Source organism: Rutidosis leptorrhynchoides, chromosome 5 (assembly GCF_046630445.1).
Source record: "Rutidosis leptorrhynchoides isolate AG116_Rl617_1_P2 chromosome 5, CSIRO_AGI_Rlap_v1, whole genome shotgun sequence".
In the NCBI taxonomy this organism is placed as follows: domain Eukaryota; kingdom Viridiplantae; phylum Streptophyta; class Magnoliopsida; order Asterales; family Asteraceae; genus Rutidosis; species Rutidosis leptorrhynchoides.
Genome location: NC_092337.1, coordinates 117959616 through 118031704, shown reverse-complemented (window position 1 = coordinate 118031704; position 72089 = coordinate 117959616). Strand labels below are relative to the sequence as shown.

Below are 72089 nucleotides of genomic sequence, written 5' to 3'. Positions count from 1 at the left end.
AACAACATATAATATTTCAAATTATTTTTCTAATTATATATATATATACACACACACACACACATATCTATTTACAATTAATCGTTCGTGAATCGTTGAGAACAGTCGAAGGGTAATTGAAACAGTTCAAAAATTTTGAGACTCAGTTTAACAGACTTTGCTTATCGTGTCAAAAATATTAATTCATATTGAGAATTGACTTTAAAAATAAGTCAAAATTTTTCCGGTCGTGACACGGTGCCCTTTCTTTCTTTAGTTATCGGATTCCTTTGATGAGATGGGACAATTTTCCCGATTTGACAGCTTCTTCAATGGCCGTTTTGAGGTTGAAGCATTCATCTGTTTCATGCCCAAAATCATTGTGGAAGTCACAAAACTTAGTCATGTCTCTCTGCCTCCCTCGGTTGGACATTTTTCCCAGAGCTTTAAACTTATGAGCTGCTTTTTCAGTTGCTAGTATTTCCTTCAGGGTTTTTATTAATGCCCCTAAGATCCCTGCTCCGTATTCTCTCCGATAAAGGTGGAATCTTCCCTTGTCTTCTTTCCTACCATGTTTGTCATCCCTTCTTTCTGATTTTTCATTTCGCTTGTGTATTGGTGCGTCATCCAGGACGATGTTACATGCTGTTTTTTTTTCATCTAATCACATATATTCTTTTTCCAGCAAAGCTTCATAGGTGTTGGGTAGGTCTCGGCTAAGATGCTCAATGAGCGGTCTGACCCTGGATCCGTATAGCAACCCGGATATTCTCTGGGATTCTAGTAGGTTGGGGATCTGCTGGGTTTCATTGGTATACCTATTGAGGAAGGCTTTAGAACCTTCGTGATCCTTTTGTTTTATTTCATGGGCAGCTACATGATTCTTTTTGTGCCGTTTCTGTTGACTAAACTTAGACCTAAATTGGCGTTTCAGATCGTCAAAGCTGGCTATAGAGTCTTTTGGCAAGGAGTCAAACCAAACCCTTGCATCTCCTTTCAGCATGTAAGAAAATGCATGACATTCAACGGGTATGTCCCATTTGGCCATTCGTGCTGCTCCTTTGAATATATTAAGGAAGTCATCCGGATCATCTTTTCCTTCGTAATATATTAGGTGCGCAGGGATTTTCATTCCATCAGGGAATGAACAATGCTGGATTTATGGTACAAAGAGGGTTTTTTGGTTTGCCCAGAAGTTACTGTTGGTCGTGATGGGAGGTATTGCCTGATGACCTTGGGTATAACACATTCATCCTTGATTAGGAGGGTATATCCAGGTGGTTGTCATTTGTTGTGGTGGTGGGTTCCAATTTTGGAAGTAGGCGTGGTTGTTCCCTTGTGGCAATGGGGCGTTTAGTAAGTTGCCCACAGGGGTTGTTTCTACGTATGATATGTTGAGAGTAACATAGGGATTTTCTTGGGTCCATACATGTTGGTTTGGTTGCATAGTGCTACCCCAGCTTGGGTGAGGTGGCGGTATATGTCTGTTCGTTGCTTGGGGTACTACAAAAACGGTCGGGACTGGCATGTTGCAAGTATAGAGGGGTGTTGTAGGTATAGTTAGGGTTACCTGAGGCACACTTGTGGTTTCTCCCTTTGGAGTTGTAGTTTGTGTTGACGAGTTTGTTGGTAAGTTCCTAGGCTGAGGATTTTGGCTCGGAGGTTCCATCTCCAAATCCTCATCGTACTCTTCGCTTTCATACGTCAACGCACGTCTACGTTGCAAGATACCCGTATCCCTTAAGATTCTTATCACTGATCAAATGTGATCGTAATTGCTTAGCACGAAGGTTTTATCTATCAACGGAGGTGGCTCTGTGGAATGCGAGCCATGACAGTTTGTTGAGATAAATGCAGTGGGAGTAATAGGCGTCCTAGTGAGGGTCCCCACAGTTGAAAACTCTAGCTGTGTTGAGTCTGAAGTTTGTGTGCTCCTGGGTGGTGTGAAACCTGGAGGTATGTGACTGGAATCCGCCATGGCGTCGGTTCTTGCTCAACAAGATGAATGAAATGTGTGTCCCACGGATGGCGCCAATTGTTTGTACAATAACCGACGGTCTAGTGTTGATATGAGGATATCCTAGTCATTAAAATATGAGATTGGGTTATTATGGGTTTAGCTTCGTTTGCTGGCGATTCTCCGAAGGTAACAATCAGGTGATTATTTCACGCCACCGAAGTAAGTAGTATGACATATGGTGTTAATATGAGTGTGTATGTTGAATGTGGAATGTATCCTGCATTCTATTCTATTAATAAGTGGATTGAAGCGGCTTCCTATACCAGCTCGCTAGTTCCCAATGGTTTTGGAATACTAGTTGACCTTTCCCTTTTCGTAAGCCTGCAAAGGAAAGCAACCTTGTCCCTTTCCTTTGCTGTACGAGCGTGCAGCCGAGCTAGAAATAGTTTGGCTAGTTTGACTTTGTAATTGACCGAGGTTTATGGGCTCCAAGATCACTATTCTTGCTCTGATTTCTGAATCTCGTTAATTGTAGCTGATGTTTCCTTCGTACTATGCGTTGTAGCAAAATTCTCAGAAGTAAACTGCGAAGCTGGTAAACGAACCGGAGATGGGATACATTATCAAGGGTCAACTGGAGTTGTATTAGATCTCCGGGTCTACTTTACTACATAAATTATTCATATTTCACTGCGAGTACTTTGTAATTACATTTAAACTATGATATATGTTTGAAGGCATGTTCTTAATTCTTCTCCAATGATTCTCGACCATTTAGTCACTATTACCCATCTTCCATGTATTAACAGTTGTATTCTAAATTAAACAATTTCCTTTACATGTGTGTAAATATAATTCTAAATCACTTGTAATATGATTTTGTTACGTCATTCAATTCAATTCAATTCAATTCAAGTATATCTATGAATATATAAAGTTACTATCCGAAAATTTATGGGTCTTAAATTAGTAAATTAGTAGTTACTTAATTTTTCTACTAAATAAATATGTAAATGACCAAAACACCCTTCAATGCCGTCACAATAAATTCTAACGACTAGCTTAAAATACCAATATATGACTTTCATGAAATGTTTGTGTACAAATCTATTTTCGATACTTTTAAATGTTATTTTTCATTTTTTTGAAGGGCTAAGTTATACAGTATTAAATTAGCACAATGGTCTCTCAATGCTTATTAAAAAGTAATTGCATATGATATCTTATCATATTATAACCCCTAGCTAATGTCAGTCAACTAATCAGGCCGGTTATTAGTAGTTTAGAGTAGTCTCTCCGTCTCAAATTTAATACTTAGTGTTTGATACTTTATATAACTTTGACCGTGTATAATTTTTTGTGTTACATAATATTTGATAAAAGTTATACCAAATATAAAAACAACAATACTCAATTTCACACATGCAAAGTATGAGGAGGTGAGATGTACACAATCATTCATCTACCTAGAATAAAAGAGAGGTCGTTTCTATAACCACGAGTCGAGAAAAAAATTCTCTAACCACGGGAAGAAAAAGTCATCCCTCTCTACTCCAGAATAGAGAGATTGCTTCCTTAAGGACCTCCGGAAAAAAAAATTAGATAAATAAATAAACAAAAATAAAGAATAATAAAAATAAAAATAAAAATAAGGATGAGACACCATGAAATGGTGGAATATAATTTTCATGTGTTTAAAGTCTGCCTGTAATTTAATTTAGATTCTAAGTGGCAGTTAAGTCGCCACTAAATCGACGCTTGTTGTTGCCTCAATAAAAGAGCCGAAAGTCATTGAAAACAGAACTCGAAAGACATGTCAGGTGAAAGTTAATGCGCAAGCAAAGAGCCAACCTGTAGTGACCCGAACTTTTTCATGTTTATATATATTAAATGAAATTGATATTTACATGATTAAGTGTTTCCAACATGTTAAGCAATCAAACTTGTTAAGACTTGATTAATTGAAATAGGTTTCATATAGACAATTGATCACCCAAGTTGACCGGTGATTCACGAACGTTAATATTTGTAAAAACTATATGATGACATATATATGGATATATATATATATAGTTAACATGATATTATGATAAGTAAATATATCATTAAGTATATTAACAATGAACTACATATGTAAAAACAAGACTACTAACTTAAGGATTTCGAAACGAGACATATATGTAACGATTATCGTTGTAACAACGATAATCGTTACATGCTTACAATTACATCCTCATTCTTTTTCATCAACAATTTTACTCGTATACACCCGTATTCGTACTCGTACAATACCCAGCTTCTATATGTATGTACTATTGGTATATACACTCTAATTATCAGCTCTTAGCAGCCCATGTGAGTCACCTAACCATGTGGGAATCATCATTTAACATCTAGCATGAAATATCTCATAAGATTACAAACTAATGAAGACTATATTGACACCATAAGTTCACGTGAATTAGGGGCATCACAAACACACTTCCATTTCAATTTTCTTGAATCAAATTACTCTCTCTCAAGTGTTCTTCCTTTGTTCTAAGTGTTCTTCATCATCTTCAACAAAATCTAGATCAATCTAGTTCATAAATCCATACATAAACCAAGTTATAAAACAACTACTCAAGAACACACCAACAACACTTTCAAGTTTGCTAGCTTACTTCCAATCTTGCAAATCCACTTTGAGTGATAATCCAACCTCAAGAAATCTTTCTTATTTACAGTAAGATATCTTTCTAATACAAGGTAATACTCATATTCAAACTTTGATTCAATTTCTATAACTTTAACAATCTTATTTCGAGTGGAAATCTTACTTGAACTTGTTTTCGTGTCATGATTCTACTTCAAGAACTTTCAAGCCATCCAAGGATCCTTTGAAGCTAGATCTATTTTTCTCATTTCCAGTAGTTTTATCCACAAAACCTGAGGTAGTAATGATGTTCATAACATCAATTCATATATATAAAGCTACCTTATTCGAAGGTTTAAACTTGTAATCACTAGAACATAGTTTAGTTAATTCTAAACTTGTTCGCAAACAAAAGTTAATCCTTCTAACTTGACTTTTAAAATCAACTAAACACATGTTCTATATCTATATGATATTCTAACTTAATGATTTAAAAGCTGAAAACACGAAAAACACCGTAAAACCGGATATACGCCGTCGTAGTAACACCGCGGGCTGTTTTGGGTTAGTTAATTAAAAACTATGATAAACTTTGATTTAAAATTTGTTCTTATGAGAAAATGATTTGTCATATTAACATGAAACTATATCCAAAAATTATGGTTAAACTCAAAGTGGAAGTATGTTTTCCAAAATGGTCATCTAGACGTTGTTCTTTCGACTGTAATGACTACCTTTACAAACACGACTTGTAACCTGTATTTCTAACTATAAACTTATACTTTTTCTGTTTAGATTCATAAACTTAAGTTCAATATGAAACCATAGCAACTTGAATCACTCAAAACGGATTTAAAACGAAGAAGTTATGGGTAAAACAAGATTGGATAATTTTGTTTGTTGTAGCTACGTGAAAATTGGTAACAAATCTATATTAATCATATCCTAGCTAACTCATATTGTATTATACATGTATTCTAATATATTATGTAATCTTGGGATACCATAGACACGAATACAATGTTTTGACATATCATATCGACCCATCTATATATATGTTTCGGAACAACCATAGGCACTCTATATGCAGTAATTTTGGAGTTAGCTATACAGAGTTGAGGTTGATTCCAAAATATTATATATACTTTGAGTTGTGATCTAGCCTGAGGCTTGTATACACGAGGTCGTGGATTGATTCGAGATAATATATATTGCTTTATTTCTGTACATCTAACTGTGGACAACTAGTTGTAGGTTACTAACGAGGACAACTGACTTAATAAACTTAAAACAGCAAAATGTATTAAAAATGTTGTAAATATATTTTGAATATACTTTGATATATATGTACATATTTGTTATAGGTTCGTGAATCGACCAGTAGCCAAGTCTTACTTCCCGACGAAGTAAAAATCTGTGAAAGTGAGTTATAGTCCCACTTTTAAAATCTAATATTTTGGGATAAGAGTACATGCAGTTTTATAAATGTTTTATGAAATAGACACAAGTAATTGAAACTACATTATATGGGTGAATGATCAAAGCTGAATATGCCCCTTTTGCTTGGTAACCTAAGAATTAGTAAACCGATCTACTAATTGACGTGAATCCTAAAGATAGATCTATTGGGCCTAACGAACCCCATCCAAAGTACCGGATGCTTTAGTACTTCGAATTTGTTTTTATCATGTCCGAAGGATTTCCCGGAATGAAAGGGGATATTCTTATATGCATCTTGTTAATGTCGGTAACCAGGTGTTCACCATATGAATGATTTTTATCTTTATGTATGGGATGTATATTGAAATATGAAATCTTGTGGTCTATTATTACGATTTGATAAATATATAGGTTAAACCTATAACTCACCAACATTTTTATTGACTTTTAAAGCATGTTTATTCTCAGGTGATTATTAAGAGCTTCCTCTGTTGCATGCTAAATTATGGACAAGATTTGGTGTCAGCATGTTTGTATTATATTGTTTAAAACTGCATTCGAGATTTACTTTGTTGTAACATATTAATATTGTAAACCAATATGTATTGGTAGTGTGTGTAAGTGTGATATTTTTAGATTATTATTTCTGGATAATCTAGGTGGTGACTTTTTAACCTTGTCGATAAAATAAAGGTTATGGTTTGTTTTAAAAACGAATGCAGTCATTGAAAAACGTCTCATATAGAGGTCAAAACCTCGCAACGAAATCAATTAATATGGAACGTTTATAATCAATATGAATGGGACATTTCAGTTGGTATCCGAGCGTTGGTCTTAGAGAACCAGAATTTTTGTATTAGTGTGTCTTACCGAGTTTGTTAGGATGCATTAGTGAGTCTGGACTTCGACCGTGTTTTTCTTCAAAAACGATTGCTTAACATTTTTTGTTGGAAACTATATATTATTAACATGTAAATATTATGTGATATATTAATCTCTTAACGTGTTTGATAATGTGTGATAGATGTCTACCTCTAGTACAAATCCCATCGACTCACCTAATAATAATGAAGAGTCGAATGTACTTTGGGAAGATTCACAAATTCCCGAAGAGGAACCGGAAGAGGAGGAACCGAAAGAGGAGGAACCGGAAGAAGAGGAACTAGAAGAGTAGGAACCGGAAGAGGAGGAACCGGAAGAAGAAGAGGTTTCGGAGGAAGAAATATTGATACCTACAGTAAATCGATTAAATAAAAGAAAATCCTCAACCAACGGACCAAAGTTAAAAATGGTCAATGGTGTTTCCGCCAAGGAAGCAAAATATTGGGAAGATTACCAATTTTCCGATGAATCGGATCCCGATGAGGATTCCGATGATGTTATAGAAATTACCTCGACCCAATTTAATAAAGCAAAAGAAAATAATAAGGGAAAAGGTATAAAAATAGAGAAACCTGATTCCAACCCCGATGAACTATATATGTATCGGCAACGTCCGTATTTCCTAAATTGTAACAATAACCCGGGAACCTCTAAACCACCAGGTTTTTCTAAACCATTGTGGAAAATGAAGGCTCGTATTAGAGGAACACCATATATCCCTAGAAAATTTAGAAAATGAACCAAGTCCGAAGTAGAAGAAATCGGTGATTCATATTATAGGGTTGTAATCATATTGTGTATTATATGTATTGTAGTGTGCTTGTACTTTTATGTTCTATGTAAAAATTGCTTGTATTGTTTGTTAATTATCTTTTACGAATCTAATTCTTATCTATTTTATAGTATAAAAACAAAATGGATGTTAAGGGTAGACAACCGAATATTTTAGAAGACCTACCAGAGGATATGATTGAGGAAATCTTGTCTAGAGTCAGTCAGAATTCATCAACACATTTAGTTATGGCGAAATTAACTTGTCAAACATTTGAAAGACTTTCCAGAAATGCCTTAGTTTATAAAAGGCTTTCCTTTGATAGGTGGGGTATATCACATTGGGGAGACCGTAAGTTACGCCGTGTATTCTTTAAAGCGTTAAATGCGAGGAACCCAAATGCAATTTTACGCTACGGGTTAAGAACCTATTTTGACTCAACATATCCCAACATAGGATTTCGTGAGTTAGAAAGAGCTTCTAACATGCAACATAAAGAAGCATGTTATACTCTCACTTCTTACTAAAGTGAGAAAAAGAACATCGGATTACAACTTTTAAATACAACCTTTCCACACGTGACGGATTCAGTAGTTGGGGTGAGAAACAAGGTTTTTAGATTATTACTGGGCTGTTGGACATTACAAAACCCTCGTCCTTTTGACGACATTACAACATACTGCCTAGCCAATGGTCATAACGGTTACTTTCCATAAGACCAAGGATGAGAAGTCGTCTTAGTAAAACCAGAATGCATGACTTGTTTCTGGACTTATGAATTACGTGTCTTTATTTCTTTTGCTGAACAACTTGCGTATTAACTAGAATTGCCTTTATAGCTGCCGAGTAGCAAAGTTATTATGTGCTATATTTCATCCTATATGTATAACAGCGGTATTGTAAGTTTGTAAAATATTGTATAAATTTGAACGCGAGATTTTATTATAATCAGTTTTTTCATATAGAATTGTAGTAGTTGAATTGTATATTAGCTACTAAGTATGAACTTAACGGGTAGGTACTACCCGAATTAAAAACTATAAAACGCTAATATGAAGAAAAAGCTTTTATAAATGAGTTCATACTATGCTACGAAATACTATTGACTACTCTTAAAATTCTATATGATTAACTTAATTCTTTTGGGCTATTTTTGAAGGAAATGGCACCGATGACTCGTCAGAATTTGAACATGAGTGAGGAAGACTTCCGTGTTTTCCTTGCAGTAAACATAGCCGCAGTACAGGTTGCGATGCAAAATAACAATAACTATGGATCTAGCAGTGGAACTAATTCCACAAGAAATCGTGTAGAATGCTCCTACAAAGAATTCACTGCCTGCAAACCTTTGGAATTTGATGGAACGGAAGGACCAATTAGATTGAAACGATGGACCGAGAAAGTCTAATCGGTGTTTGCCATAAGTAAGTGTACTGAAGAGGTCAAAGTTAAGTACGCTACGCATACCTTCACAGGTACTGCGTTAACGTGGTGGAACACCTATCTTGAACAGGTAGGACAAAATGCTGCTTACGCACTACCGTGGTCGGCATTCAAGCAATTGATGAACAAGCAGTACCGTACTAGAAACGAAGTCAATAAGCTCAAGGCAGAACTTAGAGAGTTACGAACACAAGGGTTCGACATTACCACATATGAACGACGATTCACAGAGTTGTGCCTATTGTGTCCGGGAGCATTCGAAGATGAAGAAGAGAAGATCGACGTATTTGTAAAAGGGTTACCAGTAAGGATTCAAGAAGATGTGAGTTCACACGAGCCCGCTTCTATACAGAAGGCAAGTCGAATGGCTCATAAACTCATAAATCAGATTGAGGGAAGAATTAAAGAGCAGGCGGCCGAAGAAGCCAACACAAAACAACTCAAGAGGAAGTGGGAGGAAAACGGTGACAAGAGTCACCAGTACAACAACAACAACAATTACAACCACAATCGCAACAACTATCCCAACAACCGCAACAACAATCGCAACAATAACCGCAATCCTAACAATAACTACAACAAACAACCCAATAACAACAACAACTACAACAACCATTTCAACAACAATAACAATCCCAACAACAACCTCAATAACAACAACGGCAATAAAAACCAAAAACAGCCATGTCAAAGGTGTGAAGAAAATCACCCGGGATTTTGCACGACATTTTACAACAGGTGTAAAAGAAATGGTCATAGCGCGACAAAGTGTGAGGTCTACGGACCAAAGTTTAACAGAACTAAAGGAACAAATAGTGCCGGAACAAGTAATGCCAGAACGAATATTGTCGGAGCAAGTAATACCAACGATGTTTGTTATAAATGTGGAAAATCGGGCCACATTATTAGAAATTGCCCGAATAAGGAGAATACTAATGGGCAGGGCCGTGGAAGAGTTTTCAATATTAATGCGGCAGAAGAACAGGAAGACCTGGAGCTTGTTACGGGTACGTTTCTTATTGACGATAAATATGCTTATGTTTTATTTGATTCGGGTGCGGATAGAAGCTATATGAGTAGAGATTTTTGTACTAGATTAAGTTGCCCATTGACACCTTTGGATAGTAAATTTTTACTCGAATTAGCAAACGGTAAATTAATTTCAGCAGATAATATATGTCGGGAGAGAGAAATTAAACTGGGGGATGAAACGTTTAAAATTGATTTAATACCAGTCGAGTTAGGGAGTTTTGATGTAATAATTGGCATGGACTGGTTGAAAAAGGTGAGAGCAGAGGTCGTTTATTACAAAAATGCGATTCGCATTATGCGTGAAAAAGGAAAACCTTTAATGGTGTACGGAGAAAAGAACAACGCGAAATTAAATCTTATTAGTAGTTTGAAGGCGCAAAAACTAATAAGAAAAGGTTGTTAGGTCATTCTAGCACACATCGAGGAAATTAAACCTGAAGAAAAGAACATCAGTGATGTTCCCGTCGCAAAAGAATTTCCCGATGTATTTCCGAAAAGAATTACCGGGATTACCCCCACATCGATCCGTTGAATTTCAAATAGACCTTGTACCAGGAGCTGCACCAATAGCTCGTGCTCCATACAGACTCGCACCCAGTGAAATGAAAGAATTACAAAGTCAGTTACAGGAACTTTTAGAGTGTGGTTTCATTCGACCAAGTACATCACCATGGGGAGCTCCTGTTCTGTTTGTCAAGAAGAAAGATGGTACATTCAGGTTGTGTATCGACTACCGAGAGTTGAACAAACTTACCATCAAGAACCGTTACCCATTACTGAGAATCGACGACTTATTTGATCAACTACAAGGCTCGTCGGTTTATTCGAAGACCGATTTACGTTCTAGATATCACCAAATGCGGGTGAAGGAGGATGATATTCCAAAGACTGCTTTTAGGATGCGTTACGGTCATTACGAGTTTATGGTTATGCCGTTTGGATTGACTAACGCACTAGTTATGTTCATGGACCTCATGAACCGAGTGTGTGGGCCATATCTTGACAAGTTTGTCATTGTTTTCATCGATGACATACTTATTTACTCGAAGAATGATCAAGATCACGAAGAACATTTGAGAAAAGTGCTAAAGTTGCTGAGAAAAGAAAAACTGTACACTAAGTTTTCAAAGTGTGCATTTTGGTTGGAAGAAGTTCAATTCCTCGGTCACATAGTGAACAAAGAAGGTATTCAGGTGGATCCAGCAAAGATTGAAACCGTTGAAAAGTGGGAAACCCCGAAAACTCTGAAACACATACGCCAATTTTTAGGGCTGGCTGGTTATTACAGGAGATTCATCCAAGATTTTTCCAAAATAGCAAAACCCTTGACTGCATTAACGCATAAAGGGAAGAAATTTGAATGGAAGGATGAACAAGAGAAAGTGTTTCAATTGTTAAAGAAAAAGTTAACTACGACACCTATATTATCATTAACTGAAGGGAATGATGATTTTGTGATATATTGTGACGCCTCAAAGCAAGGTCTCGGTTGTGTATTAATGCAACGAACGAAAGTAATTGCTTATGCGTCTAGACAATTGAAGATTCACGAGCAGAATTATACGACGCATGATTTGGAATTAGGCGCGGTTGTTTTTGCATTAAAGACTTGGAGGCACTACTTATATGGGGTCAAAAGTATTATATATACCGACCACAAAAGTCTTCAACACATATTTAATCAGAAACAACTGAACATGAGGCAGCACAGATGGATTGAATTGTTGAATGATTATGACTTTGAGATTCGTTATCACTCGGGGAAGGCAAATGTGGTAGCCGACGCCTTGAGCAGAAAGGACAGAGAACCCATTCGAGTAAAAGCTATGAATATAATGATTCACACTAACCTTATTACTCAAATAAAGGAGGCGTAACAAGGAGTTTTAAAAGAGGGAAATTTAAAGGATGAAATACCCAAAGGATCGGAGAAGCATCTCAATATTCGGGAAGACGGAACCCGGTATAGGGCTGAAAGAATTTGGGTACCAAAATTTGGAGATATGAGAGAAATGGTACTTAGAGAAGCTCATAAAACCAGATACTCAATACATCCTGGAACGGAGAAGATGTACAAGGATCTCAAGAAGCATTTTTGGTGGTCGGGTATGAAAGCCGATGTTGCTAAATACGTAGGAGAATGTTTGACGTGTTCTAAGGTCAAAGATGAGCATCAGAAACCATCAGGTCTACTTCAACAACCTGAAATCCCGGAATGGAAATGGGAAAACATTACCATGGATTTCATCACTAAATTGCTAAGGACTGCAAGTCGTTTTGATACTATTTGGGTAATAGTTGATCGCCTCACCAAATCAGCACACTTCCTGCCAATAAGAGAAGATGATAAGATGGAGAAGTTAGCACGATTGTATTTGAAGGAAGTCATCTCTAGACATGGAATACCAATCTCTATTATCTCTGATAGGGATGGAAGATTTATTTCACGATTCTGGCAGACATTACAGCAAGCATTAGGAACTCGTCTAGACATGAGTACTGCCTATCATCCACAAACTGATGGGCAGAGCGAAAGAATGATACAAACGCTTGAAGACATGTTACGATCATGTGTTATTGATTTCGGAAACAGTGGGATCGACACCTTCCGTTAGCAGAATTTTCCTACAACAACAGCTACCATTCAAGCATTGAGATGGTGCCGTTTGAAGCACTTTATGGTAGAAAGTGCAGGTCTCCGATTTGTTGGAGTGAAGTGGGGGATAGACAGATTACGGGTCCGGAGATAATACAAGAAACTACCGAGAAGATCATCCAAATTCAACAACGGTTGAAAACCGCCCAAAGTAGACAAAAGAGCTACGCTGACATTAAAAGAAAAGATATAGAATTTGAAATTGGAGAGATGGTCATGCTTAAAGTTGCACCTTGGAAAGGCGTTGTTCGATTTAGTAAACGAGGGAAATTAAATCCAAGGTATATTGGACCATTCAAGGTTATTGATCGTGTCGGACCAGTAGCTTACCGACTTGAGTTACCTCAACAACTCGCGGCTGTACATAACACTTTCCACGTCTCGAATTTGAAGAAATATTTTGCTAAAGAAGATCTCACTATTCCGTTAGACGAAATCCAAATCAAACAAAAACTTCAATTCATCGAAGAACCCATCGAAATAATGGATCGTGAGGTTAAAAGACTTAAGCAAAACAAGATACCAATTGTTAAGGTTCGATGGAATGCTTGTAGAGGACCCGAGTTCACCTGGAATGAGAAGATCAAATGAAGAAGAAATACCCGCACTTATTTCCAGAAGATAGGTCAACACCTCCAACTGCTTAAAATTTCGGGACGAAATTTATTTAACGGGTAGGTACTGTAGTGACCCGAACTTTTCCATATTTATATATATTAAACGAAATTGATATTTACATGATTAAGTGTTTCTAACATGTTAAGCAATCAAACTTGTTAAGACTTGATTAATTGAAATAGGTTTCATATAGACAATTGACCACCCAAGTTGACTGGTGATTCACGAACGTTAATATTTGTAAAAACTATATGATGACATATATATGGATATATATATAGTTAACATGATATTATGATAAGTAAATATATCATTAAGTATATTAACAATGAACTACATATGTAAAAACAAGACTACTAACTTAAGGATTTCGAAACGAGACATACATGTAACGATTAACGTTGTAACAACATTATATATATATATATATATATATATATATATATATATATATATATATATATATATATATATATATATATATATATATATATATATATATATATATATATATATATATATATCATATTAAGATATATTAATACATCATTATATCATGATAATGTAATGATTTAATATCTCATTAGATATAATAAACAATGGGTTAACAACATTTAACAAGATCGTTAATTTAAAGGTTTCAAAACAACACTTACATGTAACGACTAACGATGACTTAACGACTCAGTTAAAATGTATATACATGTTGTGTTTTAATATGTATTCATACACTTTTGAAAGACTTCAAGACACTTATAAAAGTACTTCTACTTAACAAAAATGCTTACAATTACATCCTCATTCTTTTTCATCAACAATTTTACTCGTATACACTTGTATTCGTACTCGTACAATACCTAGCTTCTATATGTATGTACTATTGGTATATACACTCCAATTATCAGCTCTTAGCAGTCCATGTGAGTCACCTAACCATGTGGGAATCATCATTTAACATCTAGCATGAAATATCTCATAAGATTACAAACTAATGAAGACTATATTGACACCATAAGTTCACGTGAATTAGGGGCATCACAAACACACTTCCATTTCAATTTTCTTGAATCAAATTACTCTCTCTCAAGTGTTATTCCTTTGTTCTAAGTGTTCTTCATCATCTTCAACAAAATCTAGCTCAATCTAGTTCATAAATCCATACATAAACCAAGTTATAAAACAACTACTCAAGAACACACCAACAACACTTCCAAGTTTGCTAGCTTACTTTCAATCTTGCAAATCCACTTTGAGTGATCATCCAACCTCAAGAAATCTTTCTTATTTACAGTAAGATATCTTTCTAATACAAGGTAATACTCATATTCAAACTTTGATTCAATTTCTATAACTTTAACAATCTTATTTCGAGTGGAAATCTTACCTGAACTTGTTTTCGTGTCATGATTCTACTTCAAGAACTTTCAAGCCATCCAAGGATCCTTTGAAGCTAGATCTATTTTTTTCATTTCCAGTAGGTTTATCCACAAAACCTGAGGTAGTAATGATGTTCATAACATCAATTCATATATATAAAGCTACCTTATTCGAAGGTTTAAACTTGTAATCACTAGAACATAGTTTAGTTAATTCTAAACTTGTTCGCAAACAAAAGTTAATCCTTCTAACTTGACTTTTAAAATCAACTAAACACATGTTCTATATCTATATGACATTCTAACTTAATGATTTAAAACCTGAAAACACGAAAAACACTGTAAAACCGGATATACGCCGTCGTAGTAACACCGTGGGCTGTTTTGGGTTAGTTAATTAAAAACTATGATAAAATTTGATTTAAAATTTGTTCTTCTGAGAAAATGATTTGTCTTATGAACATGAAACTATATCCAAAAATTATGGTTAAACTCAAAGTGGAAGTATGTTTTCCAAAATGGTCATCTAGACGTCGTTCTTTCGACTGTAATGACTACCTTTACAAACACGACTTGTAACCTATATTTCCGACTATAAACTTATACTTTTTCTGTTTAGATTCATAAACTTAAGTTCAATATGAAACCATAGCAACTTGAATCACTCAAAACGGATTTAAAACGAAGAAGTTATGGGTAAAACAAGATTGGATAATTTTGTTTGTTGTAGCTACGTGAAAATTGGTAACAAATCAATATTAATCATATCCTAGCTAACTCATATTGTATTATACATGTATTCTAATATATTATGTAATCTTGGGATACCATAGACACGAATACAATGTTTTGACATATCATATCGACCCATCTATATATATGTTTCGGAACAACCATAGGCACTCTATATGCAGTAATGTTGGAGTTAGCTATACAGGGTTGAGGTTGATTCCAAAATATTATATATACTTTGAGTTGTGATCTAGCCTGAGGCTTGTATACACGAGGTCGTGGATTGATTCGAGATAATATATATTGCTTTATTTCTGTACATCTAACTGTGGACAACTAGTTGTAGGTTACTAACGAGGACAACTGACTTAATAAACTTAAAACAGCAAAATGTATTAAAAATGTTGTAAATATATTTTGAATATACTTTGATATATATGTACATATTTATTATAGGTTTGTGAATTGACCAGTAGCCAAGTCTTACTTCCCGACGAAGTAAAAATCTGTGAAAGTGAGTTATAGTCCCACTTTTAAAATCTAATATTTTGGGATGAGAATACATGCAGTTTTATAAATGTTTTATGAAATAGACACAAGTAATTGAAACTACATTATATGGGTGAATGATCAAAGCCGAATATTCCCCTTTTGCTTGGTAACCTAAGAATTAGTAAACCGATCTACTAATTGACGTGAATCCTAAAGATAGATCTATTGGGCCTAACGAACCCCATCCAAAGTACCGGATGCTTTAGTACTTCGAATTCGTTTTTATCATGTCCGAAGGATTTTCCAGAATGATAGGGGATATTCTTATATGCATCTTGTTAATGTCGGTAACCAGGTGTTCACCATATGAATGATTTTTATCTCTATGTATGGGATGTATATTGAAATATGAAATCTTGTGGTCTATTATTACGATTTGATAAATATATAGGTTAAACCTATAACTCACCAATATTTTTGTTGACGTTTAAAGCATGTTTATTCTCAGGTGATTATTAAGAGCTTCTATTGTTGCATGCTAAATTATGGACAAGATTTGGTGTCAGCATGCTTGTATTATATTGTTTAAAACTGCATTCGAGATTTACTTTGTTGTAACATATTAATATTGTAAACCAATATGTATTGGTAGTGTGTAAGTGTGATATTTTTAGATTTTCATTTCTGGATAATCTAGGTGGTGACTTTTTAACCTTGTCGATAAAATAAAGGTTATGGTTTGTTTTAAAAACGAATGCAGTCTTTGAAAAACGTCTCATATAGAGGTCAAAACCTAGCAACGAAATCAATTAATATGGAACGTTTATAATCAATATGAACGGGACATTTCACAACCATCCGTAGCACAATCAAAACCAATCATGCATCTTTACAGTAGACATCTCCGAAACCATACAACTACATGAAAACCAGCTAAGCTCATGAACAAAGAAGATCGTTATCAGCCATAATGACCCTAAGATGCACTGAACGATGCGAGTGAAAGTTATACCAAATGACTACACATATAAAACTTATTTGGTTCATATAAAATTTCATCATATATTATAATAAAAAAATATCTAAAATCAAAATTAAAAAAAAAAAATCCCCCAAATCATTAAATTGAGAGGAGAGAGTACTTTGTATCTTGGTTTCACAATCTCCACGCAGCAAACAACCCAAATTAATACAAACTAACTCAAATATAGCCAGCAACTCTCCATCAATGGAGTTTGTGACCATCTTTCTTGCTTTAGTCTTATCCTGCGCGCTACTTCGAACCATTTTCTCAATTTTCCGGCACACCAAACCCAACAACTTACCACCCGGCCCAACCCCATTGCCGATCATCGGTAACCTTCACTTGCTCGGTGACCAACCACATCAATCCCTAGCCAAACTAGCCAAGATCCATGGCCCCATCATGTTCTTAAAACTCGGTCAAATCACAACACTCATCATATCTTCATCCACTGCAGCCAAAAAAGTACTCAAAAACCAAGATCTTACTTTCTCATCATCACGACATATACCCGACGCCGTAACGGCCCACAACCATTCACAAAACTCAGTCGTTTGGCTCCCAGTTGGAAACCAATGGCGGAAACTTAGAAAGATCCTAAACTCCAACATCTTCTCCGGGAACTCTCTTGATGCCAACCAGAACTTAAGAAGCCAAAAAGTGAAGGAGCTTGTAGCCTACTGTCGAAAAGCGAGTCAATCTGGTGACTTGGTGGATATCGGTCGCGCTGCGTTTAGAACATCAATGAATCTTTTATCGAATACTATGTTTTCCAAGGATTTAGCCAATCCGTATGAGGATTCGGGTAAAGATTTTAAGGAACTGGTTGGAAACATCATGGTTGAGGCTGGGAAGGCAAATTGTGTAGACTTTTTTCCGGTTTTGAGAAAATTCGATCCGCAAGGAATTAGGAGGAGGATGACGCAATACTTTGGGATGATTTATGATATTTTTGAGGTATTGATTAAAGAGAGGGTGGAAATGCAAAGATTTGAACAAGATGATATGTTGGATATTTTGTTAAAGATCAGTCAAGAGATACCAGATGAGTTCAATCATGCAGACATCAAACTAATGTTTTTGGTACGTGAATTTATTTAATTTAATTTAATTTCTAGTTCTAACTTGGAGATGATGAAGACAGTAATTAATATAATCTACCGCTAGAACTTAATGATCAGCGTAGTCATTTAATCAATCTATCTCAAGCCAAGCCTTATCGTACCTGAGGAATTCTTTATTCGAATCTATCTTCTACTATCAATATTTTATGTCTTATTTTGTAAAACTAAAAAGACATTCAGTTTTTTTTCTTCTAAATATAAATATAACAAATCAAGGAGTTTTTTAAGGAAAGAAATCACATATCAAAAATGACACATTACACGACCGTACCACAACGTAACTAGAAAACGACTAAAGTAAAAGACATGCAATATTTACTCGAGATAACACATTTGAGTTAATTGAATTGAAAATTTGAATTGAACTTGTGTGGATTAGTTGCACTTTTCTAACACGTACGATCAAATTGAGTTGTTTTGGCCATGCTAAATATAAATAGTACTGCATATGTTTTTCATAGAAGTGTACTGTTCACCTTTATATTTATATATGTTTAAAAAAAAAATTACAAAAGGTAATTGTAAAATTATTGAACTTTGTAAGTTATTCACTAGTATTATTTTTGATCATTTATTTTATAAATATATTTAAAAAAATCTTCTTTTATAAATATATTTATATTGTTGCAAAAACATGTGTATCGGCAGGGACATGTTAGTATAAAAAATCTTCTTTTATAAATATAAATATATTTATATATGTTCTTGAGTTAGTATATCTTAAGTCTATTACCCTATATATATATTAGTGGAAGGGATTGAACAATAAATTTTGTTGACGTCATGGTTAGCATGAGCATCCAAATTTTTTTACAAACTCATGATCTGCTCGTTATAACTATTTTGGAGGCTTTTAGGATGAAGCGACATGATAGTTACATTAGTTTAGTTAGCATAATACATTAGTATTCGCACAAAAAGTGTGAAATCTCTAATATTGCATTTTTGAGTTTTTTTATGGACGGAAAGAAGTTCTCGGTGAAATGAAAAATAATAGGCTTTCTTGGATTTTTATTTTAAGTGAAATGAAATGAGGGCAGAAGATTAGGAACATGAGTACATAAGTTATTTGTTAACAACAATTTCGCTCATATTTGAGCGAATTGGAAGGGAAACATACGTATTATTTATTTATTTTAATATTATATTAGAAGATCGTCTCTAATCCTTATGTTATCTTATAAGGAAAATTATTGTTTTCTGTACGCAATAGAAAACAAGGTGAAAAAAATTAACTTTCACTACTTCTTTCTCGTGTTCAGAATTAATGATATGTATAAAACTAACAATTAAGGAGTATTGGTTACATGTTATATATTAATCATACACGGAGTATTTATTTAAAATTCAATTTAGTTAAAATTTAAAAATAATACAATTGTTAAATGTTTATTTTGGTTATAAATGTTTTCTTTCAACTCGAGAATACGTGTATATTAATTTGTATACATATTTTTTGAAATCGTTTTGCTATTTTAGAATACCATCTCTTTTCATCATATTTCTCTCTTTTCATTTTCATTTCATTCTTATCCATTTAAAAAAACTCAAGAACACAATATAAGTTTTTAAGTATAAGTTTGTAAAAAAAATTATAGATTCATTTGTATGTAAACATATTTACTGTAATTCATAGTATGTTATATTATTCGTCCCAAGAAAATGACTATCTTACTATTATGTGTGTTCCAAAATGATTCTTTACATTTAAATAACTAATCAACAAATATTATAATTAATTGGGACGGAGAGAATATTAATTTTTGATTTTTTTTTTTGATTTTTTTTTTTTGAAAAGCAACAATTATTATTAATATTATAAATCGGATGATATCATTACATGTCCCTACACACTGACTATACAATGGTATATACAATATCAAGAAATCGGAAGATTGAATCTAAAAACTAATATGGGATATTCGATAGAATCGTGTCCTAATCGAACATATGAAGGAACGAACTTGTAGGTACAAGCAGGGGAGGAGTCGATAACAGTGCCGATCAAAGCGGCGACAAAGCTAACGAGAACCTACCCATTTAATCTACCTACATAAGCCAATTAGAAACCACGATCACTACCCGAATTGTCTAAATCTCTTGTTAACCAATGCCCGTGCGGGTTGAAACCGGAGATACATAGGCGGAGGGGTTGATGATCCATTGATGCCATGCAATTGGGGTTTTTTTTCTTGATCTACTTGAGATCCAACTATAACTTTGCGATTGGATTTCGGAGATAATCATCATGGGGTTCCATTCACTATTTGTGAATACTTTTAGGTTTCTATGTTTCCAGATGATGTAGCAAGTAATCCATTTAGTAGCAAGTAATCCATTTAGTAGCTTGCCATAAGGAAGATCCTATAGAGTTATGTGTGAAGCCTTGATCATGAATGATGGCGTCATTGATGTTGGATATTAATGTATTATTTTGATTCCACCAAACTAACAATTGAGACCAAATTGAATTCGCTTTGTGGCAGTTTACCAACACATGTTCAATGGTTTCGATATGTTGATCGCATAAATACTCGTAACTAGTTAATAATTAATTGAATTGATTGAATTTGTATGTGAAGTTTACTTAAGCTATGTTTACTAAAATTGAAAGTCTGTATATGTTATTACCATTTTTTCTATTTAATAATTTTTAATTTAATTTAATTTAATATTTACAATTTTTATAATTCATTAATTAAAAATAATGATATTTAAAGAAATTACAATTCATTTAACGCAGTTTAACGTATGCTATAAAAGCATACGTTAAGCAAAACCCTATATGTAATATTTAATTTAACTATCAAATTATTATTTGATAAATATAAATTAACTAATAATTAATAAATAATTTTAAAACATTCGAAATTTTCAAATAATGTAAAACATGCAATCTTTTCACTAAAACTGTTAAGTCTAATATTGTGATGTGCATTGTATTGTTTTCATGTGATGTGAAGGTGATAGTTTGGACATATAAATACCATCACCTCCCTTAGTTCATCAAGCCTTCCACACAACTACACTAAATACTTCACACACACTTACCAATTCTCTCTCAATTCCCTAACACATTGTAACTAATTTTGGCACTTTGTATTGTATTCATTATCTTCATTACAACAGCAAATAACAGAATCGTACCATCTTCATCACTCTTACACATATATACATACGATGTACACACATACAAGCAAATCAAACACGAATTCATCAATTATATGATTAACACTTGGTATCAGAGCATAAGTACTGATTCACATCGATCCTCATCTCCATTCGTGTTCAAATTCAATAAGAAATTCAGATTTCAAGTTTTTTCAACTTTCAAACTAATTCTGGAGGTTCCTGATTTCTAAATGTTTTGATCAAATCTGTTAATGAGAAACGTTTCATAATCATCTCCTGCAACTTCAATTCAAATCTCATAAGCTAATTCGTTGAATTCAGTTCTAATTTCAAAAATTCTATTAAAAAAATATATCAATTCAACATTGAATTCATTTGATTGATTAAGTGTTTTTGCAGAAAATCTAAAAACGAAGAAGTGTTAGGAAGTACCTTATGAAGCATTCTGCAGTTTTTCATGTCCTAATTCGTGTTTTTAAATTAACTTTGTCGTAGCACCACGGTAGCACCACCACCGAAATCCGAACAAATTTCTCAGTTTGTTAGAATATGTTTCGACCAACAGTCACACTCTGCTTACCGATAATCACCCCTCCATTGACCATAACACCTCACTATCGACCGATACACACCTCTATCAACTGATTCAAGTTAGCCCATCGATTGATTCAAACCAGACAGTCGATCGTTAGTGTATCATACCAATTTGTAAAATAGCAACGTTACTCTGCCCAAATTTCGAACTAAATACGCTTAGTATCAATCAACAAAGACTGTAGCATCACATAATTTTAGTTTAACATTTCAATTTGCTAAGATTGATTTAAGGGTTCTTTATGTTTGTTTTTTGGAGTTGGGGAAGAAGAAATCAACAATAAGATTTGAGAAGTAGATCACTACAGTTGTTCGACTAAAAACAAAAGTTTAGTGCATGGTGAACTGAATCGAAGGTCCATAAGATCGAATCAGTTTTCAACGAGTTTGATTTTGGGTTTCTAAATATTACGGTACAATCTGATTGTTTTATCTCTTAAAGTAGAAGACAGTAATTACCAGGGTAAAAGTATTAAAAGATGGTGTCATTTCACATAGATAGATTTGGCTTATTGGTGAAGGGGTGCTCAAGTAAACAAATGATTGAGAGTTCGATTCATGAACATATTTTTCTTTTTGAAAGATCATTTGTTACTATATAGAAGCCTTGTTTATTCAAGGCCCAATTGTTTGAAAGCACAAGTTAACCACAAGTCCACTTCATTTTATCAACAACTTAGCCAACTATTCTATTAGAATTTAAATGAAAAGGACTAACGGACCAAAGAAAGTTAACAAATTTCGTTAAAACAAAAAGTAACGAAATTTTTAGAAGTTCGTGTACGTTTGGGAATAATTAATTCTAATTCAAAGTCCATTTAATTCGATGACGTTGAACAATGTTTATCTTTGTCGGTTTCGACACCGATCACGGAACAAAAATATGAGCATGATTTAGGAAATTTCAAGTTACGAGCTCATATTAAGTAATTTAATTTTCTTTTTGCTTAAAGCAAATTAAGAGAAAAAAAATTGGAATATAAAGTGTGTACACTACAAGATGAATATGAACGACAAATCAAGACGTACAAAGAACATAATGCATATGTCACACTTATCATCAAAGGACTCACGGATGACAAAGCTGGATCTGTGTATGAAATTTCAATGTTGAAAACCCAAATCTTGGAGATGAAATTACAACAACAACAACAACAACAAAAACAAAAACAACAAAACCCAACACCACATGCGTGGTGTATGGGGGAGGTGAGATGTAGAAAATTCTTCCCCTATCTTTGAATAAAGAGAAGTCATTTCAATTTAGGCTCTAAGTGGCAGTAAAGTGGCCAATAAATCAACGTTTGCTGTTAACTCAACTAATAGGAGCCTAAAATCTCGGAGATGAAATTGAGTGTACAAATCCAACAATGGTGTTGATATGTACAAAAGTCGAAAATTCTGATTGTACAAATCCATATCGTTCGGAATCAAAGCATTCCTTTTTACGGTTGAGAACCAAGCTTCTTCACCAGAGATCCCCAAGGTTTCTAAACCTCACAAAGCTATTTCCCACGGACACTGAGTTTATTCCAATCATCAAAGCAAATTCAACCAACCGTTTCCACAACCAATTTATGGGAATAATGGAGAACTCACAGGATTTATCGATCAATAAGGATGGTTAGATTATAAACCAAAGCATATGAATATTAAAAAACCAAGTACTCCGTCGGATAAACCATTCAAAACCACTCCTTCAAAACTATTTAAGTACTCATTTAAAGAGTTACTTTCCGTTAAGTCACGACCCGTGAGTCTGACTAAACCAAAACCTTTTATGATCGATATTCAACCTCAGTGGAACGCAAGATCAATCAATCAAATTGACCATGCCTACAAATGGTACGTCACCAAAGATTTCAAACCAATATGATTACAATATGGCGTATACACATTTCAGCGTATGCCCCAGACTTCAAGGTTATCAATTACTATATCAACATATGTTACATGATGATCTTGTGGCACACAATCATCATGAGGGGGAGAAATGATTCAAAGGTTGATATTCACCTTCTACTAAAGCTTTCGCGTCAAATCTATGAAAGTAGTGAACATAAGCTGTGTTTCATGAAGAGGAGCAAAACAAAGACTCTAATGTCTAGGGGAGAATGTAAAAGTTGATCTAAGACATTCCATCAAGAAGAATTTCTTAGTATCAACAAAGCAAAGAATTTGCAATGAACGTTGTTTGGAGAATCATTCTTGCAAAACAAAGAATCTATAATGAGCACTTCTTAGAGAATTATTCATACAGATAAAGAAGCTTCCGTAAGAAAGAGTTTTTACATGTTCATATCATCCTATACGACTATTTCAAGAGGGAGAGTTCAAGATTTAAAGAGATCTTCGAGAGCATAAAGACCAATTCAAACAGCGCACATCAAGGGAGAGAATTTTAAGTCTAATATTGTGATGTGCATTGTATTGTTTCCATGTAAAGGTGATGGTGTGGACATATAAATACCATCACCTCCCTTAGTTCATTAAGCCTTCCACACAATTACACTAAGTCCCTCACACAGTCACCAATTCTCTCTCAATTCCCTAACACATTGTAACTAATTTTGTCACTTTGTATTGTATTCATGATCTTCGCTACAGCAGCAAATAATAGAATCGTTATTATCTTCATCACTCTTACACATATATACATACGATCTACACACATACAAGCAACTCAAACCCGAATTCATCAATTATATGATTAACAAAAGCCACAAGAGGCCAAGCATGAAAGCTGTTCATTATAGCCATCTAATTTTGTATGAGGTTCATTTTATAAAATATAATATTTTTAGTTAAAACGAGTATTGAACGGCCAGCGCGATGCTGCATGAAATGATCTCGCTTTATACATTAAACATTGTTTCAGTTATAGTGATGACCCACGTAGTGTGGCGAAAAATCGTTTACATCAATAAATGATTCTACAATATACATTAAACACAATATTTGTAGTTTATAATTACAATATGCATATCAAAATATTAAAATGCCATTTATTTATAATAAAAATAATGGCACGCGTATAAATGCGGGAAATGATTTCATTTTTATACCTTAAACATAGTTTCAGTTGTAGAGATTCTCCGCACATGTTTGCAACAATAAATGATTCATCTATATATACAATATAAACACATTTTTAGTAGTTTATAGTTACAATATACATATTGAAATTTGTTAAAAATTTTAGCGTAAAAAGTAAGAAAATATATATATATATATATATATATATATATATATATATATATATATATATATATATATATATATATATATATATATATATATATATACTCAAAAAAGAAATAAAATGACAGTTTCATCAATCTAAAAACAATAATAACAAAATGAAAAAAAACAGCCACAACTTGTTAATTAAAATAAAAAAGAAACATTAAAACAACAAATGAAAAACGACGGAGGATAAGACTTAATACGACAAAGTTTTGCGTGAGTATAATAGTAATAATAATAATAATAATAATAATAATAATAATAATAATAATAATAATAATAATAATAATAATAATAATAATAATAATAATAATAACGATAAGATCCGCCCCTTATCATACGATATTATTAAATGTATTTAAATTTAAATTGACTTAAATATGCCAAAGGTCCTTAAAGTTTAATCTTTTTTTCATCATGGGCCTTAAAGTTATTTTGTATCATTCTAACCCTTAAATTTATGATATGATTTCATTTAGGTCCCCATGATTAAATTCCGTTAAGTCCATATCCTTAAATCATTATCACAAGCTTACCGTCCGGGGGTATATTAGTCTTTTTTGCGTGTATGTCTAATTTTATATGTAACATATATACTGCTTATAACTTAACATTTTACATGTAACTTTGATTCATCAATGAAATACGACATTATAATCGTGCTGCGTGATCCATCAATGAAATATATTTATTGGATTTGTTTTGGGTTGTATTTAAGTTGATTATCTGTAATGGGCTGTTGCTAATTGGTTTGGTTAAAAAAATTATAAGTAATATAAGCGATGTTGCTACCATTTTATAAGTAATACCATGTTAATTTAGTTAGGTCAAAATAACATTTGTCAAATATCATCATAAACACGATTGGTCATAAATGTTAACCGTCTAGTCCATTATTGTGTTTGATGAAGATTATACGTGATGAATATGAATATCCGCAATAGGGTTTGTTATTGTGTTTGTGCTATTGTGTATATGTGATGAAGGTTATACATGAACTAACAGTCGTGTTTTTGTTTGTGTATACGTGAATGAATATGGGGCAATAGGGTTTATTATTGTGTAATGAGATAATGACCAAACTGCCCTCTTATAATATAAGCTAACGAAGATGGCATAATGGTAGTTAGGTCTAGGGACGAATTTGAAACCATATCAAAACATTAAGGGTAAGCATAAAAAAAAGAAACTTTAAGGTCTAGCATGAAAAAAATGTAAACTTTAAGGACGAATTGCATAATTAAGTCATTTAAATTTTAGTATGACCAATATTTAATTAATTGATTAATGGTATATAGACGATTAAAAATGTATTCAATTATTTATCCTTTACTCGTGTAGTTTTGCATTGTGCATTTTTGCAAATTGTACATTTAAAAAATAGTTTAGCTAACGACAAGTTTTATATTATTGTAGAATTTACTAACAAACAGTTTAAAAGTAATTGATTACCACAATGTATAATGATTTAATGAATGTTAATGACTGTTTTAAAAGTTCTCATTAGCAAAATTCTTTAAGAAACTAGTAAGTAATTAATTACAAACCCTGACAATTAAATATAACTTCATACGGAGTAAGAGTATTGATATCACCCAAAAGTCAGTTTTGTTTGTCGTGTAACGAGGTTGACAGAACGAGTCCGAGCAGTGCAGACTAACTGATTTAAATTTATAATAGAGGGGAATAAATTTACTACTCCGTCCTATGGGTGAATAAGGGAGGTATGAGTCGTATGACCAAGGGGCGTTCATTTAAGAAGACGAGAGAACTGAACCTTTGCAATAATAAAACACTTGGTAGACTAACTCATAATGAGAAGTTTGGGATAATTTTGAATTTTTTCTATTTCCTAATGCAAAGAGATAAATAAATAAAGTGATAAAGATAAAATTTATATTACAAATAAGGTTAAAATAAGTGGATGTCATGACTTCGTTAGTTACCTTGTTTAGTTCATAATGCTGACTCATGGATAAGTTGAAATGTCCCGCTCATATTAATTAGAAATGTTCCATATTAATTGATTTCGTCGCGAGGTTTTGACCTCTATATGAGACGTTTTTCAAAGACTGCATTCATTTTTAAAACAACCATAACCTTTATTTTATCGATAAAGGTTTAAAAAGCATTACGTAGATTATCAAATAATGATAATCTAAAATATACCGTTTACACACGGCCATTACATAATGGTTTACAATAAGAATATATTACATCAAAAATAAGTTTCTTGAATGCAGTTTTTACATAATATCATACAAGCGTGGACTCCAAATCTTGTCCTTATTTTAGTATGCAACAGTGGAAGCTCTTAATAATCACCTGAGAATAAACATGCTTAAAACGTCAACAAAAATGTTGGTGAGTTATAGGTTTAACCTATATATTATCAAATCATAATAATAGACCACAAGATTTCATATTTCAATACATCCCATACATAGAGATAAAAATCATTCATACGGTGAACACCTGGTAACCGACATTAACAAGATGCATATAGAATATCCCCATCATTCTGGGACACCCATCGGACATGATAAAATCGAAGTACTAAAGCATTCCAAATTCCAGAATGGGGCTTGTTGGGCCCGATAGATCTATCTTTAGGATTCGCGTCAATTTGGGGGTCTGTTCCCAAATTCGTAGGCTACCAAGCTAAAAAGGGGCATATTCGGCCTTCGATCATTCACCCATATAAAGTAGTTTCATTTACTTGTGTCTATTTCGTAAAATATTTATAAAATTGCATGTATTCTCACCCCAAAATATTAGATTTTAAAAGTGGGACTATAACTCACTTTCACAGATTTTTACTTCGTCGGGAAGTAAGACTTGGCCACTGGTCGATTCACGAACCTATAACAAATATGTACATATATATCAAAGTATGTTCAAAATATATTTACAACATTTTTAATACGTTTTACTGTTTTAAGTTTATTAAGTCAGCTGTCCTCGTTAGTAACCTACATCTAGTTGTCCATAGTTAGATGTACAGAAATAAATCGATATATATTATCTTGAATCAATCCACGACCCAGTGTATACACGTCTCAGGCTAGATCACAACTCAAAGTATATATATATTTTTGGAATCAACCTCAACCCTGTATAGCTAACTCCAACATTACTGTATATAGAGTGTCTATGGTTGTTCCAAATAACATATATACATGGGTCGATATGATATGTCAAAACATTTGCATACGTGTCTATGGTATCTCAAGATTACATAATATATTAGAATACATGTATAATACAATATGAGTTAGCTAGGATATGATTAATATAGATTTGTTACCAATTTTCACGTAGCTACAACAAGCAAAAATATCCAATCTTGTTTTACCCATAACTTCTTCGTTTTAAATCCGTTTTGAGTGAATCCAATTGCTATGGTTTCATATTGAACTTAAGTTTATGAATCTATACAGAAAAAGTATAAGTTTATAGTCGGAAATACAGGTTACAAGTCGTTTTTGTAAAGGTAGTTATTTCAGTCGAAAGAACGACGTCTAGATGACCATTTTGGAAAACATACTTCCACTTTGAGTTTGACCATGATTTTTGGATATAGTTTCATGTTCATAAGAAAAATCATTTTTCCAGAAGAACAACTTTTAAATCATAGGTTAACATAGTTTTTAATTAACTATCCCAAAACAGCCCGTGGTGTTACTACGACGGCGTATATCCAGTTTTACGGTGTTTTTCGTGTTTTCAGGTTTTAAATCATTAAGTTAGCATATTATATAGATATAGAACATGTGTTTAGTTGATTTTAAAAGTCAAGTTAGAAGGATTAACTTTTGTTTGTGAACAAGTTTAGAATTAACTAAACTGTGTTCTAGTGATTACGAGTTTAAACCTTCGAATAAGATAGTTTTATATATATGAATCGAATGATGTTATGAACATCATTACTACCTCAAGTTTAGTAGGTAAACCTACTGGAAGTGACAAGAAATGATCTAGCTTCAAAGGATCTTGGATGGCTTGAAAGTTCTTGAAGTAGGATCATGACACAAAACAAGTTCAAGTAAGATTTTTACTCGAATTAAGATAGTTTATAGTTATAGAAATTGAATCAAAGTTTGAATATGAATATTAACTTGAATAAGAAAGATAACCTACTGTAAATAACAAAGATTTCTTGATCTTAGATGATTACTTGGAATGGATTAGAAAGCTTGGAAGTAAACTAGTAAACTTGAAAGGATTTTCGAAGTGTTCTTGAGGTGTTCTTCCTAAGATGTTTATAGCTTGATTCTTGAAGTAATTTTTGATGAAGATGATGATTAGCTACTGGAAAAATTTGTTCATAAGTGTGTGTGTGTGTGTGTGTGTGTGTGTGTTGAGAGAGAATTAGAAAGAGAATTGGAAGTGAAATGGAGTGAATGATGAGTGGTAAGTGGTGAGTGGTGAGTGGGGTTAAAAGGAGTTCTAGTTAGTTGACTAGTTCATGGTAGAAGTTAAAATTGATTAGTCATGCATGACATAATCAAGAGTGGAATCCCATGCTAGTTCCTATTGGTATACACCCATAGTAAGTACGTCTAGAAGCTGTGTATAATACGGGTATGAATACGACTAGAATTCTTGATGAAAAAAGAATGGGAATGTAACTTTAACCATTTTCATTAAGTATGAGTGTTTTGATATATGTCTTGAAGTCTTCCAAAATAATATTAATACATCTAAATACACTACATGTATATACATTTTAACTGAGTCGTTAAGTCATCGTTAGTCGTTACATGTAAGGTCGTTTTGAAACCTTTAAGTTAACGATCTCATTTAATGTTGTTAATCCATTGTTTATTATATCTAATGAGATGTTAAATTATTATATTATCATGATATTATGAATATTAATATATCTAAATATGATATTTATACATTTAAATGTCGTTACAACGATAATCGTTACATATATGCCTCATTTCGAAATCCTTAAGTTAGTAGTCTTGTTTTTACATATATAGTTCATTGTTAATATACTTAATGATATGTTTACTTATCATAATACCATGTTAACTATATATATATATATATATATATATATATATATATATATATATATATATATATATATATATATATATATATATATATATATATATATATATATATATATATATATATATATATATATATATATCCATATATATGACATCATATAGTTTTTACAAGTTTTAACGTTCGTGAATCACCGGTCAACTTGGGTGGTCAATTGTCTATATAAAACCTATTTCAATTAATCAAGTCTTAACAAGTTTTATTGCTTAACATGTTGGAAACACTTAATTATATAAATATCAATTTCATTTAATATATATAAACATGGAAAAGTTCGGGTCACTACAGTACCTACCCGTTAAATAAATTTCGTCCCGAAATTTTAAGCAGTTGGAGGTGTTGTCGTATCTTCTAGAAATAAGTGCGGGTATTTCTTTTTCATCTGATCTTCTCGTTCCCAGGTGAACTCGGGTCCTCTATGAGTATTCCATCAAACCTTAACAATTGGTATTTTGTTTTGCTTAAGTCTTTTAACCTCACGATCCATTATTTCGACGGGTTCTTCGATGAATTGAAGTTTTTCGTTGATTTGGATTTTGTCTAACGGAATAGTGAGATCTTCTTTAGCAAAACATTTCTTCAAATTCGAGACGTGGAAAGTGTTATGTACAACCGCGAGTTGTTGAGGTAACTCAAGTCGGTAAGCTACTGGTCTGACACGATCAATAATCTTGAATGGTCCAATATACCTTGGATTTAATTTCCATCGTTTACCAACTCGAACAACACCTTTCCAAGGTGCAACTTTAAGCATGACCATCTCTCCAATTTCAAATTCTATATCTTTTCTTTTAATGTCAGCGTAGCTCTTTTGTCGACTTTGGGCGGTTTTCAACCGTTGTTGAATTTGGATGATCTTCTCGGTAGTTTCTTGTATTATCTCCGGACCCGTAATCTGTCTATCCCCCACTTCACTCCAACAAATCAGAGACCTGCACTTTCTACCATAAAGTGCTTCAAACGGCGCCATCTTAATGCTTGAATGGTAACGGTTGTTTTAGGAAAATTCTGCTAACGGTAGATGTCGATCCCAACTGTTTCCGAAATCAATAACACATGCTTGTAGCATGTCTTCAAGCGTTTGTAATGTCCTTTCGCTCTGCCCATCAGTTTGTGGATGATAGGCAGTACTCATGTCTAGACGAGTTCCTAATGCTTGCTGTAATGTCTGCCAGAATCTTGAAATAAATCCGCCATCCCTATCATAGATAATAGAGATTGGTATTCCATGTCTGGAGACGACTTCCTTCAAATACAGTCGTGCTAACTTCTCCATCTTGTCATCTTCTCTTATTGGCAGGAAGTGTGATGATTTGGTGAGACGATCAACTATTACCCAAATAGTATCAAAACCACTTGCAGTCCTTGGCAATTTAGTGATGAAATCCATGGTAATGTTTTCCCATTTCCATTCCGGGATTTCGGGTTGTTGAAGTAGACCTGATGGTTTCTGATACTCAGCTTTGACCTTAGAACACGTCAAACATTCTCCTACATATTTAGCAACATCGACTTTCATACCCGGCCACCAAAAATGTTTCTTAAGATCCTTGTACATCTTTCCCGTTCCAGAATGTATTGAGTATCTGGTTTTATGAGCTTCTCTAAGTACCATTTCTCTCATATCTCCAAACTTTGGTACCCAAATTCTTCCATCCCTATACCGGGTTCCATCTTCCCGAATATTAAGATGCTTCTCCGATCCTTTGGGTATTTCATCCCTTAAGTTTCCCTCTTTTAAAACTCCTTGTTGCGCCTCCTTTATTTGAGTAGTAAGGTTAGTGTGAATCATTATATTCATAGCTTTTACTCGAATAGGTTCTCTGTCCTTTCTACTCAAGGCGTCGGCTACCACATTTGCCTTTCCCGAGTGGTAACGAATCTCAAAGTCGTAATCATTCAACAATTCAATCCATCTGCGATGCCTCATGTTCAATTATTTTTGATTAAATATGTGTTGAAGACTTTTGTGGTCGGTATATATAATACTTTTGACCCCATATAAGTAGTGCCTCTAGGTCTTTAATGCAAAAACAACCGCGCCTAATTCTAAATTATGCGTCGTATAATTCTGCTCGTGAATCTTCAATTGTCTAGACGTATAAGTAATTACTTTCATTCGTTGCATTAATACACAACCGAGACCTTGCTTTGAGGCGTCACAATATATCACAAAATCATCATTCCCTTCAGGTAATGACAATATAGGTGCTGTAGTTAACTTTTTCTTCAACAATTGAAACGCTTTTTCTTGTTCATCCTTCCATTCAAATTTCCTCCCTTTATGCGTTAACGCAGTCAAGGGTTTTGCTATTTTGGAAAAATCTTGGATGAATCTCCTGTAATAACCAGCTAGCCCTAAAAATTGGCGTATGTGTTTCAGAGTTTTTGGGGTTTCCCACTTTTCAACGGTTTCAATTTTTGTTGGATCCACTTGAATACCTTCTTTGTTCACTATATGACCGAGGAATTGAACTTCTTCCAACCAAAATGTACACTTTGAAAACTTAGCGTACAGTTTTTCTTTTCTTAACAACTGTAGCACTTTTCTCAAATGTTCTTCATGATCTTGGTCATTCTTTGAGTAAATAAGTATGTCATCGATGAAAACAATGACAAACTTGTCAAGGTATGGTCCACACACTCGGTTCATGAGATCCATGAACACAGCTGGTGCGTTAGTCAACCCAAATGGCATAACAATAAACTCGTAATGTCCGTAACGCGTCCTAAAAGCAGTCTTCGGAATGTCATCCTCCTTCACCCGCATTTGATGATACCCAGAACGTAAATTAATCTTCGAATAAACCGACGAGCCTTGTAGTTGATCAAATAAGTCATCGATTCTCGGTACTGGGTAGCGGTTCTTGATGGTAAGTTTGTTCAACTCTCGGTAGTCGATACACAACCTACCTAAATGTACCATCTTTCTTCTTGACAAATAGAACAGGAGCTCCCCATGGTGATGTAATTGGTCGAATGAAACCATGCTCTAAAAGTTCTTGTAATTGACTTTGTAATTCTTTCATTTCACTGGGTGCGAGTCTGTATGGAGCACGAACTATTGGTGCAGCTCCTGGTACAAGGTCTATTTGAAATTTAACGGATCAATGTGGGGGTAATCCCGGTAATTCTTTCAGAAATACATCGGGAAATTCTTTTGAGACAGGAACATCACTGATGTTCTTTTCTTCAGGTTTAACTTCCTTGATGTGTGCTAGAATGATGTAACAACCTTTTCTTATTAGTTTTTGCGCCTTCAAACTACTAATAAGATTTAATTTCGCATTGTTCTTTTCTCCGTACACCATTAAAGGTTTTCCTTTTTCACGCATAATGCGAATCGTATTTTTGTAACAAACGACCTCTGCTCTCACCCTTTTCAACCAGTCCATACCAATTATTACATCAAAACTCCCTAACTCGACTGGTATTAAATCAATTTTAAACGTTTCATCCCCCAGTTTAATTTCTCTATCCCGACATATATTATCTGCTGAAATTAATTTACCGTTTGCTAATTCGAGTAAAAATTTAATATTCAAAGGTGTCAATGAGCAACTTAACTTAGCATAAAAATCTCTACTCATATAGCTTCTATCCGCACCCGAATCAAATAAAACATAAGCAGATTTATTATCAATAAAAAACGTACCCGTAACAAGCTCCGGGTCTTCCTGCGCTTCTGCCGTATTAATATTGAAAACTCTTCCGCGGCCCTGCCCATTAGTATTCCCCTGATTCGGGTAATTACTTCTAATGTGGCCCGATTTTCCACATCCATAACAAACAAAGGCGGCATTACTTGTTTCGCCACTATTTGTTCCTTTAGTTCTGTTAAACTTTGGTCCGTAGACCTCACACTTTTTCGCACCATGGCCAGTTCTTTTACACTTGGTGCAAAATGTCATGCAGAACCCATTCTGGTGGTACTCTTCACACCTTTGGAATTTTTGGTTTTTGTTACCGTTGTTGTTATTGAGGTTGTTGTTGGGATTGTTATTGTTGTTGGAACGGTTATTGTAGTTATTGTTATTGTTGGGACGTTTGTTGTAGTTATTGTTGGGATTGCGGTTATTGTTGCGATTGTGGTTGTAATTGTTGTTGTTGTTGTATTGGTGATTCTTGTCACCGTTTTCCTCCCACTTCCTCTTGAGTTGTTTCGTGTTGGCTTCTTCGGCCGCCTGCTCTTTAATTCTTCCCTCAATCTGATTTATGAGTTTATGAGCCATTCGACTTGCCTTTTGTATTGAAGCGGGCTCGTGTGAACTCACATCTTCTTGAATCCTTACTGGTAACCCTTTTATAAACGCGTCGATCTTCTCTTCTTCATCTTCGAACGTTCCTGGACATAATAGGCACAACTCTGTGAATCGTCGTTCATATGTGGTAATGTCAAACCCTTGTGTTCGTAACTCTCTAAGCTCTACCTTGAGCTTATTGACTTCGTTTCTAGGACGGTACTGCTCGTTCATCAATTGCTTGAATGCCGACCATGGTAGTGTGTAAGCAGCATTTTGTCCTACCTGTTCAAGATAGGTGTTCCACCACGTTAACGCAGTACCTATAAAGGTATGCGTAGCGTACTTAACTTTGTCCTCTTCAGTACACTTACTTCTGGCAAACACCGATTCGACCTTCTCGGTCCACCGTTTCAATCCAATTGGTCCTTCGGTTCCATCAAATTCCAAAGGTTTGCAGGCAGTGAATTCTTTGTAGGAGCATCCTACACGATTTCTTGTGGAATTAGTTCCACTGCTAGATCCAGAATTATTGTTATTTTGCATCGCAGCCTGTACTGTGACTATGTTTGCTGCTAGGAAAACGCGGAAGTCTTCCTCACTCATGTTCAAATTTTGACGAGTTGCCGGTGCCATTTCCTTCAAAAATAGCCCAAAAGAATTAAGTTAATCATATAGAATTTTAAGAGTAGTCAATAGTATTTCGTAGCATAGTATGAACTCATTTATAAAAGCTTTTTCTTCATATTAGTGTTTTATAATTTTAATTCGGGTAGTACCTACCCGTTAAGTTCATACTTAGTAGCTAATATACAATTCAACTACTATAATTCTATATCAAAAAACTGATTATAATAATATATCGCGTTCAAATTTATACAATATTTTACAAACTTACAATACCACTATTATACATATAGGATGAAATATAGCACATAATAACTTTGCTACTCGGCAGCTATAAAGGCAATTCTAGTTAATACGCAAGTCGTTCAGCAAAAGAAATAAAGACATGTAATTCATAAGTCCAGAAACAAGTCATGCATTCTGATTTTACTAAGACGACTTCCCATCCTTGGTCTTGCAGAAAGTAACCGTTATGACCATTGGCTAGGCAGTATGTTGTAATGTCATCAAAAGGACGAGGGTTTCGTAATGTCCAGCAGCCCCGTAAAAATCTAAAAACCTTGTTTCTCACCTCAATTACTGAATCCGTCACTTGTGAAAAGGTTTTATTTAAAAGTTGTAATCCGATGTTCTTTTTCTCACTTTGGTAAGAAGCGAACATCACTAACCCGTAAGCATAACATGATTCTTTATGTTGCATGTTAGAAGCTCTTTCTAACTCGCGAAATCCTATGTTGGGATATGTTGAGTTAAAATAGGTTCTTAACCCGTAGCGTAAAATTGCATTTGGGTTCCCCGCATTTAACGCTTTAAAGAAAACACGGCGTAACTTACGGTCTCCCCAATGTGATATACCCCACCTATCAAAGGAAAGCCTTTTATAAACTAAGGCATTTCTGGAAAGTCTTTCAAATGTTTGACAAGTTAATTTCGCCATAACTAAATGTGCTGATGAATTCTGACCGACTCTAGATAAGATTTCCTCAATCATATCCTCTGGTAGGTCTTCTAAAATATTCGGTTGTCTACCCTTAACGTCCATTTTGTTTTTATACTGTAAAATAAACAAGGATTAGATTCATAAAAGATAATTAACAAACAATACAAGCAATTTTTACATAGAACATAAAAGTACAAGCACACTACAATACATATAATACACAACATGATTAAAAATCCCTAATCTGAATCACTGGTTTCTTCTTCTTCGGACTTGGTTCACTTTCCTAATTTTCTAGGGATATATGGGGTTCCTCTAATACGAGCCGTCGTTTTCCACAATGGTTTAGAAAAACCTGGTGGTTTAGAGGTTCCCGGGTTATTGTTACACTTTAGGAAATACGGATGTTGCCGATACATATAAAGCTCCTCGGGGTTGGAATCAGGTTTCTCTATTTTTATACCTTTTCCCTTATTATTTTCTTTTGCTATATTAAATTGGGTCGAGGTAATTTCTATAACATCATCGGAATCCTCATCGGGATCCGATTCATCAGAAAATTGGTAATCTTCCCAATATTTTTCTTACTCGGCGGAAACACCATTGACCATTTTTAACTTTGGTCCGTTGGTTGAGGATTTTCTTTTATTTAAACGATTTACTGTAGGTATCAATATTTCTTCCTCTGGAACCTCTTCTTCCGGTTCCTCCTCTTCCGATTCCTCCTCTTCTGGTTCCTCTTCTTCTGGTTCCTCTTCTTCTGGTTCCTCCTCTTCCGGTTCCTCTTCGAGAATTTGTGAATCTTCCCAAAGTATATTCGAATCTTCATTATTATTAGGTGAGTCGATGAGATTTGTACTAGTGGTAGACATCTATCACACAATATCAAACACATTAAGAGGTTAATATATCACATAATAATTACATGTTAATAATATATAGTTTCCAACAAAAGTGTTAAGCAATCGTTTTTAAAGAAAATACGATCGAAGTCCAGACTCACTAATGTATCCTAACAACCTCTATAAGACACACTAATGCAAATTTCTGGTTCTCTAAGACCAACGCTCTGATAGCAACAGAAATGTCCCGTTCATATTGATTATAAACGTTTCATATTAATTGATTTCATCGCGAGGTTTTGACCTCTATATGAGACGTTTTTCAAAGACTGCATTCATTTTTAAAACAACCATAACCTTTATTTTTTCGATAAAGGTTTAAAAAGCATTACGTAGATTATCAAATAATGATAATCTAAAATATACCATTTACACACGACCATTACATAATGGTTTACAATAAGAATATATTACATCAAAAATAAGTTTCTTGAATGCAGTTTTTACATACTATCATACAAGCATGGACTCCAAATCTTGTCCTTATTTTTGTATGCAACAGCGGAAGCTCTTAATAATCACTTGAGAATAAACATACTTAAAACGTCAACAAAAATGTTGGTGAATTATAGGTTTAACCTATATATTGTCAAATCATAATAATAGACCACAAGATTTCATATTTCAATACATCCCATACATAGAGATAAAAATCATTCATACGGTGAACACCTGGTAACCGACATTAACAAGATGCATATAGAATATCCCCATCATTCCGGGACACCCATCGGACATGATAAAATCGAAGTACTAAAGCATTCCAAATTCCATAATGGGGCTTGTTGGGCCCGATAGATCTATCTTTAGGATTCACGTCAATTTGGGGGTCTGTTCCCAAATTCTTAGGCTACCAAGCTAAAAAGGGGCATATTCGGCCTTCAATCATTCACCCATATAAAGTAGTTTCATTTACTTGTGTCTATTTCGTAAAATATTTATAAAATTGCATGTATTCTCATCCCAAAATATTAGATTTTAAAAGTGGGACTATAACTCACTTTCACAGATTTTTACTTCGTCGGGAAGTAAGACTTGGCCGCTGGTTGATTCACGAACCTATAACAAATATGTACATATATATCAAAGTATGTTCAAAATATATTTACAACATTTTTAATACGTTTTACTGTTTTAAGTTTATTAAGTCAGCTGTCCTCGTTAGTAACCTACATCTAGTTGTCCATAGTTAGATGTACAGAAATAAATCGATATATATTATCTTGAATCAATCCATGACCCTGTGTATACATGTCTCAGGCTAGATCACAACTCAAAGTATATATATTTTTGGAATCAACCTCAACCCTGTATAGCTAACTCCAACATTACTGCATATAGAGTGTCTATGGTTGTTCCAAATAACATATATACATGAGTCGATATGATATGTCAAACCATTTGCATACGTGTCTATGGTATCCCAAGATTACATAATATATTAGAATACATGTATAATACAATATGAGTTAGCTAGGATATGATTAATATAGATTTGTTACCAATTTTCACGTAGCCACAACAAGCAAAAATATCCAATCTTGTTTTACCCATAACTTCTTCGTTTTAAATCCGTTTTGAGTGAATCCAATTGCTATGGTTTCATATTGAATTTAAGTTTATGAATCTATACAGAAAAAGTATAAGTTTATAGTCAGAAATACAGGTTAAAAGTCGTTTTTGTAAAGGTAGTTATTTCAGTCGAAAGAACGACGTCTAGATGACTATTTTGGAAAACATACTTCCACTTTGAGTTTAACCATGATTTTTGGATATAGTTTCATGTTCATAAGAAAAATCATTTTCCCAGAAGAAAAACTTTTAAATCAAAGGTTAACATAGTTTTTAATTAACTAACCCAAAACAGCCCGCGGTGTTACTACGATGTCGTATATCCAGTTTTACGGTATTTTTCGTGTTTTCAGGTTTTAAATCATTAAGTTAGCATATTATATAGATATAGAACATGTGTTTAGTTGATTTTAAAAGTCAAGTTAGAAGGATTAACTTTTGTTTGTGAACAAGTTTAGAATTAACTAAACTATGTTCTAGTGATTACGAGTTTAAACCTTCGAATAAGATAGTTTTATATATATGAATTGAATGATGTTATGAACATCATTACTACCTCAAGTTTAGTAGGTAAACCTACTAGAAGTGACAAGAAATGATCTAGCTTCAAAGGATCTTGGATGGCTTGAAAGTTCTTGAAGTAGGATCATGACACAAAACAAGTTCAAGTAAGATTTTTACTCGAATTAAGATAGTTTATAGTTATAGAAATTGAATCAAAGTTTGAATATGAATATTACCTTGAATAAGAAAAATAACCTACTGTAAATAACAGAGGTTTCTTGATCTTAGATGATTACTTGGAATGGATTAGAAAGCTTGGAAGTAAACTAGTAAACTTGAAAGGATTTTCGAAGTGTTCTTGAGGTGTTCTTCCTAAGATGATTATAGCTTGATTCTTGAAGTAATTTTTAATGAAGATGATGATTAGCTACTGGAAAAATTCGTTCATAAGTGTGTGTGTGTGTGTGTGTTGAGAGAGAATTAGAAAGAGAATTGGAAGTGAAATGGAGTGAATGATGAGTGGTAAGTGGTGAGTGGTGAGTGGGGTTAAAAGGAGTTCTAGTTAGTTGACTAGTTCATGGTAGAAGTTAAAATTGACTAGTCATGCATGACATAATCAAGAGTGGAATCCCATGCTAGTTCCTATTGGTATATACCCATAGTAAGTACTTCTAGAAGCTGTGTATAATACGGGTATGAATACGACTAGAATTCTTGATGAAAAAAGAATGGGAATGTAACTTTAACCATTTTCATTAAGTATGAGTGTTTTGATATATGTCTTGAAGTCTTCCAAAATAATATTAATACATCTAAATACACTACATGTATATACATTTTAACTGATTCGTTAAGTCATCGTTAGTCGTTACATGTAAGTGTCGTTTTGAAACCTTTAAGTTAACGATCTCATTTAATGTTGTTAACCCATTGTTTATTATATCTAATGAGATGTTAAATTATTATATTATCATGATATTATGATATATTAATATATCTAAATATGATATATATATACATTTAAATGTCGTTACAACGATAATCGTTACATATATGCCTCGTTTCGAAATCCTTAAGTTAGTAGTCTTGTTTTTACATATGTAGTTCATTGTTAATATACTTAATGATATGTTTACTTATCATAATACCATGTTAACTATATATATATATCCATATATATGACATCATATAGTTTTTACAAGTTTTAACGTTAGTGAATCACGGGTCAACTTGGGTGGTCAATTGTCTATATAAAACCTATTTCAATTAATCAAGTCTTAACAAGTTTAATTGCTTAACATGTTGGAAACACTTAATTATATAAATATCAATTTCATTTAATATATATAAACATGGAAAAGTTCGGATCACTACATAAGTGATAACCTAAGGCCCGTTATGTTGTACCTAGACCTCCCTGTTAGATGACTGACATGTTACTGGGTAATTACGCTAGGTTCGGTGATTCTGAATAGAAAACAATGCCCTCAACCAACGAAGTCCATCAACATTGCTACATGAAGGTATGGGTGACTCTTCAATAGGAGCGCTCAGAAAAGCTGACATAGTAACATTTCACAAGGTCTAAACTTTCTTATATATAACGGAGGATCATAAAATACCTCTTATCCTAGAGACGTGATGTGTTTTAATGCATTTGTTAATGATTGGTAAAAGATCAGTTAGGCCCTTACTTAAAAGAATTGGCCAAAGTACAAATGTAACATCTTGGAACACGTTCGGTTATCCTTACGGTCTAATCCTTTATGTCTTTAAATAAACAGTTCCTAAGAATTAGCTAAAGAATCCCTCAGCTCAGTGCAATGCTGAGGCCATGTTATGGTGTAATGTACTTGGTCTACTATAGAGACCGTTTCCATGGTTATACATAATAGGGATACAGATTACAACAATCGTTGTGCTTCAGCGTGTGCTTACTATGCTAGTGACTACACATGCATAGCTCTAGGTCAACCTTGTACTCCTAGTGTCTAGGTAGAGTATCCATTACAAAAGCGTCATCTGCCAGAATCCGTAGTGTAGGTTGACGTACTACACCGTTGTGCCTCCGTCAAGTGTACTATGTATCCGGCAGAGTTTTCTTACCAAGGAAGGACACAAATAGTGTACTCTTAATCGGGGTTCGCGATTTACCAATCACATAACCTATAACAATGTTCTATTAGTTGGAAAATCGATTGAGTTTAAAGCATAATCGAAAAGAATTTAAACGACATCTCATTATTTTTAGCATCGTAACTAACTACGTCGTAACATACACTTAAAGATAATTACTCGCTAATCATGGCAATAATATCAACTATCATAATAATAATGGAAGACATTATAACAGATAGATAAAAGGGATAGAAGTACCAGTAGATTAAACGAGTTTCGAAAGTAGAAAAGTGACAACATCAGACGCACCCCCAATCGTTTACAGACTCCGTTTACTATCTACTCTAGGTAATTATCGCTAATCCATAATTATTTCATTATCCTGAAGAGAGAAGCTAGAGAAAGATGTGGGATTGAGAAAATATTTGTGTGTTGAAGTGTGTGTAGAATTGAGAAGACAAAAGGCCTTTAAATAGGGAAATCTTGACCCTGGCAGGCCGGATGGCCAGGGCGTGTTCATAGCAGGCCGTGTGCACAGGTCGTATGCCCAAGCCATGTGCATGCTAGGCCGTGTGATTTTGGACGTATGCTTCTGATCTTGGCTTGCCGTATGGCTTGGTGGCATGCCGTATGGACAGGTCGTGTGCCAAGGCTGTATGGCTCAGTTTTTCTTGTTCCCGAGATCGTGACTTGGTTCCTAGGTCTTAACTTGGTTTTCACCGTTTTCGCTCTAGATTCTTCGTTTTAAGTCTGTTTTCTTCGATTCTTCTTGCATCATCTTCGTAATCACTTGATCTATCAAATAAAGCAAACAAACTCTTATTTCTTCGATAAAGTTAATTACTTTATTAATTTAGGGCTCCATATCGAGGGTAAGAACGTATCTTTTTCACCGATATTAAGTATGTTTAGTTAAGAGCTATTGAAGCTTTTACGATCTTTTATCTTCTAACTTTTATAGAATAAAATCTATTATTTAATAAAAAAAACTTTGCTCGATTAAAGGAGCTTAAAGCTTATAGATAGAGAGACAAATATAGAAGCTAAAAACTCATAGAACTAGCGTTTGACCCTATTTACAACTTATGTCTTCGCTTTCTTCATATACCTACAACAAATGGACCGGTAAGTCATATATTATGTCAACTCAAGGGCGGACCTAGTGTATTACCACTGGTGGTACGAGCTACCAGTGAAATACGCGATGCAGTATAAATTCCTTTGGGGTAAAACTAGTGATACCATTGGATATTGTAATTTTTTTAGGTGACACCATTGGATAGTGTAATATTTTTCAAGCTTTTAACTAGTGACATTCGTGACTAGAATTCTTAAATCCACGACTGTGTCAACCATAAGAAATAATCAAAGTTAACTGAACTAATGCATAGTATCTTACATTCATAGTTCTCTTCTTTTCGTAACCTTTTATCTTTGGATTCTTTTTCTTTGTTGGTGGCGACCTTTACTACATACATGCACCAGTAACAAGGGTTTTAGACGACTCCAGAACATAGTAACTACTAACACCTCAACTCGAACCATCAATTAGCTTTTCTTTTGCATATGTGTGGATTCTTGAAATTGTCTTTCAAAGTAAAATCCATGCAGCAATTTATATGAAGCATTGAGAGAGAGTCGAAATTAGACTAATTTTCTTTATCTATCTTGCTATTTAGTTCGTATTGATCAATAAATTGTCGCGAGGATGTATTAAAAATAAACTAATAAATAAAGAACATTCATGCCTTCATTTCTCTTAATTGGTAGTAGACAACCCTACTAAAACTATTTCCTTAACATAAATGGCATCCAACGCTTTTCGAACCTTAAAAAAGCTTCTTAACAACTTAGTTTTTTTTTCTTTCAAATTTGTAGTTTTTATCAATTGGGACCACTCATCCTCAAACTCTTGAGACTGTATAGACTCAAATACTAAGGATTTTAAAGTTTTTTTTATCTCTTTATATTGCTTCATCTTTCCTAATTTTTCAGGACCTTTTTCATGATACACCATTGGCAAATGTGGTGATGAGATTTAGGAATACTATGGACACAACTCATTGCATCGCTCAACACTATTATGTTTTTATTGATTAAAGTGATTGCCCATCTGTGTATTCTTTTCATGACTTAAGTAAACACGCATACATTTCAGTATCCTCATGTGAAACTAAACCACATCAAAGTAAAATTGATTGCTCATGGTGTTTTACTCCAACAAAAGGAGCAAAAGGCATATCATATTTGTTACTAAACGAGTGGGAGTGACATGCGCATTGCTGCGGAAAATAATTTCGTTTCATACCTTAAACATTTTCAGTAGTTTATCATTATAATCCACACGTTGACTATTGGTATGAAACATTTTGTAATATTTTCACTTAAACTCATATATCTGATCATAATGATGTTTCTTCTATGACTGGTGCAGGATTTGTTTGTCGCTGGCACAGATACAACTTCAAACTCATTAGAATGGGCAATGACAGAGGTACTACGTAACCCGCGCACAATGGTAAAAGTCAAAGAGGAACTCGAAGAAGTTATCGGTAAAGAAAATATCGTACATGAGAGTGACATATCTAAACTACCATACTTGTGCTGTGTTGTAAAGGAAACGCTAAGGCTTCACCCACCAGTCCCATTCTTGATACCCAGAAAAACCAAAACCGAAGTGAACTTAAATGGTTACACCGTGCCCAAAGACACACAAGTTCTTGTTAATGTTTGGGCAATAGGACGAGACCCGGACATTCGGGAGGATTTATTGGAGTTTAAGCCAGATAGGTTCTTAACATCTGAACTTGATGTTCGAGGTAGGGATTTCGAGTTAATTCCATTTGGAGCTGGACGAAGAATGTGTCCCGGTCTGCCACTTGCTAGTCGTGTCCTTCATGTGATGTTGGGATCATTACTCAATAATTTTGAATGGATTCTTGATTCCAAAAATCAACCTGATACTTTAGACTTGAAAGAGAAGTTTGGAATTACATTACAGAAGGCCAAACCACTTTGCGTTATCCCAGTTCCCTTGAAGTAATGTTTATATTTTGAAACTCCATTTAAACCGACCTGATTTTGAAAAACATTGTTATGAATTCTTTAGATTATGCTTGAATGTTTGAGAAATCATGAATGTTTTTTATTATACATTTTCTATGGTAATTTGAAGTTTTTTTGTGTTATATGGTTTGTATTGAAAATATGAGCAGAAATTGTGTTTGTGTGTCGTATACTCGAGCGCTGCTGACGACTAGGTGTAATCCTCAAGATAATGGGTGATTTACTTTACCGCGCGTCAATGCCTTAACCTTTTTTTATGTTGCTATTAACCCATTCCATACAAATTATCGACACATGTCATCTACACATGTAGTCGGTTTGTAAAGTTCGACTTTAAACTCAAAATAGTCCAAAAGAGACAAAAAACAATTACTGGCGACTTGTCTTCGGTACAAAGTTAATATTTAAATATTTTAATAATAAATATTTTAATAAGTCCGGCAACATGGCATAGTTGGTCTCCGCCTTTGACAAAGTTAGTCAAAGTACCTGATATTACGCAAATTATACATACATTTTATCGCAATATCCATTCCTATTTTGAATTGTTTCGAGAGAATTTGAAGACATTTGATGGTGAATTGATTAGAATGATGATTTCGAGTGAAGAATAGTTCAAGGGGGCGTGATGGTTGATATTATTGAAGATTTTAGCTCCAAAGTGTTAAAACTTGATAAAAAGTGAAGTCCAGGACAAGATGTGGCGCATCCCAAAGGCATGCGGCACATCACACTACGATTAGAGATCAAATTGTTAACAATAAAATCAGGATGCAGCGCATCAGTTGAAGATGCAGCACATCCCTCCAGTCCGGGCATTGGATGTGGCGCATCCATGGAGATGTGTATGTCTATTTCTTTAGCTGTAAGTCAAAAAAAGCTTATAAAATAGAAGGGGACTTTGGCCAGCATATACGAATTCCAGCTCTAGGTTTACGGATTTTGAAGGTTTTTGGAGGCCGTTGCAAGCTCTTTGAAGATTTCTTCACTAAGTTTATTTCTTTATTCTTTATTTACGATTGGTACTTTATTCTTTCATTTATTTTAGCATGGTAGTTATGAATTCGTTCAATCTTTATTGTTTCGTTACTTGCAATTTTAATATGCTAGGCTAAATTTTTTGTGTATTTGCTTGAATGTGAAACTAGAGATTTAGATTGTACTTATCTTATGGAATTAATGTTTGTTTGATTTAAGTAATTGTGTTTGATTAAAGATCCATTATTGTACTTAATTGTTGCTTAAATTTAAATACATGAATTGTTAATCTAATAATGTGAGTTAACTAGAGATGGAATTTGTGCTTCAACACTTAGGTGATTTAGACAATTAAATAGGTGATTTCAAGTGATTGTGTCATTACTTAAATTGGTAATTGAAAGGGATTTAATCAACATAGTTTGTTTCAAGTGACTCTTATAGTTAGGATTTTATGCGAGTTTAATCCAAATCGAATCTCATTAGTTTAATTGAATATAGTTTAATCTTTTAAGGAAAATCTACTTGAGTTAATTGACTTTAATTGATTAACGTTTTGTGAATATCGACGGGTAGTCATAAGATTATATATTTTCGAAAAATAATCAGTAATAATTGCAAAGGACAATCCATATCGATAGTTCATTCAAGTGTACACCGTTTTTTCTTATTTGGTAATTCGTTTTAGTTAATTTCTCTTTTATTTAGTTAATTCAATTCAATTCAAACCCCCCTTTTCTAATTTAGGGTAATTATTAGTTTTTAAAGTCTTAATTCAACTGCTCTCTAAGGAACGAACTAGTCTATTTGCTTACTAATTACTATTCGATCAAGTTTAGGTGCTTGCATTGTGTGCTAGTTTTTAAGTGTTTTAGCTAGTTATTTTAGGTTACGATTTAGCACCTCAACTTTTTGATATTGCGCAAATTATACATACTATTTATCGAAATATCCGTTCCTATTTTGATATGTTTCGAGAGAATTTGAAGACATTTGATGGTGAATTTATTAGAATGATGATTTTGAGCGAAGAACGGTTCAAGAGGGGTGTTATGGTTGATATTATTGAAGATTTTAGCTCCAAAGTGTTAAAACATGATAAAAAGTGAAGTTCGGGACAAGATGCGGTGCATATGTCTGTTTCTTTGGCTGTAAGTTAGAAAAAGCTAATAAAATACAAGGGGACTTTGGACTGTTTGCATATACGAATTCCAACTCTAAGTTTACGAATTTTGAAGGTTTTTGGAGGCAGTTGTAAGTTCTTTGAAGATTTCTTCACCAAGTTTATTGCTTTATTCAATATTTACGATTGGTACTTTATTTTTCCATTTATTTTAGCGTTGTAGTTATGAATTCGTAAAATCTTTATTGTTTCGTTACTTGCAATTTTAATATGTTGGGCTAAATTTTTAGTATGTTTGCTTGAATGTGAAACTAGAGATTTGGATTGTTCATATCTTATGGAATTATCGTTTGTTTGATTTAACTAATTGTGTTTGATAAAAGATCCATTATTGTGTTTGATTGTTTCTTAAATTCAATTACATGAATTGTTAATCTATTAATGTAAGTTAATCTATTAATGTAAGTTAACAAGAGATGCAATTTGTGCTTCAACCTTTAGGTGATCTAGACAATTAAAAAAGTGATTTCAAGTGATTGTGTCATTACTTAAATTGGTAATTGAAAGGGATTTAATCAACATAGTCGATTTCAAGCGGTTGTTATAGTTAGGATTTTACGTGAGTTTAATCCAAATCGAGTCTCATTAGTTTAATTGAATATAGTTTAATCTTTTAAGGAAAATCTATGTGAGTTAATTGACTTTAATTGATTAACGTTTTGTGAATATCGACGGGTAGTCATAAGATTATATATTTTCGAACAATAATCGGTAATAATTGGAAAGGACAATCCATATCGATAGTGAATCATTCAAGTGGACACCGCTTTTTCTTATTTGGTAATTCATTTTAGTTAATTTCTCTTTCATTTAATTAATTCAATTCAATTCAAAACCCCCCTTTTCTAATTTAGGATAATTATTAGTTTTTAAAGTCTTAATTCAATGCTCTCTGTGGACGAACTAGTCGATTTCTTACTAATTACTATTCGATAAGTGTAGGTGCTTGCATTGTGTGCTAGTTTTTAAGTATTTTACCTAGTTATTTTAGGTTACGATTTAGCACATCAACTTTTTGATATTGCGCAAATTATACATACAATTTATCGCAATATATGTTCCTATTTTGATGTGTTTCGTGAGAATTTGAAGACATTTGATGGTAAAATTATTAGAATGATGGTTTTGAGCGAAGAACGGTTCAAGGGGGCGTTATGGTTGATATTATTGAAGATTTTAGCTCCAAAGTGTTAAAACATGTTAAAAAGTGAAGTTCGGGACAAGATGCGGTGCATATGTCTGTTTCTTTTGCTGTAAGTTAGAAAAAACTAATAAAATAGAAGGGGACTTTGGCCAGTTTGAATATAAGAATTCTAGCTCTAGGTTTACGAATTTTGAAGGTTCTTGGAGGCCGTTGCAAGCTCTTTGAAGATTTGTTCACCAAGTTTATTGCTTTATTCAATATTTACGATTGGTACTTTATTCTTCCATTTAATTTAGCGTTGTAGTTATGAATTCGTCCAATCTTTATTATTTTGTTACTTGCAATTTTAATAAGTTGGGCTGAATTTTTAGTATGTTTGCTTGAATGTGAAACTAGAGATTTGGATTGTTCATATCTGATGGAATTAATGTTTGTTTGATTTAACTAATTGTGTTTGATTAAAGATCCATTATTGTGTTTGATTGTTGCTTAAATTCAATTACATAAATTGTTAATCTATTAATGTAAGTTAACAAGAGATGCAATTTATGCTTCAACACTTAGGTTATTTAGACAATTAAATATGTGATTTCAAGTGATTGTGTCATTACTTTATTTGTAATTGAAAGGGCTTTAATCAACATAGTCGTATAACTGTTTTATGTGATTGTTATAGTTAGAATTTTACGCGAGTTTAATCCAAATCGAGCCGCATTAGTTTAAATGTTGAATAGAATATAGTTTAATATTATAAAGAAAATCTACGTGAGTTAATTGACTTTAATTGATTAAGGTTATGTGAATATCGATGGGCAGTCATAAGACTATATATTTCCGGACAATAATCGGTAAACATTGCAAAGGACAATCCATATCAATAGTGAATCAATTCACCGCTTTCTTTTATCTGGTTGTTCGTTTTAGGTCATTTTTCTTTTACTTTAGTTAATTCAAAAACCCCTCGTTTCTAATTTAGGATAATTATTAGTTTTTAAAGTCTTAATTCAACCGCACTCTGTGGAACCAACTAGTCTATTTACCTACTAATTACTATTCAATCTAGTTTAGTTGATTGCATTGTGTAATAGTTTTTAAGTGTTTTAGCTAGTTATTTAAGGCTATGATTTAGCACATGAGTACCACTTATCATTGGAGCAGATAAAAAACATCGTGGTAAAAGGTTTTGTCGACCTTCATCCTCAAAAGATGTGTTTCCGATCACATGTTTTCGATGAATATTTTTACGTAATGAACAATTGAGATCTTTTACATCGATCACCAAATGGCTTGGATAACTCTTCTATCGAGATCAAGGTTAACTGAAATATTTTCAGAGTTTCAGTTACCTCTAAACAGTGAGCATGAAATCGTTATAAAATTTAAAAAATGATGTTATGGACACAAATAATTAATGAGTCGGCTTGAAAAAAATAAAGATACGGAGTTTGAAGTCATTGATGCCTTTGCTTTGGGCACCAAAAATTGTGTCCATTTGATGGGCTGATGCGGGCAGTTGATGGAGGTGCTTCTGAGAATTGGGCGGTAAAACATCTGGGTTTCTGGGACAAAGGTTAACGCCAAGAATCAAATTGAAGACTATGTTTACTTAGACCATCCCTATGATTATAAGGCTGTGTGCCCGAATACTCATGAAGCTTGCGTCGGTGGTTCAATAATTGCCCTAATAATCAAGACTGCAAAGAAACACTCTGGTTCGTCTTCCCAAAAATTTGTTTCTTGTTTCGAGGAAGTCATTTTGTTTGGCGTTAATAATGCAGATTCCAAGAAGGATGTGTTAGAGGAACATAATAGTATTTCTCCCTAGAATAAAGTAGCTGATAGTAATTTGAGTTGTATGTATCGTCCATTTTTGAAGGTTCTTGGGCTCATGTGAAAAATTAAAGCATTGATGTTGATAGGTCAAGTAATGTGAAAAAAGCATATTGTGTCACGCATTTTGGTGTTGGTACAAGCTCATTCCCTTTTTCAAGTTGTCTGGATATTGAGCAACCACCTTCGACCTCAATAGTTGTGGGATCAACCCTAAGCAATGTTAGGATTTAGGATCCAAACAAGAACATGTGATTGTGGTATCGTTAATCACAGACAACTCACGAACGATAAACGAATAATTAAAGCATAAGAACGATAAATAAAAGCATAAAACGACACAAGGATTTAACGTGGTTATATTCCAACTCCAAACACGGAGAAGGGTTTAGTCCACGGGCGCAAACAAGAGATTTTTCACTATTAATTTCGTGCACACCTTGTATGGATTACATAGGGTGTTTATATAGGCAAATCTAAACAAGGAAACTACTTAACGAGCAAAAAACTCAATTCTAGAATTTTCTCCCGTCAGCACCATTTTCGCGACCGCAACTAAATTCTAGTGGTCGCGAGTTTTGTTTTCTCAGCACAGATTTGATTCTTGCGACCATAACTCAAAACTCGCGGTCACCAATTTCACAGATTCAGTAAACCTTGTTTAATTCGAACCTCGCACTCCAACAATCTCCCACTCGAAGGAGACATTACACAACCTTCGCCAAACCCATCACTATGTTTAAACAAACCCAAAATAACTCTAGTTTAGCTGATTACCAACTCCTTTTGATACTGCCAGATGAGACACCCGAATCACGCCGCACTTCACTCGTTAACCCGCGAGCAAGTGAAGTCTTTCGACACCAAAAACACCGCTGAGCAATAATCCAATCTTATAGTTACTAGCTTGGGCCATCTCGGTTTCTATCGCCACCATCTTCTAACACGAAGATCATCTTCTTACATCAGAAGACCAATTGAAGTATGCGACTCTTCAATTATAGGATTCTTCATGAGACTACATCGCCTCACCGATCACTCTAGACATGTCCAATCCCGAACACACATGTCAATGATCACCCTCGTACAGGATTTCACCGTCTATCTATGATTTTCCTTCCCAGCAATCAGAAAATCCAACAGACGCCCTCGTAGACTCTTCATCAAGGCTCTAGTGAGAACACAGTCACAACCTCAAAATCTACTAACTTTTCAACTTTCCGTTTTCTCGCTGGTTCACTGACTTCCTCATAGCTATGAATTTCACAAACCCATCTTCTCATCCCAAGCACGCTCCCACTGTACGAGGAAGAAATAAAACCGCGGATACTCGAGAAGAAACTTGGTTCGTACCACCAGTCAGTCGCAAATTTCTTTGCCATCGGAGAGTAAAACAAGTACTCGAAGCTGTCATACCCCGTCCAAATCCGTCTGGACAAAGTCGCCAACATCTGGTTCCATTGCGATGATCGACTCCAAATAATGTCTTTACAATGAGCAAATGCACAGCGAAAGGTTTCTTTCATACCTGAGAATAAACATGCTTTCAAGTGTCAACCAAAAGGTTGGTGAGTTCATTAGTTTAACATAAATAATCATTTCCATCATTTTAATAGACCACAAGATTTTCATTTTCAGTTCTCATAAATATACGTCCCATGCATAGAGACAAAAATAATCATTCATATGGATTGAACACCTGGTAACTGACGTTAACTTTAATGCATAGAATATCCCCAAACAGAACCTCTCGTCTGTTTAATAATAATCTCGAAGTACTAAAGCATTCGTACCCCGAATGGGACTTGTCAAGGTCCATAGATCTATCTTTAGGATTCGCGTCAATCAGGGGCCATTTCCCTAAATTCTTAGGTTACCAGACTTGAAGGGCGATATTCGGTTAATAATCCAACCATATAATGTAGTTTTGATTACTTGTGTCTATTCCGTAAAACATTTATAAAAGCAGCGCATGTATTCTCAGTCCCAAACATATATATTGCAAAAGCATTTAAAAAGGGAGCAAATAAACTCACCTAATGTATTTTGTAGTAAAAATACATATGACTATATTGAACAATGCAGGGTTGGCCTCGAATTCACGTACCTATATCATTTGTATATCCATTAATACATATAATCGTAATCGATTAAATATATATATAATTGTTGATAGTGTTAAGTTAAATATATTTTTTTTATATGGGGATTACTTGTTCGTAATTAATAATTATGATAATACTAATATTAGTAATAATATTGATACTTTATAATAATGATAAAAATGATAATAATAATGTTAATAATGATATTAGTAATGATAATAATATTAAATTGTGTTAAAGTACTATGATAATATCTATTATAATAATTCTTTTAGAACATACATTAATTAAGGTCTTAATAATTTTCATAATAATATTTGTATCTAAAATTTCTATATTTTTAATCTTAACAATATTACTAAACTTGTATATTCATAGTTATAATAATCATAACTTTCGTGTTTAATTCATAAACTAATGACTATAGTTTCTTTTAATATTACTTTATATTCATAATCATAATTTACATGTGTTCGTATAGTTATAATCAATCTCCTAATCTTTATCATAACACTTTTTATCATAATTTAACTTGTTTAGTATTCTCGAAAACCAAATATTATTACTAGCAAAAATAACACAAATGATACTATAAATAATAATATTAGTGATGATAATACTAATAAATTTATAAACAATAATACTAGTAATAATATTAATTTTTAGTAGTAACAATAATAATAGTAATTGAAATTTTTGATTTTGATCATGTTAATCATAATACATTGTCTAATAATTATAATAGTTATAATACTAATAATAATAATAATAATAATAATAATAATAGCAATAATAATAATAATAACACTAATATCAATAATAATGATAATCATAATTATAACATTAATAACTAATACTAATACTAATAATCATAATAATAATAATAATAATAATAATAATAATAATAATAATAATAATAATAATAATAATAATAATAATAATAATAATAATAATAATAATAATAATAATAATAATAATAATAAGATTTAATATTGAAACTACCTCACTAGCTTTGTTTAAAAAGAATTATCACTAGCAGGAATTGAACCCGCCACCTCTTGAATCCCCGAACACTCCATTAACCATCAAACCAGTTCCGTTTTTCTATTATAACCCAAGACCCATTTATAATTAACCCATATCTATTTTTCTGTTCTTCCTCTTCTTCGTATACATCAGTCGACCCAAATATAATAACCATGAAACGAATTACTAAGTTATGATTTAAGAATTCCTAACAACCATAAATTACGGATTAAGATGTTCTTGATTCTTACAGAAAATAAAAAAAAAATTTATATATATATATATAGAGAATTTTTCAGCAGTCGCTGAATGGAAAAAAAAAATATGAAGAACACAAAAATCGGTTTTTAACATAGAGATGTTTTGAGACCTCAGATTCTTCATGAAATATCTTCTAAATCGTCATTACAACACTCTTGTATTTCCAATTAAACTAGAAACAACGTTTACATTACGAATTTGATTTATAAAGAATCAGTTGACTTTTTGTTTTAAATGTTTGACTCCCAAATTAGGATTTGGTTTGACGAATTAAAACCTGAGATTTTTAAGAAACATTCACGACGTGATTTAAGACACTTCTGTATTTTTAGATTTTTTAAAAAAGGTCGATTTCGAATTATGAGCAAAAAGATTCATAACAGAGGTATCGAATGAAATAAAATAAAAAAAAATATAAAACCTGCTAGAATTAATTGACTAAACTGGTACCAGTTGAAGATAGAAAGTTAAATGAAATCTCCTCCAAATACCAACTACTCGACTCCTATAATTGGGAAGCAGTCGATAACATTGTACAATTATGAACAGCAAATAAATAAAAAATTAAAAGTGGTTTATGAGTTCTAACTAATTTTGTTTTTTAATTGATTGTCTGTATAGAGGATTCGATTTTTCAGAAAGGAAACAAAGAATCGACTACAGATGATATATATGTGAACTGCATCTGATCCTGATTTTATCTATATATTTAAATATTTATGATATATAATTAATTATTATAAGTATATTACAAATAATAATAATAATATTAATAATAACTATAATAATAATAAGAGTAATATAATAATAGTTCATAATAATAATAATTTTTAGTGTAATTGATAATAATAGTATTATTAATGATAATTAATAATAATACTAATAATAATTATTTTTATAATATATTAATAAGTAATAATAATGATATTAACTATAAAATTGATAATAATAACCTTATTCATGATAATAATACTAATTGTGTTATTTATGATAAAAATGACACTTATAAATGTAGTAATCATAATACTAATTAATTTTTACTATTAGTTATAATAACAACGCTATTAGCAATGATAACAATAATATTGATAATTATAACACCTTACATGTATTGATTTTCATATCTATATAATATATTAAAAATAATAATTTAACAAGTAGTGACATTTAATATTCATGATAATAATAATAATGGAAGCAATAACAATTATATTACAAACTTGTAATTAATTTAATGTAATATTTAATAAACAATTATAATATCCTTTATCGAATATGGAGTATTTATAAATTTTTATATATATATCTTACTATATTGATATATCATTACTTATGTATAGGTTTCATAAACATATATATTCATAGCAACTTATTTATTCTGTTTATTAGTTTATATTTTTAATTCCAAATGATTAAATTGTATTTTATTTATGCAAAGTATTATATATACTCTTATATTTATATTTATATTTATATATTTACATATTAATTTACATACAATAGTTCGTGAATCGTCAAGCACGGTCAAGGGGTCAAATGAACCCATGAGATTAGTTCACAGTTTTTGAGACTTTAATATTACAGACTTTGCTTATCGTATCGGAAACATATAAAGATAAAGTTTAAATTTGGTCGGAAATTCCCGGGTCATCACAGAAGCCCTAGTGTTACCCGGAATCATCACACTAATCTTGAGAACATTGGAGACAACGTCGCATAATCATCTCCACCATTCTACTAGTTGACTAACTCTCACTAACTCGATAACTTCCGTCGGTTACCAAACTCATACCAAGTTCCCAACACCCTTAACGATCCTAGAAAGCTCAAGTTCCGGGACTTACAAGATTATCCGACCCTATCCATCACCTAAGGACTACTATTGATCACCCTCGAAGAAAAAACGCTCCTTTTGTTGAAACATCAACCAAACCCGAGCAACCTGTCGAATGCGTTCTATCCGACACCCTTCGACAATCATTTTTTTTAGTGACTAGGAACTCTAATCCGCCCATATAATCCATAAACCCTGGAATATCGACCAAACTCCATTGGTCATCCCGTTTCCAAACCCCGCAAGCACCAAACTTCCCCGATACTCCCACTATCGACTTTCAACCCGATGCATCTTGTTCGTTACAACAACCACTCTAAACCGAGAGAAGAATACCCTCCTGAGCTTCCATAACAAACCCACATCTTCGAAAACATAGCTTGTATCGCTTGAAGTTTCCGAGACAAAACCATCTCACGCCCGCGCCATCAAACCCGAAAAACATTATCCAGAAAACTGCCCAGATTCGAAAAATCATATCTCAAGATCCAACTGTCAGATCAGCCTCAAATTTTTACCACGTGTAGATCAGTAAGTCTGCTATCCACACAAAAAAAAATCAAGTCGATCCAAGGGTTAACGAACCCGCTACGGATTTTCTACTACAATAGCTCCTGGAACTCCGAATTTGATAGTTCAATCATTCTTTCGCACGGGATCGCGAAGAACGAGAACTCAGATCCTACACCCGGATCTCCTGAAAAATCTCTCCACAACGAACCCATCAAACCGACCTCTGACTCCATAACCCTTCGCGAAAAAAATCACCATCAAGAAGCAATCAGCGTCCCGATTACAAAATAACTTCCAAGAACCGATACCCGAATCTTGTGTGATCAACTATCCCGGATACATAGACATATCCATGAGTTCATCCCAACTGAGTCATCTAGTTTCGATACATGTTGCAAGACAAATCCATAAGTCCGTCGTTTTAATAACCCTGATGAAAGAACCGATTCATCAACCATATCGAAAACACTTTCTTTCAATTCGCCATCGTGCCCGAACTCGTAACCTTGATAAAATGTCCCGTTCATATTGATTATAAATGTTCCATATTAATTGATTTTGTTGCGAGGTTTTGACCTCTATATGAGACGTTTTTCAAAGACTGCATTCGATTTTAGAACAAACCATAACCTTTAAAATATTACGATGATTATCAAATAATGATAATCTAAAATATAGCGTTTTTCACACGACCATTACATAATGGTTTACAATAATATTACACATCAAAATAAGTCTTCGAATGCAGTTTTTAAACAATATTATACAAGCATGGACTCCAAATCTTGTCCTTAATTTAGTATGCAACAGCGAAAGCTCTTAATAATCACCTGAGAATAAACATGCTTAAAACATCAACAAAAATGTTGGTGAGTTATAGGTTTAACCTATATATTATCAAATCATAATAATAGACCATAAGATTTTATTTTTATAACACATCTCATATCAGGCATTTCGCAAACTGCATAGAGATAAGAATCATTCATATGTTGAACACCTGGTAACCGACCTTAACAAGATGCATATAGAATATCCCCATCATTCCGGGACTCTCATCGGATATGATAAATCGAAGTACTAAAGCATCCATAACTCGGATGAGGCTTGTTGGGCCAAATAGATCTATCTTTAGGATTCACGTCAATTAGGGGCTATCTCCCTAATTCTTAGGCTACCAAGCTAAAAAAAGGGGCATATTCGGTTCGATAATCCAACATAGAAAGTATTTTTGATTACTTGTGTCTATTTTGTAAAACATTTATAAAATCGCATGTATTCTCATCCCAAAAAAAATAATAGATTTTAAAAGTGGGACTATAACTCACTTTCACAGATTTTTATTTCGTCGGGAAGTAAGACTTGACCACTGGTCGATTCACGAACCTATAACAAATATGTACATATATATCAAAGTATGTTCAAAATATATTTACAACACTTTTAATACATTTTGATATTTTAAATTTATTAAGTCAGCTGTTCTCGTTAGTAACCTACAACTAGTTGTCCACAATTAGATGTACAGAAATAAATCGATATATTATCTTGAATCAATCCACGACCCAGTGTATACACGTCTCAGGATAGATCACAACTCAAAGCATATATATTTTTGGAATCAACCTCAACCCTGTATAGCTAACTCTAACATTACTGCATATATAGTGTCTATGGTTGTTCCAAATAATATATATACATGGGTCGATATGATATGTCAAAACATTTGCATACGTGTCTATGGTATCCCAAGATTACATAATATATTAGAATACATGTATAATACAATATAAGTTAGCTAGGATATGATTAATATAGATTTGTTACCAATTTTCACGTAGCTACAACAAGCAAAAATATCCAATCTTGTTTTACCCATAACTTATTCGTTTTAAATCCGTTTTGAGTGTTTCAAGTTGTTATGGCTTCATATTGAACTTAAGTTTATGAATATAAACAGAAAAAGTATAAGTTTATAGTCGGAAATACAGGTTACAAGTCGTATTTGTAAAGGTAGTCATTTCAGTCGAAAGAACGACGTCTAGATGACCATTTTGGAAAACATACTTCCACTTTGAGTTTAACCATGATTTTTGGATATAGTTTCATGTTCATAAGAAAAATCATTTTTCCATAAGAACATCTTTTAAATCAAAGTTTATCATAGTTTTTAATTAACTAACCCAAAACAGCCCGCGGTGTTACTACGACGGCGTATATCCGGTTTTACGGTGTTTTTCGTGTTTCCTGGTTTTAAATCATTAAGTTAGCATATCATATAGATATATAATATGTGTTTAGTTGATTTTAAAAGTCAACTTAGAAGGATTAACTTTTGTTTGCGAACAAGTTTAGAATTAACTAAACTATGTTCTAGTGATTTCAAGTTTAAACCTTCGAATAAGGTAGTTTTATATATATGAATCGAATGATGTTATGAACATCATTACTACCTCAAGTTTAGTAGGTAAACCTACTAGAAGTGACAAAAATGATCTAGCTTCAAAGGATCTTGGATGGCTTGAAAGTTCTTGAAGCAGAATCATGACACGAAAACAAGTTCAAGTAAGATTATCACTCGAATTAAGATAGTTATAGTTATAGGAATTGAATCAAAGTTTGTATATGAGTATTACCTTGATTTAGAATGATATCTTACTGTAAACAACAAGGATTTATTGAGGTTGGATGATCACTTTACAAGATTGGAAGTGAGCTAGTAAACTTGGAAGTATTCTTGATTTTATGAAACTAGAACTTGTAGAATTTATGAAGAACACTTAGAACTTGAAGATAGAACTTGAGAGAGATCAGTTAGATGAAGAAAATTGAAGAATGAAAGTGTTTTTAGGTGTTTTTGGTCGTTGGTGTATGGATTAGATATAAAAGATGTGTAATTTTGTTTACATGTAAATAAGTCATGAATGATTACTAATATTTTTGTAATTTTATGAGATATTTCATGCTAGTTGCCAAATGATGGTTCCCACATGTGTTAGGTAACTCACATGGGCTACTAATAGCTGATCATTGGAGTGTATATACCAATAGTACATACATCTAAAAGTTGTGTATTGTACGAGTACGAATACGGTGCATACGAGTAGAATTGTTGATGAAACTGAACGAGGATGTAATTGTAAGCATTTTTGTTAAGTAGAAGTATTTTGATAAGTGTCTTGAAGTCTTTAAAAAGTGTATGAATACATATTAAAACACTACATGTATATACATTTTAACTGAGTCGTTAAGTCATCGTTAGTCGTTACATGTAAATGTTGTTTTGAAACCTTTAGGTTAACGATCTTGTTAAATGTTGTTAACCCATTGTTTATTATATCTAAAGAGATGTTAAATTATTACATTATCATGATATTATGATATATTAATATATCTTAGTATGATATATATACAGTTAAATGTTGTTACAACGATAATCGTTACATATATGCCTCGTTTCGAAATTCTTAAGTTAGTAGTCTTGTTTTACATATGTAGTTCATTGTTAACACACTTAATGATATACTTAATTATTATTTATCATGTTAAAAATAGTGTATCAATATCTTAATATGATTCATATGTATTTAGTAAGACGTTATAACGATAATCGTTATATATATCGTTTCGAGTTTCTTAATTCAATAAACTCATTTTTATGTATATCACTCATTGTTAATATACTTAGTGAGATACTTACTTATCATAATCTTATGTTAACCATATATATATCCAAATATATATCATCATGTAGTTTTTACAAATTTTTAACGTTCGTGAATCGCCGGTCAACTTGGGTGGTCAATTGTCTATATGAAACACATTTCAAATAATCAAGTCTTAACAAGTTTGATTGCTTAACATGTTGAAAACATTTAATCATGTAAATATACCAATTTCATTTAATATATATAAACATGGAAAAGTTCGGGTCACTACAGTACCTACCCGTTAAATAAATTTCGTCCCGAAATTTTAAGCTGTTGAAGGTGTTGACGAATCTTCTGGAAATAGGTACGGGTATTTCAGTTTCATTTGATCTTCACGCTCCCAGGTGAACTCGGGTCCCCTACGAGCATTCCATCGAACCTTGACGATCGGTATCTTATTTTGCTTGAGCCTTTTAACCTCACGATCCATTATCTCGGCGGGTTCTTCAATGAATTGTAGTTTTTCATTGATTTTAATTTCGTCTAGAGGAATAGTGAGATCTTCTTTGGCTAAGCACTTCTTCAGATTCGAGACGTGAAAGGTATTATGTACATTGGCGAGTTGTTGAGGTAATTCAAGTCGGTAGGCTACTGGTCCGACACGATCTAAAATCTTGAATGGTCCAATGTATCTTGGATTTAGTTTCCCCCGTTTACCAAATCGAACAATGCCTTTCCAAGGCGAAACCTTAAGCATGACCATCTCCCCAATTTCAAATTCTATATCTTTCCTTTTAAAGTCCGCGTAGCTCTTTTGTCGAGTCTAAGCAGTTTTCAACCGTTGTTGAATTTGGATGATTTTTTCTGTAGTTTCTTGGATTATCTCCGGACCCGTAATCTGTCTATCCCCCAATTCATTCCAACAAATTGGAGATCTGCACTTTCTACCATAAAGTGCTTCGAACGGTGCCATTTCGATACTCGAGTGGTAACTGTTGTTGTAGGAAAATTCTGCTAATGGTAGATGTCGATCCCAACCGTTTCCAAAATCAATAACACATGCTCGTAGCATATATTCAAGAGTCTGTATCGTCCTTTCGCTCTGCCCATCGGTTTGTGGATGATAGGCAGTACTCATGTCTAGACGAGTTCTCAATGCTTGTTGTAATGTCTGCCAAAACCTTGAAACAAATCTGCCATCTCTATCAGAGATAATAGAGATTGGTATTCCATGTCTAGAGACAACTTCCTTCAAGTATAATCTCGCCAACTTCTCTATTTTATCATCTTCTCTCATTGGCAGAAAGTGTGATGACTTGGTGAGACGATCGACTATTACCCAAATAGTATCATAACCACTTACAATCCTTGGCAATTTAGTAATGAAATCCATGGTAATGTTTTCCCATTTCCATTCTGGAATTTCGGGTTGTTGAAGTAGACCTGATGGTTTCTGATGTTCAGCTTTGACCTTAGAACACGTCAAACATTCTCCTACGTATCTAGCAATATCGGCTTTCATACCGGCCACCAAAAGTGTTTCTTGAGATCTTTGTACATCTTCCCCGCTCCGGGATGTATTGAATATCTGGTTTTATGTGCTTCCTTAAGTATCTTTTCTCTCACATCTCTAAACTTTGGTACCCAAATTCTTTCAACCCTATACTGGGTTCCGTCTTCCCGAATATTAAGATGTTTCTCTGATCCTTTGGGTATTTCATTCTTCAACTTTCCTTCTTTTACAATCCCCTGTTGCGCCTCCTTTATTTGAGTAGTAAGGTTAGTACGAATAATTATATTCATAGCTTTTACCCGCATTGATTCTCTGTCCTTTCTACTCAAAGTGTCGGCAACCACATTTGCCTTCCCCGGGTGGTAACGAATCTCGAAATCGTAATCATTCAATAACTCAATCCACCTACGCTGCCTCATGTTCGGTTGTTTCTGATTAAATATATGTTGGAGACTTTTGTGGTCGGTATATATGATACTTTTGACCCCATATAAGTAGTGCCTTCAAGTCTTTAATGCAAAAACAACTGCGCCTAATTCCAAATCATGCGTCGTATAATTCTGCTCGTGAATCTTCAATTGTCTGGATGCATAAGCAATTACCTTTGTTCGTTGCATTAATACACAACCGAGACCTAGCTTTGAGGCGTCACAATATATCACAAAATCATCATTCCCTTAAGGTAATGACAATATAGGTGCCGTAGTTAACTTTTTCTTCAACAATTGAAACGCTTTCTCCTGCTCATCCTTCCATTCAAATTTCTTCCCTTTATGCGTTAATGCGGTCAAGGGTTTTGCTATTTTAGAAAAATCTTGGATGAACCTTATGTAGTAACCAGCCAGTCCTAAAAATTGGCGTATATGCTTCGGAGTTTTCGGGGTTTCCCACTTTTCAACGGTTTCAATCTTTGCTGGATCCACTTGAATACCTTCTTTGTTCACTATGTGAGCGAGGAATTGAACTTCTTCCAACCAAAATTCACACTTTGAAAACTTAGCGTACAGTTTTTCTTTCCTCAACAACTCTAGCACTTTTCTCAAATGTTCTTCGTGCTCTTGATCATTCTTTGATTAAATAAGTATGTCATTGATAAAAACAATGACAAACTTGTCAATGTATGGTCCACACACTCGATTCATGAGGTCCATGAACACAGCTGGTGCGTTAGTCAACCCAAACGGCATAACCATAAACTCGTAATGACCATAACGCGTTCTGAAAGCAGTCTTTGGAATATCATCCCCCTTCACTCGCATTTGATGATACCCAGAACGTAAATCAATCTTCGAATAAACTGACGAGCCTTGTAGTTGATCAAATAAGTCATCGATTCTTGGTAGTGGATAACGATTCTTGATGGTAAGTTTGTTCAACTCTCGGTAGTCGATACACAACCTGAATGTACCATCCTTCTTTTTGACAAACAAAACAGGAGCTCCCCATGGTGATGTACTTGGTCATATAAAACCACGCTCTAAAAGTTCTTTTAGTTGGCTTTGGAGTTCTTTCATTTCACTGGGTGCGAGTCTGTATGGAGCACGAGCTATTGGTGCAGCTCCTAGTACGAGATCTATTTGAAATTCAGCAGATCGATGTGGAGGTAGTCCCGGTAATTCTTTCGAAAATACATCGGGAAATTCTTTTGCGACGGGAACATTATTGATGTTCTTTTCTTCGGGTTAGACTTCTTCGATGTGTGCTAGAACGGCATAGCAACCTTTTCTTATTAGTTTTTGCGCCTTCAAATTACTAATAAGATTTAGCTTCGCGTTGCTCTTTTCTCCGTACACCATTATAGGTTTTCCTTTTTCTCGTACAATGCGAATTACATTTTTGTAACATACGATTTCCGCTCTCTCCTTTTTCAACCAGTCCATGCCGATTATCACATCAAAACTCCCTAACTCTACTGGTATCAAATCGATCTTAAACATTTCGCTAACCAGTTTAATTTCTCGATTCCGACATATTTTATCTGCCGAAATTAATTTACCGTTTGCTAATTCGAGTAAAAATTTATTATTCATAGGCGTCAATGGACCACTTAATTTAGCACAAAAATCTTTACTCATATAACTTCTATCCGCACCCGAATCAAATAAAACATAAGCAGGTTTTTCATCGATAAGAAACGTACCCGTAACAAGCTCCGTGTCTTCCTGCGCTTCTTCCGCATTAATGTTAAAAACTCTCCCACGGCTTTGCCCATTATTATTTTCCTGGTTTGGACACGCAGTTTTGTAGTGGCCCTTCTTCCCGCATCCAAAACAAATAATGTGGGCATTACTTGTTCCTTTACCCGATGGTCCATAAATTTCACACTTCGTTGTATCATGACCCTTTCTATTACATTTAGTACATGTTGCTGGACAAAAAGTAGTTGGATGGTACCCTTCACACCTCATACCCGGAATTTTCTGATTTTGATTACCAGTGTTGTTATTGAGATTGTTGTTGGGATTTTTGTTGTTGCGGTTGGTATTATTGTTGGGATGATTGTTGTAGTTGTTATTGTTGGAATGGTTTTTGTTGCGTTTGTTGTTGCGAAAAATGGTGCGATTGTGGTTGTGATTGTAGTGTTGATTGTTGAAATTGTGACTCTTGTCACTGGGTTCTTCCCACTTTCTCTTGACTTGTTTTATTTTGGTCTCCTCGGCTGCCTGCTCATTAATCCTTCCCTCGATCTGGTTTATAAGTTTGTGAGCCATTCGGCTTGCCTTTTGCATTGAAGTGGGCGCGCTTGAACTCACATCCTCCTGAATTCTCTCTGGTAACCCCTTTACAAACGCATCGATCTGCTCTTCTTCATCTTCAAACACTCTTGGGCACAATAAACACAACTCGGTGAATCGTCGTTCGTATGTGGTGATAACGAATCCCTTCGTTCGTAATTCTCTAAGCTCTGTCTTGAGCTTATTGACTTCGTTTCTGGGACGGTACTGCTCGTTCATCAAGTGTTTGAATGCTGACCATGGTAGTGCGTAAGCAGCATCTTGTCCCACTTGTTCGAGATAGGTATTCCACCATGTTAACGCAGTACCTGTGAAGGTATGTGTGGCGTACTTTACCTTATCTTCCTCAGCACATTTGCTTATAGCAAACACAGATTCGACCTTTTCGGTCCATCGTTTTAGTCCGACTGGTCCTTCGGTTCCATCGAATTCCAGAGGTTTACAGGCAGTGAAAGCCTTGTAGGAGCATCCTACACGGTGTCCTATGGAGTTAACTCCACTACTACACCCTGAGTTATTGTTGTTTTGCATTGCAGCCTGTACTGCGGCTATATTTTCTTCAAGGAAAGCACGGAAGTCTTCCTCACTCATGTTCAAGTTTTGACGAGTAGTCGGTGCCATTTCCTTCAAAAATAGCCAAAAGAATTAAGTTAATCATATAGAATATTAAGAGTAGTCAATAGTATTCCATAGCATAATATGAACTCATTTATAAAAGCTTTTTCTTCATATTAGCGTTTTATAAGTTTAAATTCGGGTACTACCTACCCGTTAAGTTCATACTTAGTAGCTAATATACAATTCAACTACTACAATTCCATATGAAAAACTGATTATAATAATATATCACATACAAATATTCTTCAAACTTACAACTTCGCTATATTACATATAACATGAAATATAGTACACTATGATACAGGACAGTTTTGAAGATAAATCTAGTTAATACGCAAGTTGTTCAGCAAAGGAAATAAAGACACGTAATTCATAAGTCCATAAACAAGTCATGCATTCTGGTTTTACTAAGACGACTTCCCATCCTTGGTCTTGTGGAAAATAACCATTATGACCATTGGCTAGGCAGCATGTTGTAATGTCGTCAAAAGGACGAGGGTTTCGTAATGTCCAACAGCCCCGTAATAATCTAAAAACCTTGTTTCTCACCCCAACTACTGAATCCATCACTTGTGGGAAGGTTTTATTTAAAAGTTACAATCCGATGTTCTTTTTCTCACTTTGGTAAGAAGCAAACATCACTAACACGTAAGCATAACATGCTTCTTTATGTTGCATGTTAGAAGCTCTTTCTAATTCACGAAATCCTATGTTGGGATATGTTGAGTCAAAATAGGTTCTTAACCCGTAGCGTAAAATTGCATTTGGGTTCCCCGCATTTAACGCTTTAAAGAAAATACGGCGTAACTTACGGTCTCCTCAATGTGATATACCCCACCTATCTGTGATGACCCGGAAATTTCTGACCAAATTTAAACTTAATCTTTGTATGATTAACATTTCCGACACGATAAGCAAAGTCTGTAAAACTGAATCTCAAAATTTTTGAACTACTTTCATATATTCAAATACCTTTCGGTTATTCTTGACGATTCGCAAACAATTATATGTATATATATATATATATACACACACTATAACTTGAAAACGTAGCAGTGTATTAATTGTTTGATAAAGTACATTAAACTTATTGGTTTAAATATTTATTTGAATATATATGATAAGTTGGAATATTAATTATATGAATAACTTGCGACGTATATTTAAAACGTGTTTATGAATGTTGAAAATATATATTAACTTGGTCATAAAATGATTTGTTATTATATATATATATTAACAAATAGCAAGACAATGATTTATAGAAGTAAATGACCAAAACACTCGAAAGTTTAAGATACACTTTGAATGATATAGTTTATTGATAATTTAAGACTATATTTTGACAAAGGTACGAGTCACAAAACGTAAATTCCGAGTTTTCTAAGCGTACGAAAATGCTTTCGAGAAACCGGTACCGGGACATAAGTCGAGTGACAACGTACGAGTCATCGGAACGAAAATTACAAGTCAACTATGCACATGAATTTAATATAATATATAATTAATTATTTAAATTATATATATTATATATATTATATAATAATATGTCGACAAACAAGAAAACAAAAACATTTTGAGCTGGATCAGGCGGCCATGCGATCGCATGGAAAATACACTAAAAACCCATGCGATCGCATGGGCATCAGATTCCAAAAAGTTGCCTATAAAATGCCAGTTTTTGCTCTAGTTATATTTACACCTATATTACTCCCTCTGTAATATTATTATTATTTATTATTTATATTAATATTATTAATATTATTATTATTATTATTATTATTAAGATTATTATTATTATTTATATTATTATTATTAGTAGTATTATTATTATTACTAATTATATCACTTAAAATACTACGACGAGGTCATGAGCGTGTCACTTTCAAAATGGTTTTCAAGCGGGATAGAGCTAAGAAAATTATGGGTTATTGCCAAGGAGGTTATGGGTAATGTTCGGGGGTATATTTGTGAATCAAACCTAGTGTTTATCATCTCCGTTGCGTCTACGTACTTTCCTACAATATTGAATCTCAATATTGATACGTAAGCACTCATATTTTATCTTTTATATATTAATTGTGTATCCATGTCTAGTGCTCGAGTATATATATTTATACATACTTGTATGCTAAATTTCGTCGTTAAACAGTTTATGATGAATCACGAATTAAATACATATGTTACTGATAAAAGGTATATGATATGCATGTTTTTGGAAAGCTGGCGAAAAATCAATGACTTTTCATTTAGATATCGAATAGTTTCGATGAACGGATTAAGAGATATGATCAACTGAATTATGATTGACGTTAATTGAAATTGTTATTGAATCTGCAATTAAGATTTAAACAACTTGTTTACGAGATTGATAAAATAGATTTTTGAATATTACCAACCGAGTAAATGACTCCTTAAATAAGGTATGTCTCGTTTTGTTGAACTATTGTCAAAATTGACTTTTAGAAACGACTTTGGATAACTTTTGTATGTTGATCTCGAGCATTAGGATTGTGATACACTATGACCAGACCTAGCTTGATAGACATTTATTGACCAACATATGTTCTGTAGGTTGAGATCTACGGTTATTTGGAAATCCGAGTTTCGGTCACATTTTTGTGAATGACTTTATATGCTGCTAAGGTGAGTTTCATTTGCCTTTTTACCCTTTATATTTTTGGGCTGAGAATACATGCAAATGCTTTATTAACTGTTTTACAATATTTATATGCGTGAGTTTCATTTGCTCCCTTTTTAAATGATTTTGCAATATATATTTTTGGGCTGAGAATACATGCACGTTATTTTAAAAACAATGGACACAAGTACATACTAAATTCTATACTGAGTTTGAACCGAAAATCCCTTAGCTTTGGTAACTAGTAACTACCGGTTGTAAGAACTGGTGGGCGCGAGTAGTAGTATATGGATCCATAGGGCTTGATATCCCCGTCCGAGCTAGAGCACTAGCCTTTTAACGGACGTATGCTATTTGAGAAGCGTACACGTTGGTTTGCGTGTATTATTAAGATGATTATACAAATGGTATAAATTATATATACGTTAAGTTTAGTTACTAGGGTGCTCAATTTTGTAGAATATTTTGATAAACGTTTCTGGATGAAACAACTGAAATCTTGTGATCCACTTTTATATACAGATTATGCGAAACACTAAAACTATGAACTCACCAACCTTTGTGTTGACACTTGTTAGCATGTTTATTCTCAGGTTCCCTAGAAGTCTTTTGCTGTTTGCTTATATGTTAGACAAGCTATGTGCATGGAGTCTTACATGGCATATTTTTCAAGGAAACATTGCACTTACCAAATCATCACCATGTATCTTATTTTGACTGCATTGTCAACGGAAGTACTATTGTAAACTATTATTTACGGTGATTGTCTATATGTAGATATCATCAGATGTCGAAAACCTTTGATTTAAATATTCATTTATGGTGTGCCTTTTCAAAAGAATGCAATGTTTACAAAACGTATCATATAGAGGTCAAAAACCTCGCAATGAAATCGATGAATGACGTGTTCGTCCATATGGATTTGGAGCGATCTTCACAGTTGGTATCAGAGCGTTGGTCCTAGCGAACCAGGTCTTACATGAGTGTGTCTAACTGATAGTTGTTAGGATGCATTAGTGATGTTTGCAGCGGGGTATACGAAATAGTTTATATTTTACTAGGAAAAACTATTAAATACGATACAATTTTACACAAGATATTTATTTATTTATAGAATGGATATACTTAAACCTTGCTACAACACTTATAGGCAGTGTACCTAATCGTACAGTAGTGTAGTTTTTAGTAAGTCCGGTTCGTTCCACAGGGAAATCTTTAAACAAAGCTTAACGCTATATTAGTTTACTTTTATAAAAATACAAACATATATATAAGTAATATTATTATTATAAAGGGGGGTTTTTACCGTTTAATGACCGGTTTGTCGATTTTAAGACTTTAGTCGCAGTTAAAACCTAATAAATAAAAGACTTAATTTAAAGCGTAAAATAAATAACGATAATGAAATTGCGAATAATAAAAGTGCGATAAAATAAAATTGCGATAATTAAAAAGTACGATAATTAAAAGTGCGATTAAACAACAATAAATAAAAGTGCGATAATTAGAAGTGCAATTAAATATAAAATAAAGGAAATTAAATATGAAATAAAAGAATTATGCTTATTTAAACTTCCGTAATCATGATGTTTGACGTGTTGATTTTAGTTTTATGCCCATGGGTTAATTGTCCTTTGTCCTAGATTATTTAATATGTCCGTCTGGTTTTTGTCCATAACAATCCATCAGTCATAAATATAAAGTGCGAGTGTCCTCGTCAAATTATCCTTATACCCGAAGTTAAATATTCCAACTAATTGGGGATTCGAATTGTAACAAGGTTTTAATACTTTGTTTAATGAATACACCAGGTTATCAACTGCGTGTAAACCAAGGTTTTACTACTTTGTTAGCAATTACACCAATTACCCTTGAATGTAATTTCACCCCTGTTTTAATTATTCTAGTGGCTATTAATCCATTCCCGTGTCCGGTTAAATGAACGATTATTCGTACATATAAATACCCCGCCCATCGTGTCCGATCGAGTGTATATGGTAATTTATAGGGACGCCCAATTATAAATCTTTATATTAACATTAACAAACTTTCATTTAGTTAAACAAATATAAAGCCCATTAATAGCCCATAGTCTAATTTCCACAAGTGTCGTTCTTTTGTCCAAACCCCAATTATGGTACAAAGCCCAATTACCCAATTTTAGTAATTAGCCCAACATCATGATTACTTCGTTTTAAATAAGCATAATAATAACTTAGCTACGAGACATTAATATAAAAAGGTTGAACATAACTTACAATGATTAAAAATAACGTAGCGTTACACGGACAGAATTTCGACTTACACCCTTACAACATTCGCTAACATACCCTTATTATTAGAATTATAATTAAAATTTAAAATTAAAATATAAATTATATATATATATTTTACGTATATATGAGAGAAGAGAGAAAGATGGATTATGAAAAATGATCAGAATTCGGTTTGCTTTATAGGCAGAAATTCAATTTGAGGCTCCGCGACTCGCGGTGAAATCCTCTTCAAACTCAGCGAGTCGCGGAGAATGAATTTACAGCTCAGTCCTTGGAGTCTTTCTCTTCCGACGGTTTTTTATTTATAAATATAATATATATATAATTAATATAATTAATTATATATTATATTATATTTATATACATAGTTAACTTGTAATTTTTAGTCCGTTGCGTCGAGCGTTAAGAGTTGACTCTGGTCCCGGTTCCGGATTTTCGAACGTCCTTGCGTACAATTTAATATCTTGTACTTTGCGTTTTGAATCTTGTACTCTTGTAATTTCGAGACGTTTCTTATCAATAATTGGAACCTTTTTGATTGTCTTTTGTACTTTTGAGCTTTTTGGTCGTTTGCGTCTTCAATTCGTCGAATCTGTCTTTTGTCTTCACCTTTTATTATTTAAACGAATATCACTTGTAAATAGAACAATTGCAACTAAAAGCTTGTCTTTCTTGAGGAATAATGCTATGAAATATATGTTCGTTTTTAGCATTATCAAATATTCCCACACTTGAGCGTTTCTTGTCCTCAAAATATTGTTTTGAAATACTAGAATCACTTCTTTATTCTTCACACTTTGTACATCAGTGATTTTCTATACGGCGGTATAAACAATGGTAGTAACGATATGGTTTACAGTCCCACATGACTATAAAAATTTAGATCCATTAAGGAAATTGGATCTTTATGAAAACATTTGATCTTTTGAAAATTAAATCTAGTTTTTACCCTAGATAAGTTTTCCGGGATAACCCTTTACCGGTGTTTGCAAAATATTTTTGTAGGTTTGGTGGGTTTCAGAATTGAAAATTTTAGCTCAAAACTTGCTGTTTTGTGTCACCCACTTGCTAACCTTGTATTTGAAAAGCAACACGTCCAGTTTACTTGTCCCGTATATTATCTTTCGGTAAACTACCGTCCGGTTGTAAAGGAAAGCGTTGAACAAGCAACTGTTAAGGCAATGTCCCCTGACATGCTTTTAATTATGGTCTATAACGTGTCGAACGCAATTACTATCCTTGGTAGGAGCAATAGTAAAGCTTACCCTTATGATTTTTCGGTATGGCACAAGGTCCTGTCTTTGACCACTATGCAACCACCGTTCTTACGGTTGACACCCGATTTGGTTCAGGTGACCTAATGAATTCCAGGTGAATTCCTAGGATTTCACGTTCAATGGTAATGAACGCATTAAAAATAGGGTTTTCAGAAAACAAATCGGTTTGTAATTTTGATCAAAATATTTTCTCGTTCAAGCTCGAGTTTAGATATCATTGAATTCCATGAGTTTGTAATTCTCAATCTTTAAGGTCAATCTCTAGGATTGAGTAATATCAGTCTTTAAAGCTGATTTTTAATCTTTAAGGAGATTATCCTTTCTGGGGATCTGATTCATTAGTCTTATCAAGCTAATTTGCACGGCGCCCTCCCCATTTTACGAGATAAATCCTTCTCATGGTTAGGATAAATCTGACCACTTGGCGACCCTGTTTGATGCTGAGGTCCGTGGATTTCCTGCTGATTTTAGAGATGACTTTTCTAGATTTTTCGTCAACCTACAGCTGGTCTGGACGACAACTTCTTGACCTAAATCAAGAAGCGCGTGTCTTTTTCGGAAGACTTTACTTCCTTTTAATGATGGAATTGATTCATCGTGTAGATCCATCTTTTCTTTTCTTTCATTGGGTAAAACAGTTTAGTTTATTCCAAAGCAAAAGTATTTTCAGTTATTTGTTACAGATATATGTGACATATGTTTAAGATAACTTGGTAAATTTTCCCACACTTGGCTTTTATTTTCCTTTTTTTATCGTCCTCTATTCCATTTTAAATGAATTTCAACATTTTGGTTTGTTTCTCAATTTATGTCCTTTCCGAGGTAACAATAATTTCGGTGTTAACACCTAGTTTTATCGTTCATAAATATGTATAAACATGATTTTGAGTTCATTTAATTGAAAATTTTAAAAAATTTTACTAGAATTGGGTAGTCAGTATATAAGACTAGGGCTGTTCTTTTTTGTCAGAGAGCACTAGATTCTAATACAACTACTGCTTTACTAGTATTTTTAATGGTAACCAAGTGTATAAAGTAAAAAATTTTAAAATCCGAAAGAATTTAACCCCTTCCCACACTTAAGATCTTGCAATGCCCTCATTTGCAAGAAATCAGTAACAATTTAAATTATTGAGGGTGATTTGTGTGAAAATGATTAAATTTTACCAAAGTTTCCAAATATATTGGCGTTTGTTTGCTGAATGATAAATGGTGCACATCATTTGTTCATTCCGTCTTGTTGTTATTTCACATATATTTTGCATCTTGTCGTCAAAATTAGTTGCTTTTGCTGAACTTAATGCCAGTCTTTGAAAATGCGTTGTTTTACCCTGTTGTGTACATAAGATAAACTGCAAACATATATACATATTTTTGAAGTTTGGTATATTACCCCACATTCAAAAATTATTAAAATCTAAGAATAAAAGTTAGACAATTATAAAAATGATTACAATATTAACAAAAGTATTAAACGTATCAATAATTACAAATTACAAAAAAAAAAAAATAATAAGTAAACTAAGGATGATATTGGTACCAATAGGGGTTCCAGGCATAACCATAGGTGCTATAGAATGCTTCGGCAGGGTCATACGTAGGATATGGTGGCTGCATCTCTATAGACCAAGGAGGGAAGATGGGTTTCGGTGTAGGAATATAGTTTCTACCTATATGTTGGCAATGAGCTATGATTTGGTTCTGATGAACTTGCCAATCTTCAAATGCTCTCTGTCTAGCATTTTCGTATTCCTGAGAAGCTATAAACCTATGCATTTCTTGTATCTCATTCCCCCCTCCTACATTACCTTGCTGCTGGTTTCTCTCCACCTGTGGATGTCTACCATGGTATCGTACTGCGGCGTTATTTCGCCTCTTCAAAACTTTCGCACCATGGTATACATTTAAACCTATAGTATCGCGGGGTTCCGGCTCTTCTAGTAATAATCCCCCCTGACTTATATCCACACCGAGATATTCACCAATCAAAGTAATAAAAATACCACCTCCTATTATGCTATGTGGTCGCATCCCCCGAACCATAGCTGATAAATAATAACCCACACAATACGGTATACTTACAGCGCTTTGTGGGTCTCGAATACACATATGGTAAAACAAATCTTGTTCATTTACCTTTTCTTTGTTTTTACCCCTTTATGTAATCGAATTAGCTAAAAACCTATGTATCACTCTTAATTCGGCTCTATCTATATCCAAATAAGAGTAATTTCCCCCTTTGAAATGGTGATGGCTTGTCATTTGACTCCACACACCGTGTGTATCAAAATTTTCATCTATCTTTCTACCGTT

General features: G+C 33.5%; 1 protein-coding gene across 1 annotated transcript; it reads left to right on the top strand.

The window, feature by feature from the left end:
* The first annotated feature begins 17245 nt into the window (after positions 1–17245).
* LOC139848971 (7-ethoxycoumarin O-deethylase-like) lies at positions 17246–44169 on the top strand. The gene is made up of 2 exons (XM_071838650.1): positions 17246–18124; positions 43561–44169. The coding sequence occupies exons 1-2, from the start codon at positions 17246–17248 to the stop codon at positions 44167–44169; spliced, it is 1488 nt and encodes a 495-aa protein (XP_071694751.1).
* The last annotated feature ends 27920 nt before the right edge of the window (positions 44170–72089 follow it).

Bases quoted from the DNA above. Each gene is read 5' to 3' on its own strand.
- LOC139848971 (XM_071838650.1), top strand. From the start codon at position 17,246: ATGGAGTTTGTGACCATCTTTCTTGCTTTAGTCTTATCCTGCGCGCTA. The intron at 18,125-43,560 runs GTACGTGAATTT...TGACTGGTGCAG, and splicing joins ACATCAAACTAATGTTTTTG to GATTTGTTTGTCGCTGGCAC.